The sequence below is a fragment of the Pinus tabuliformis genome, chromosome J (assembly GCF_031772625.1).
Source record: "Pinus tabuliformis cultivar Carrire ecotype Pingquan chromosome J, CPIR1, whole genome shotgun sequence".
Classification (NCBI taxonomy): Eukaryota; Viridiplantae; Streptophyta; class Pinopsida; order Pinales; family Pinaceae; genus Pinus; species Pinus tabuliformis.
In genome coordinates, this window is record NC_142295.1 from 767,526,893 (window position 1) to 767,598,981 (window position 72,089).

The 72,089-nt window shown below is 36.0% G+C and overlaps 1 protein-coding gene across 1 annotated transcript; it reads right to left on the bottom strand.

The window, feature by feature from the left end:
* Nucleotides 1-35,152: 35,152 nt before the first annotated feature.
* Nucleotides 35,153-35,957, bottom strand: LOC149228977 (metallothionein-like protein EMB30). The gene is made up of 3 exons (XM_089375764.1): nucleotides 35,801-35,957; nucleotides 35,605-35,658; nucleotides 35,153-35,490 (listed from the first exon to the last, which is right to left on the bottom strand). The coding sequence occupies exons 1-3, from the start codon at nucleotides 35,848-35,850 to the stop codon at nucleotides 35,400-35,402; spliced, it is 195 nt and encodes a 64-aa protein (XP_089231890.1). The 5' UTR covers nucleotides 35,851-35,957; the 3' UTR covers nucleotides 35,153-35,399.
* Nucleotides 35,958-72,089: the final 36,132 nt, after the last annotated feature.

The following is a 72,089-nucleotide window of genomic DNA, read 5'->3' on the forward strand; positions in this document are numbered from 1 at the left end:
AAGGAATTTCACCCTCCAATTCTTCAAAATTATGAGATGATGGATTGGGAAGTTTGAAAGGAGAATATTTTTCCTTTCTGCCTTTGGATGAAAAACTGACATTCCAAGAGTTCTGAAAATGATTGGATGTAATAATGTCATCAGAAACTAAATTTTTGCAAGCTTCAACAAGAGTGACATAATTGCGTAAAATGTTAGGATAATGTTAGGATAATGTTAGGATGTGTTCAGATGTGGACTCCCTCACATAGTCATTGTAAATTATATTGCAATTTTTCTTTGGAACACCAACTCCATCCTAAACTCGATCCTCATGAATATCTAAAGAAACATTGGAAACGGGTGAACACAATAACTCACAATCCAGAGGACCAAAGGAACCAAAGGATGGAGGACGAGGAGATAACACTTCATTGAAAGCATCATATTCACAATCCAAACTCGCACTAGAATTCCGAGTATGTGGGGTGGGAGAAGATGGTGATAAATCAATGGATGAATTCTCAAGTTCTCCCACCTAAACCGGAAAAATTGGAGTTGTTTTATTATAAAGAGACAGAGAGTTACTTGGGACAGCAACCTTGTCCTTCATAGATTTAGAAGCTCTAATACCAAGGTATGTTGGGATGCTTTTGAAAGATTCATATTCGTGTGGATTCATCAAAATGTGAACAAGAAATTAAAATTTCTCTTTCATTAAAGGAAAATCAATATCATCTCCATAAAATTCAAAACAAAAATGAACGAAACAATCATGAAAATCATCAAGAAATTCATTAGGTTCTTTTCACAATCGCATAATTTTCTTGAACAGAGTTTTGTAACCATACCTATCAAAGGTGCATTAAAGTTCTATGGCAAGATGTTTGAAAGAGTGTATGGAAGTGACAGGAAATGTGTAACACCATTCCCTTACACGCCCTTCAAATGTAAGAATGAACAACCTACAAGATGCTTCCTCACAATGAATATTGTGTTTCGTGCAAAATTCAAGAAAACAAGCGGTGTGCTAAAAGAAGCTTGTTTTGCCCTTGTCATTGAATTTAAGATTTGATAAGTCATTAATAATTTCCACTGTCACTTTCAGTTTTTATATTTTAGAAAAGCACGTCGGGGCTAAGATATGGGAGGAAGCCATTAATGAGTGTGGAAAGTTCAAACAGACTTCATGAGCTCAGCTTGCCATTTGGCCCTCCTTCTAGTGCCAAAATTGTTGATGATGTTGGACCTACCAACATTCAAGGGATCTCCCCTATATGAAGTCCCAATTAGACCTCACACTGTTTGGTGTAGGATTCCCATTCGTAATACATCCCGATTTCTGATGCAGTGGGTGTTAATGATATGCCTTGGCTGCAATTACATGTAGAGTGATATATAGTGACTTTGGTGAGAACAAGTGTGTGACCCTGCAAAGAGTCAAGTGTGATGCTTGAAGGTTTTTCCACGTGAAAGGGAGAATAAGTGAGCCCCTTAAAATCATGTAATAGTACGCATCTTGAAAGGAACACAAGAGTGTAATGACATCATAAGATAATATGTGAAACATTTCACAAGTTAACAACAATGAATTAATACAACAAGACACATTCAACAAGATTTGTATCAATGCAAATGAAATAGTTCATAAGCATAAGCATAATTTAAATAACATACATTGCAAACATAACAATAATAGTCCTACTATATTTACAACATATTCATGAAAACGTGTCAACTCTGAGCTTTTATTAAGTGAAAGTTCCAATCATACATACACCATTGATGGACCACTAGCCCCAATAGTGGAACGTGAAGTCAACATCACCTGATCCTCCAAAGAAATATGCTACCCATATGCTATGGAGAAGCCAAGGCTCTCACAAAATCCCAACCCTTTGACTCTAAGCCTAAGCCTAGCAAAAAGCTTGGCTCCCAAAATCCCTTTAAATGAGTTATGAGGTTCTATTTATAACCAAAGGGGGTGACTCTTCCACTCCCCTTTGTGACTTTTGGACTACCTCATGACTTTTCAACTTATTTACAAAATAACTCATTACATTACATCATGACTCTTCACATTCCAATATTGACACTTGGAATTCCACTTACAAATTAATTACAAATAATATTACAATTTACACTCATACCCATATAAGACAAAATAGGGTAGAGCCAACTAGATAGCCTAACAAGAAAAAACACTATCATGCTTGATTTTGGGAGAACTCAAGCTCAAAAATTTGAATTTAATGTTTCTTGGTCACCTAGTGGTGCCAAGCTTGGTATTGTGTGATGACATCCCCAAACTGTGTGATGGTGTCTAGATGGAAGCAGACTCTAGCCTCCATGGCATCTGGGTACAATGATTTGGAACTAGTTTCAACTTCCTTCTGAAGCATGAGCAACATTGTATGCACTTGGACATGGCCACTAATGTAGTTGTGCATGTTTTTCCTGTTCATCTCCAAGTCCTCCTTGGTGGCAATCTATCCCAGCTGCTCCAAATATTCCTCTATCTCCCTCCTAACTTGGTTCCTAGGTTTGGCTTCAGTGAGTGAGCCAACTGAAGGTATCCTCTAGGTCTTTACCAAGAAATATAGACTGTTGTATAATCAAGTATACGAGGCCTAAATGTTACCAATGAATGAGGCAAGTTGTTTATTGTTTTGGATCAACATCCACACTCTTTATTTCTCCAGCTCTACCTGTGGCTTCATTTTCTTACCCAAGTCAATTAGTGGTTCCCTTTTGTATCTCATTATCCATTCATGCACCACAGTGATTGTAGCTTGCACATTTCTGAGAGATTTGACAAAGTCTTTACACTATTGTTGTAAGCCATGCAGGTGAACAACTGCCTTATGCATGGTAACAAGTTCCTCATATAGATTATGCATGGTCTCTCCAAGTGTCGATACATCGCTAAGTATCATTGCCCTCATTTTCTCTAGAAAGACATGTGCGTAGGATGCATTCTGAGATGTTGCACGGAGTTGTTCAACCTCTTTCCTGGAAGATTGCAAGCTCTTTACCAATTTCTTATTCTAGACCATCATATATTGAGTTTTTGAATTTACTTCACATGCGAAGGCCAAGTTTTTTGAGGCAATGGCTTTTGGATTTGTCTTGGTGTCAACTAGAATCACCCTTTCTTTAATAAAGGTAGGAGATGCGAGATCATCTAGAAATCATCTAGAAAATTCTTCTTACGCACTTGTACAATATTCTTCTACAGTTCATCATATGATAGATTGTACGTGTCCATAACTAGATCATCATCAAGAGGAACAACTTCCCCTTCCTCTCCTGGAGCTGACTCTGCTACTAGAGGTGGTGGAGACTGAATAGTGACCTATTGTATGCTAGGAATCAGGTCGATATCTTGATTCTGTGGCTCCAATTTCACATTTGTGTCATCGATCTCTATCAATTATTTAGTCTTCTAAGCAAGCTCTTGATCCTGCATTTGTTTACCCACCTCCTCTGTTGGTTTCGAGTTTTGTTCTTTCTCTTCAAATTGTTTCCGCTTTATTTCTTCTACTATTGCGTTCCACCTTTCTTTTTCTTCCTTCTTTCACTTCTCTTCATTTTCTTGCTTCTACTTTTCTTCCTCAATTCTTCTCTTTGCATTCTCTATTTCCTCTTTGCCTATGATACTAACGTTTCTTTCATAATAGTTGGGTCTGCTTTCATATTGCAGCTTCATTCTCCCCCTTGACTATAAGCAACCTTTCTATTTCCCTTATCTTGTGCAGGGTTTCTCCCTTCTGCTAGAACTACTTCTGGAGTAGATTCCTTGTGTGGAGTCAACTATGAAGTTCCTGCAAAACTGACCGGCTCGTGGGCCTTGGAGGCATTATAGAAATTCTTCTGTGGATCCTCCTCTTTCCAATGAAATGCCTCACTGAGCCACTGAAAGTGAATTCTCACATAGTGGTCTTTGAAAATACCACAAGGATTTTATGGATTAAAGTCTCGAGTACCAAATGCAAACTTCTTATCACCTTTCCTTTACTATTGGCAACTTTCAAGCTCTTTATCTCATACAATCCAATTTTCATTAGAAGAGGTGGCCAAGGTGCTTTCTTCCTCCTATGCAAAGTTGTTGACAACCATGCAGCGAGATGATATAACACTTCTTGCATGACAAGCTTTTCAGTAGCATACCTTGGAAAAATAAGCAGTGAATTGGAGGCTACCCTTAAAAGTTTGGGCAAAGATAAGAGTCCTGGGCTGGGTGGTTGGCCCATTGAATTCTACATCACTTTCCTAGAGCTCATCGTCCAGGACCTCCTTCTGGCTGCCGAAGACTGCAGAACCTCAGGAACAATGTCTGAAGCCTTCAAATCCACCTTGGTAGCCCTCATTCCCAAGGTGGACAAGCCTCAATCCTTTTATGACTTCAGACATATCTCCCTATGCAATTGCATCTACAAGATGACCTCCAAGATAATTTCAGTCCGCATAAAACCAATCCTCTCCAGGATGATCTCAAAGGAACAATTTTCCTTTCTCAAGCACTACCACATCCAGGAGGATAGAGGCACTACCCAGGAAATGCTCCATTCCATAAAAACCTTATCAAAAAAGTGGCCATCCTGAAAATCGACTTATCCAAGGCTTTCGACAGAGTCAATTGGACTTATCTTCAGCTCATGCTCAAACACATTGGTTTCCCTCACCAATTCATCAAGTGGATGGGGAGCTGCTTCACTTCACTTTCCTTCAGTGTCCTGATAAATGGAGAAGCTTCCAATTTCTTCCACGCTGAAAGAGGCCTTAGATAGGGCTGCCCTCTCTCCCCAATGCTTTTCCTTCTGGTAATGGAAGGACTCAACAGACTCATAAAATCAGCAAGGATCAATGGCACACTGGGAGGAGTGGAAATCAATGACAGGACCACCATTTCTCACCTTCTCTTTGTTGTTGATATACTAATTTTTCTAAATGGATCCTATTGGGATACCTCTAGTTTCAAGGCAATCTTATCTCTCTTTTGTAAAGCTATAGGAATGGAGCCAAACTTTGTCAAATTAACAATCATATTCAGTTCCTGCCTCTGGAATGAACAAAGATTTGCCTCCCAACACTTCGGCTTTGTGAGACAGGAGCTAGAGGATGGTCTAAAATACTTGGGATTTAGACTCAAGCCAAATGGGTACCTCATTACAGATTGGGCATGGATGATAGCAAAAATAGAAACCCGCATAAACATCTGGCAATAGAGGTGGCTCTTTAGGGCAGGCAGACTCACTCTCATGAAATCAGTCCTTGAGGCAATTCCAGTCTATTGGATGTCCATGGCCTAGATCCCAAAAGGCATTCACCACAGAATCAAATAGATCTGTTGTAGATTCCTTTGGAGGGGCCAAACAACTGGAAAAACTTTTGCCTGGGTCAAGTGGGAGAGGATAGCAAAACCAAAGAAATGGGGAGGTTAGGGCCTAAAGGAGCCCTAGGAGTTCACAAAGGCTTTAGGTGCTAAGCTGGCCTGGCAAATAATTACCTCAAATAGCCTCTGGACGGAAGTGATTTACAACAAATATATTTATCCACAAACAACTTCAGATTGGCTACGCAGCCCTATTCACTACCAAGTAGGAGTCTCAAACATCTGGAAGGCCATCACACACTCCATCGAAATCATCAAACAAGGCCTGGCTTGGAGGGTGGGGGACGACACCAAAATTAGAATTGGAGCCGATGTCTGGGAAGGTAGTCACAATGCCCGCATACTACCACATGAAATGAGGCAGGAACTCAGAGATGTTGGATACTCACACTTAGCCCACATCAAAGAGGAGAGGCAGGCCGAGAATCCATATAGACAATGGTGGGCCTTTGAAAATTTGGGCATCAGAGACAGATGGAGCAGGGAGTGGTTAAGGTTTGTGGGGGCTCTGGAAGAGGCGAACATCAAGATTACAACAAAATAAGATTTGCTAATTTGGGCAAAGGCCCCCAATGGAAACTACACCCCCAAGACTGGGTTCGAGGCCATCATGGAAGCTCGAGAAAATGGCCCTCTGCGCTAGTGGTGGCATTCCATTTGGAAGCTGAAAGCCCCTCACAAAGCGTGACTCCTCCTTTGGTCTATACTATCAAACAAAATCCCAACAGACCAAAACCTGACAAATCGGAATTTACACGGGCCTTCACGATGCAGCCTCTGCAAAATGGCGATTAAGGACACCGACCACCTTTTTCTCCACTGCTCTATCTCGGCGGACATCTAGAAAATAACCACCACAACACTCACTGTTCCTCTTCGCTGGACTAGCCAAAATGTAAAGGAGGCCTGGCAAAACTGGTGGTCTAATACAGCCAGCCAGAAGCTAAAAAATCTACCACCCATTATCTGTTGGGGCATCTGGATCGTCCGGAACCATAGAATCTTCCAGGACAAAGACATATTGGGAGCGGCAATCTGCAACCACATCCTGGCCACATACAACTCTATCCCCAAAGATCGAGCACATCGTCCCCCTCAGACAATAATCCCATAAGTAATAGATAGAGGCCAGCCTTGGGCATACTTCGATGACTCGACCCAACCGGAGGGTTGTGGAGGAGGAGCTGTCCTACACCTAAACGAGTCTATGAGTTTCAAAATAAAAGTGGGACTAGGGAGAGGCACAAACAATTTCGCAAAACTAAACAGTCTCAGACACCTACTCCTCTTTGCCAAGGAAAAACATTGCCACAACATACAAATTTTTGGAGACTCTCAGCTCATCATAAATTGGATAAATGGGACTTATAACTGTCACTTGCACACACTCAGAGATTTGGTGGAAGAAGCCATTGATTTGAAATCACAGTTTGAGTCTTTTGTCTGCTCTCATATCTACAAGGAAAGGAATGAAGTCGTTGATCTTCTTTCCAAAGAGGCCGCGCAGCTGACCAGAGGACAGTGGATAATCCAGGAGTACAGGGATGGAGACTTTTTCCAGATCTACCATAGGCCTTTCATCGACGAGGTGGTTCATCTACAGGACTGATCAACATGATCATCCTAGTTTTTGTTACTGTTTTTATTTTTCTCTACAGTCTTTTAACATTGCAAATACAGTCATGGTTATTTTGATCCTTCAAGTTTAATGAAGGAATATGTAAATATATTGCTCTAAACATCAAAACTGAACATTTGAACTAACTCACCACCTGATAGTAGTGAAAGCATTGATCAAATGCTGGCACACAACTTGTAATTTCTTAAAATCTTAATGAAAATTATGCATTTTTCTTTGGAAAAAAATGCTAAGGTTCATAATATTAATATTAGAGTTTAATATTAATTCTAGGGTCTAATGTTATTCCCTTCGATTTATAATCCCTCGGGATTTTAATATTAATCCAATGGGTTTAGTAATCCCTTGGGTTTATAATATTGTTCCTAGGGTTTCTAATATTAATCATAGGGTTTATATTCATAGGGTTTAATATTAAGCCTATGGTTTATAATATTAATCTTAGGGTTCAATATTAATCCCTTTAGTTTATAATCCATTGGGTTTATAATATTAATCCCTTGGGCTTATTAATCCTAAGGTTTAATGTTATTCCCTTGGGTTTTTAATATTAATCCCTTTGGTTTATTAATCACATAGGTTTATAATGTTGATCCTAAGGTTTATAATATTAATCTTAAGGTTTAATGTTTATTTTAGGGTTTCTAATATTTACCTTAGGGTTTATATCCCTTGGGTTTCTAATATTAATTCATTGTGTTTAATATTATTCTCATGGGTTTATAATCCCCTGGGTTTATTAGTCTCTTTCTTTTATGATATCAATCCCTTGGGTTTATTAATATAAGGGTTCATATTTTTAGTGTATAATATCATTCATAAGGTTTATAGTATTAATCCTAGGGTTTAATTTAACTCCATTGGGTTTATAATACAAATTATTTGGGTTTATTAATCCCCTGGTTTAGAATATTAATATCATGGGTTTAATATTAGTATCAATCTCTTAGATTTATTTTTAGTTTAATATTAATATCTTGGTTTTATAGTGTAATGATTGAGTTCATTAATTCCTTGGGTTTATAGTATCAATCCATTTGGTTTATAATATAACAACAACTATTAATATTTATATTTATTGATAATTAATATTTAATCATTTATAATTATTAATAATTATTAATATTTACTAATAATTATTATAATTATTAATATTTTTTAAATTAAAATTATTATTTTCTAATATTGATATTTATATTAATTTTAATTTCTAATTACAAATATTTATATTTTTGTTGATATTTGTGCGATTAATACAAACATCACATTATTGCATTTATAAAACTATTTCTTTAGATTTATAATCTTATGGTCTATAAGTAGGGTTTATAATACTAATCTTAAGGTTTTCATCCCTTCAGTTTATAATATTAATCCTAGGGTTTATAATCCATTAGGTTTACAATATAAATTCGAGGGTTTAATATTTTTCCCTTAGTTTTATTTTCTCTTGGGTCTATAATACTAATCCCTTCAGTTTATTTCCGTTGGAGTTTATAATATTGAGATTTTTAATATTGGTTTTATAATATCACATTTAATATAAGGGTTTGAAATGTTCAGTTTAAATATTGGGTTTTATAATTTTAGGGTTTATAATAATAATATTAATATTAATCCCTTATGTTTATTAATCCTAAGAGTTTATAATATTTATCCCTTGGATTTATAATATTTATAATCTCTTGGGTTTATAATATTAACCCATTGGGTCTATTATTCCTAAGGGTTTATAAAATTAATCACTTCGGTTTATATCATTAATATCTTGGGTTTATTATTAGAGTTTATAATACTAATCTTAGTGTTTGGTTTATATCATTAATATCTTGGGTTTATTATTAGAGTTTATGATACTAATCTTAGGGTTTATAATATTGGATTTGATGGTGTTAGGAGTTATAATATTTAGTTTAATATTAAACTTTGATATCATGATGTATCACATTGTTCTTATTAATAATGTAACATTTTCATTCTAGGATTTAGTTTTTTTCATTTAGTTTATTTTCCCTTGGATTTATAATATTAATCTTTTGGGTTTCTTTTTATTAATCTTAAAGTTTAATATTTTCCCCTTAGTTTTATTTTCAGTTGGGTTTATAATGTTAATTCCTAAGATTTATTAATCCTCTCAGTTTATTATTCTTAACCTTTGCGTTTAATATTTTTCCCTTGTGTTTATTTTCCCTTGGGTTTATAATACTAAACCCTTGGGTTTATCTCCCTTGTTTATAATATTAGTCCCTTGGATTTTTGATATCGCAGTTTTTTATTTTGGGTTTATAAGGTTGCATTTAGTATCACTATATGAAATGTTGAGTTTTTAGTATTAGGGTATATAATATTGAGTTGTTTTAATATTAAGGCTTATAATATTAATTGTTCCATTTATAATATATTTTTTTTGATCAAGTAAGAGTAGAGCCTTCCATTAATTGAGAAAAACATACATAATGTACACGTCTTTACCATAGTAAAGAGCAACAACACCAGCTCTGTGAAAACTCAGCAACAGTTGGGTTGACCTTCAGTCTCACGCAGAACAATAAAAAATAGACCTTTAGTCTCACTTTCTAAAGTTAAAAGCTAACAAAGATAGACCTTTAGTCTCACTTTCTAAAGTTAAAAGCTATCGCTCAGAAAATCCTTACACTCCACCTTCAGGTAATCCTACAAAAGGACGGTTGAAAGAGAACACCAATGCATCGACACCATCAAACAACCCTATGCATCTGCCCCGTCGGTCAAAACATTGCAGTGACACCGACAGACAAAGCATCAAAGCATCTGACCGTCGATCAAAGTATCGAAGAACTGACCGTTCTTATAACACCGCTTTGGAAAACAAGCGCATCATAAAATGGCTAACTGTATCTGAAAACCAAAGTTAAGTGAAACTAGAAAGCAGCGGGTCCACCAGGCTTCTTATCCCTCGTGCATCTTAGACCCGATGACCCTTAGATGACCAAGGCTAGCAGATCTGACGGCCCCCAATACTGCCTTAATCTTCCATTTCATTTGCAGCTTGATAACCGTGCGATCCATCCCTCGTAGATCCGACGGTTATCAGCAATTTCGGGCTGGCAACTAGCATGTTCTTTATTTATTTTTTTCGGACCCGATGAGATTTGTAAGCTGCCAATCTAAACTTTTTTGGGTCTGCTTGAGGACATAAATTTCGAGCTGTTTTTCCTCCCAAAATCCATAGGATGAAGAGTTCTGAGTTAGCTTCGGTACGCAGCTTTCCAACTAGCTCGCTATTTAACAAGCATTCCTTCCCTGTGATTGGTCCATTATCTACGGCTTCCATTGGTCTACTTTCTGCTTCTTTCTCATGTTTTGATAGTTCTCCCTGTCTTCGGTCGCCTGTTTATGACAGTCATCCCTCAAGTTCCCTGAGGGTGTCGAAGCCCAATCATATCTATTGCTACTTCTTGAGCAGAGCACTCCTTCATTCGCCAGATGATCTGCTAGTCTATTAGTTGTTCTTCGTACATGAGCAAAGTTGATTGTTCTCAGGGCTCTCAGGTGGGAGTGAATACGTTGATAGACTTGCAATAGGCGCCAATGGTTCGACACTTTTTCTGGAGCTGTGCCGTTGCATATCTTCTTGACCGAATTGATTACCAATTCAAAGTCTGCTTCAATGATGGCATTGTGTAAATTGGATTCGATCAGGATTTCTAGGCATTGCTCTAAGGCCATGAGTTCCGCCATATTGTTTGTGGCATTCCCCAAATGACTATGAAAGATGACTTTTATGTCTCCCTGCTCATCTCTTATAACTCCGCCATAACCTGCCCTCCCAGGGTTTCCTTTAGAGGCTCCATCTATATTGAATTTCAAAAATCCTTGAGGGGGAGGTTGCCAGAAGTCCTTACCGGTTGTTGTCTTGCTTACGCTCTTGCTTATGCCCTGGGGGATTAGCGAAAGTAGACCTAAATGATTTAGAATGTGAGCATCCTGGTCTAGAGGCGGGTTCTCGGGAGGTTTCCTTAGAAGGGTACCCACAGTTTCTTTGAGTTGTCTTAAGATCTGTGCAATGATGTTCTGGGATGAGCCAGTTTTGTTCTTGAAGATCCTGTTGTTGCACTCTTTCCAGATGTCCCATATTAAAAAGCCTAGAACCAGAGTCCAAGCTTTGTTGATTAGTTCATTTTCTGAGAAGTCTTTCCTCCAATTCTTCAAAGTGCCAGTGATGCTGAAATTGTCCCTATCAGTTTTCCTGAAGGTTGAAGCCACCCAATTCCACAAGGTAGAGGTGAATGGGTAGAGGTTGAGTAGGTGTTCCATCATTTCTTCTTGTAGACCACATAACTGGCATCTAGATGGGCCTACTAAACCTCTTTTCTGAAGATTTTCCTAGGTCAGAATTTTTTTATGTTGCACCAACCACATGAACAGCTTGATTTTCATCCAGTGCAGGTTTTGCCATAGGTCCTTCCATACCTTATTAGGATTTGGGAAGTCAAGCCCTAGGGAAATTCTCTTGGCTTCTTTGAGGTTGAAGTTGCCTTCTGTGTTTCTACCCCATCTCAGCTAGTCAGCCGAAGTTGATGTCAAAATATTTCTTTGTTCCAAGACCTCTGCAAGAGATTTTGCCTGGGCCTTAAGAGGGGTCTCATCACTATATACCAGTTTCTTCCATATTCTCCATTTACCCTTGTTCTTTGCCTGATCCTAGAAGTCACTTACCTTGATTAAACCTTTACTGTCAGTGTCATTTTTGAGATTGGCTAGTTCTTCTTTGAACAGGTTAGGTTCCTGCTGCCAGTTGTCCTCCCAAAACCGTGCTAGATTTCCATCTCTGATCTCCCAAAAACTATGCTGCTGAACAATGGCTCTGTTCTCCCAAGCATTATTCCAAATGTGGGAGCCCTTGATGTGCCCAGACATTCAAATGTGATCCCTTTCCTGCCAATTATTTGCATATTTCTGTTTCCATATCTTTGCCCAAGGGGTTACCGATTCCTTTAGCCATCTCCACCAAAGTTTTCCCCCAAAACTTTGCTTAGGGTTTCAGGGTCAAGAAGACCCAAACCACCCTGGGTCTTGGGTTTACAGAGCTTATCCCAAGCTACTAAATCCCATTTCATTTTCTCTTCCCCTTTGCCCCAAAGAAAATCTCTTTGAATATTCCTGATGTGTTGCATAACTCCTTTAGGAGCAGGAAGAGCTAAAAACATGAAGATGGGAATAGTTTGCAGGACAACCTTTATAAGCACAAGTCGTCCTACTAAATTCAAAGACCTGCATGTCCATTTCCGTATCTTGTCCTAAAGTTTATTAGTTACTAGCTCCCACACTTCTTTACTCAAAGGTTTGTCTGTAAGAGGTATTCCCAAATACTTGGAAGGTAGCTGCTCCCTTTGAAAGATGAGAATTCTGGTGAGGTTTCTCTGAATAGCAATGTCAGTATTAAAAAAGAAAATATTTGATTTGTTAAGGCTTACCTCTGTACCAGTGGCCATAGCAAAGTCATTCAGGATTTGTTTAAAAGCTTTAGCTTCCTTGACAGTGGGTGTACCCTGCAGCATAGTGTCATCCACAAATTGTTGGTGAGTCAAAGCATCCCCATTCGGGGTAAGTTTAAGACCCTAGATTCTTCCTTCTGCTTTGGCTGTTTTGATTGCTTTGCCTAGTCCTTCCATCATGAGTATAAAGAGGAAGGGAGAGAGTGGGTCTCCTTGTCTGAGGCCTCTCGAAGGCCTAAAGGTTCTGGAGGGAGAGCCATTAAGCAGGATTGAAAAACTGGCTGTGGTAACAAGGGCCATTACCCATTTTATCCAGTTGTGGTCGAAGCCATAGGCTTCTAGTACTGCCCTGATGTATGACCAGCTTAGCTTATCATAGGCTTTCGCTAGGTCCAGCTGTATGATCATACCCGCCTGCTTATTTCTCTTCAGTGAGTGAACCACCTCGTGAGCTTGAATGATGTTATCTAGAATTTGCCTTCCTTCCACATAGCCAGTTTGCTCCTCAGACACAAGAGTTGGAAGAAGGGGCTTGAGTCTGTTAGCAATTATTTTGGAAATGATTTTGTACACCACATTGCATAAAGCTATGGGTCTTAATCTATCAGGTGTCATGGCTTTTTCCTTCTTTGGAATCAAAGCTATGAAAGAGGCATTAAGCACCCTTAACACTGTTTTGGATCTCCTCGAGTCCTCCACAACATCAAGAATATCTTGTTTGACTATTTCCCAGCAAGCTTTGAAAAAGTCCACATTGAACCCATCCGGGCTGGGAGCTTTCCCATTTTGCATCTCATTGATGACTGCCCTGACTTCCTCTTCAGTCACTGGCCTATTAAGATTGTAATTGTCTTCCCTGGTTACAAGCTTTGGAATGTGCTTTGTGAAGTTGTTGATAAATTGAGATCTGTCTAAGAGAGGCTCCTCTGCTATGCTATGGAAATGTTGAACTAGAGCAGATTCCATTTCTTTGTGTGTGCTGAGCTCTTTTCCTTGAGTATTTCTAAGTTTTGAAATCCTATTATGAGACCTATGATCCAAGGTTGATTTGTGAAAAAACTTTGTATTTCTTTCCCCTTCTTTGATCCATTGCACTCTCGACTTCTATCTCCAGAAGGTCTCCTCTTGCTGGCATCTGTCTTCCCATTCCTTCTGAAGAGAGTCAACTTGCATTTTCCTTTCCTCGGTAAAGCCATCTGTGATAATGATTTGATTGATTCCTTAGAGTTTCTGTTCAACTTCTCTTTTGGCTTTGAAGATATTTCCAAACTCATTTTTGTTCCAATCTTTAAGCCTGAGTTTGATGTGTTTCAGTCTTTGTTGTAGTATGAACATATTAGTGCCTTGAACATGCATATCTTCCATCCACCATTTTTCAATATTGCTGATAAAGTCAGGGTGAGTTGTGGAGTACTAAAAAAGGTATGTTTTTATCGTTTATTTTGTCATCTTTACTTTAAAACTCATAACCTCTTTTCATCATGAGCTAGGTAGATAATAAGAAATGATGACAAAATCTAATGGATTTATATGCAACACAAAACTACTAATAATTGCCATTTTCTTATGCAGGAAGAGGAAAAAACGAAATATTTCCATCCCAAAGAAAAGATAGGGCAAAGTTAACTGTTGTCCATGTAGTAGGAAACCACATGCAAACAAGATGATCCAAATTGGAGCGTATCAGCCAGGAAAGGGAAAGGAGATATCGAATTGGCGCAAGAGAACAAATAGATAACTGGAAATTGACAGTCTGACGAATCCCTCAGGATCCTTTGATCCTAAGGGATCAGTATCTTAACTATTTTTGCATCATTGATATCTCTGCTTGACTGTTATAAGAAGGGGCAGCACTGCTAGCTCGGGGGGACAACCTGTTGTTGGTTTTATGCAATTCTCCTTTGTATTTGAAACTTTGATCATCGATTCTCGTCGAGAAGTGATCCACTGTAACTCTGCTTTGATGTTTTAATATAAATCTGGTTGTCGTTTCATCTCTAATTCTAGAGTAATCTCAAGCAGTGTGTCCCTGGAGGCTAAGGGCCCAGCCCTGGTGGAACACTTGCTCTTGTACCATTATCTCTAATTCGTGTGTGGTTTTCATTATCAGCTTTGTTCGGTAATCTGATATGTTTTGTTATTTTACATCACGGTTTTGTTATATTTGATTTATGTTCAATTGAGTAATGTTGTTCTCTATGACAGGAATGTTGTATTATTCATTCTGACTTTGTAACGCATTTCTATTCCTTTAATAATTGATATAACATTGTTGTTCCTTACAGAATGCTATTTCTGTTCAATTACAGAGCAACCATGCGGTAACATTCATAAGTTGGTATTACTAATTCATCTATGGTTTACACTTAATCGCGATTGTTGTTTAATTGGCGTTGCTATTCCATTATGAATTACAATCGTTATTCTTTATAACTGAGATAAATACCTGTTGTATCGAAGTCAGATTACTGTTTCTCTTAATATTAAGCGTACCACGTGTGTTATTTATTTTGGTTCATTGCACATTTACATTTAACTCTATTTGCTATTCTATATTTCATTGCCGAGTAGTTGCCATTCTATTTTTGTTTGCTATCCGATTTATCCTCAAAGTGGAGATTTCTATCTGATTTCTGTAGGCTACGATTGCTGCATTTATTTCCTTAGACTAAGGTTTGTTTTTCAATATTATTTATAAGAACTAGTTGTTGTTCCATTTCCTAGTTGCTGTTCCATTTCCTATTATTTGTATTATCATTGCTTTGGTGTGTGGAACGATCTAAGATTGTAGTGAACAATGACATTTGTTGTCTAGTTCCCAAGTTGATGATCTTTTCCTTGATTATCTTTAATTACATCAGTTTACAGAGGGATGAGTTATCATCACTGTACCCTTGACTGATAAATTGCTATAGTTTTCTAGGTGCATGATTTGAGTCTTAAGGTTCTTTTCTGTAAGTAGATCTTAGTTCAAGCATCTTTTTACTCTCGTATTTAGAACACTATACTACTAGCATTACTCTGACAAATGACTGCCTCAAACTGAGTACACTCTTTGAGATAACAAATAGTTCCTGGATTGACAAGTTAATGTGAGGTAAATAGAGGTGAAAAACACCCTTTTTACTACTCGACATTTTGGCACCATTGCTGGGGAAGAGTGTAGCCATTTGTTTCTTTTCCAGAGTGATGTAAGAACCTGCTAGGAGAGAACTGGGTTTTAAAAACAGAAGGTAAGAACCTGCGTACGGAGCATGTAATAGCCCTGCTCCTCTGCCCGCTTTCCTACAGACTTGTTGTTGTTTTCTTTGGGTAGAAATTAGCATTTGATTTGTGTGCATGACTAAGAAGAAAAAGCCTGAAAAGAATCCTAAACCTCTACCCAAGCCTGACAAAGCTAAGGGGCTGGTGACCCTTGGCCGATCGACCTTTATAGAAGAAATCCTTAAGAAAGCAGAATCTCAACCTTCAGTAGGGCCTAGAAAAGTTACTTCTAGACAACCAATTAGTTCCCTTCAGGCCACAGGATCACCATCTATAGCCTTTGCTGAGGTGCACAGTCAAACCGAAGAGAAATATTTTCAAGAAATTGAAAATTCTAGCCCAAAATCATTGCAAGAAGGGAACCTTAACAACCTCTGTGAAGAAAGAGGAGAAACCGGGGAAACTAAAGAACCAAGATCTTCTCTTGGGATAATTCAGCCATTAAGTAGCCCAGATAAGGGAAGCACTACAAAAATCATTTATAACAAAGTTGAAGAAACTCAAGAATTCCCCCAGACATTAGGCACTCTCATCATCCTAGATAAAGAAGGTGTTATTAAGGCCACTTCCGTTAGAGCCATTCCCCCTCGACAACCCAGGAATACCCTCCTAGATATCCCAGAAGGTTATTGGCATATATTTGACCAAATGGCCTAGAACCAGCCAAACACCCAAACATCTACACTGTAATACCCCATTGTGGATACTGCAGCTAACACAACTATGAAAGAAATTCCTCTCTAGCATATCCCTACATTCCATGGCCTTACATCAAAAGATCTGGATGCATTCTTACTTGAATTTGATGTGTTGTGTAGAGGATATGACTATACCACCAATCCCCAGAAACTGAAATTATTTCCCTCTACATTAAAAGGGGCTGCTTTAAGATGGTTTATGGGATTGGGTGGTGGTGTTATAAATAACTGGGATCAAATGAAAGAGTCTTTTCTAAAAAAATATCAGGATTACTGTAGGTCTAGAGAGTTAAAAGATGAAATATTTCAGATGGTAGCTAGACCGAATGAAACATTAGAAGAGTATGTTGAACGTTTTTAGTATAATCTTCAAAGATCTCCTTATGCATCATTACCCTTACCTGATAATGTATTAAAAACAACATTAATTAGGGGAATGAAGGAACAATGGATTTAAACAATAAATATTATGGGAAAAGGAGATATTTACCAGGAATATTTTACTGACATTATTAATCTATGTATCAGGAGCTGGAGAGGCAGCACGAGGCTGAAACCAGCAGAACATGATCGATTTGCAAGAGATAACAGAATTTCGGTAGGAGTAACTCGTGCAGAAATTGGAAATTTATTAGAAAATTTTAAAACTGACATATTAGGGACACTGACAACACAACTTGATATTATGCAGGCTAAACAAAAGCAAGCAGAGGCAGAACAGAATTTAGAAATATTTTGTCCCAGATGCAGAAAGAAACACAATCACAAGGAGTGTCCATTAGATGCAGTCCAAGTTTGCGCCATTTGTACGAAAGACCATTCTATAAAGAGTTGTCCCTCACTTCCTAGATTGAAAGCAGTATACAAGGAAGTAGAGGAAGAGACAGAGCCGGTGTATCTACTCAATTAGCGTCGTCAATGGTAGCCATGGCAATCAGGTATGATCTCAGACCCAACTTCTTCTTTTCAGCCTCCACAATATCATGCTCAACAATATAATACAATGTGGAAAAATCAACCTCCCTTCCCGAATTGGTTACAACAACCATTTCCTTCATCATCTCCATGGCCAAATCAAGTAAGCCAACCCAATTGGCCAAATTTTACCTACACTCCACCATATTGGCAAAACAACATATATCCAGCACAATGGTCCCCTCCTACTTCACAGAGTCAAGCCTGGCAGACAAACTGCCAAAGATTGATGAATCAACCAGTAGGAACCATTCCACTCCCTCAACCTACACTGCCAGCATTACAACAAAATCCCCAGTCTAACTTAAGACCGCAACTCCCAGCCCAACCCAACCCCAATCCAAATAACAGACCAATCCAATCTATTCAAATAATTGAAACATCAGAAACAGGAACCGATCTAAGGGAGTGTAATGACCTTCAATTAAGATCTGGGCGCATCATTGAAACAGAGGGAGATAAAACCACTCAAGTTGAAAATCAATTACCTATAGAACAACCGCCACAAGAAGAGGATGTCACCAGACAAAAAATTCATGATCAAGCAACCACATCTCCCTCCCCCCATTCCCAGAATGATTGATTATATCTCGACCTATACAATATCCTAATTTTGACATTCTGGAAGAACTGAAAAATCTGTACATAAAAATCCCACTCCTCCAAGCCATTCAAGACATCCCAATATATGCAAAGACTATCAAAGAGCTATGTATAAAGAAACCAAGGAGGAAAATAATAAATAACCCAAAAGTCCAAGTAGTTGGCACTCTATCCGACCTATTATCAGGAAAAGAAACACCCTTTAAATATCAAGACCCAGGAAATCCAATAGTAACCGTACAAATCAATGGACAAACCTTCTCAAATGCCTTAGTTGATATAGGAGCTACAATCAATATCTTAACAACTACCACTTGCCAAAAACTGGGCATTACATCAGTAGAACCGACCTCCACTTTATTAGAACTGGTTGACCAATCTGTGGTTAGGCCAGAAGACACACTACATGATGTCATGGTATCCGTTGACTCCTGGGAGTATCCTGCCAATTTCCTGATAATAAACCCCAAAAACCAACTTGATGGACATCCATTGATTTTAGGTAGACCTTGGCTTGCAACTACCGATGCTTATATTGGCTGCTGACAAGGAAGTATGACCATATCTAGGGGGGCTAATAAGACCTTGGCTTGCAACTGCCAATGCTTATATTGGCTGCTGACAAGGAAGTATGACCATAACTAGGGGGGCACAACCAAGCATCACAATAATAAAAAATAACAAACATCCTATATCATACCTCAATGAAAATATTAGATCTCCATTAACCATAGAAGAGGCCCTTGATTTCAAAGACCAAACAGAAGATGATTCCATTAACAATTTTATTAGTCAAGTTGAATCCAGATCCCACATACAATGTCACATGATAGAAGCAGCATTTGATAATGAATTAGAATAAGATCCTCTTAAAGATACACACAATTAAACAATACCTACTACCTCTGTCTCAAATAGCAAAATTATAGAAATTAAGCCAGGAAATACTTTAAACATTAATGCCAACCTGACTTCCGAACAAGAAGAGAAGCTCATCCAACTACTAAGGAAATATAAAGAAGCATTTGCATGGGACTATCCTGACATGAAAGGAATAGATCCCCAGTTATGTACGCACCACATTTACATAGAAAAAGATGCGAGACCTGTTCACCAACCACAAAGGAGACTTAATCCTCATCTAAAAAACATTGTAAAGGCTGAACTTCAAAAAAATTTAGATGTGAACTTCATCTACCCTATCTCCAATAGTAAATGAGTCTCTCCACTTGTTGTGGTACCAAAGAAGAATGGAAAGTGGAGGATTTGTGTAGATTATAGAGAGCTAAATAAAGCAACACAAAAAGACCACTTTCCCCTTCCATTCATTGACCAAGTATTAGACACTTTGGCAGGAAAGAAATTCTTTTCTTTCTTAGATGGCTTCAGAGGATACAATCAGATTCATATTTCCCTTGAAGACCAAGACAAAACTACTTTTACTTGTCCTTGGGAACATTTTCCTACAAAGTTCTACCTTTTGGCTTATGCAATGCCCCTACCACATTTCAAAGGGCTATCCTTAGAATTTTTTCAGATTTAATAAATGATGGGCTTGAAGTATACATGGATGATTTTACACCATACGGGGATGATTTCGACCCAACATTCACACTGGAAAAAGTGCTGCAGCGTTGCATTGCCACCAGGCTCTATTTGAGCCATGAAAAATGATATATGATGATGACAGAAGGACTTATTCTAGGCCATTATATTTCAGCAACTGGAATACAGGTAGACCCGACCAAAATCCAAATAATTTTGCTAATTCCCACTCCTACCACTCAAACAGAGGTACACAGTTTTCTTGGATTTTCTGGTTATTATAGAAGATTTATAGAACATTTTTCTCATATTGCACCTCTATATGCACTGACAGGTAATGTTGACTTTCTTTGGACAGAAAAATGCGATCGTGTTTTCCAGGATCTGAAAAAGCTTGCCTCAACAGCCCCAGTCATTAGAGGTCCAAATTGGGACTTTCCATTTCAAATTTCATCAGATGCTTCAGATACAGCTATTGGAGCAGTTCTTGGGCAGGAAGAAAATAAAAAACCATATGCAATTTATTATATTAACAAGAATTTATCTCCTGATGAATTAAACTATACTGTTACCAAAAAGGAATTTTTAGCTATAATACATGATATCAATAAGTTTAGGCATTACATTACTGGATATCCTGTTATCTTGTATACAGATCACTCTGCCAAAAAATACTTAGCAAATAAACCAATCACAAATGGTAGAATAACCATATGGTTGATTTTATTGCAGGAATTCGATATCACAATCAAGGACCGACCTGGAAAAGAAAATCTTGTAGCTGACTTTCTCTCGCGAATGCCAAAACCAATGGACGCAGTAGCAGTTGAAGATAAATTTCTAGATGAGCATTTGTTTGTTGTAACTATTAAAACACCCTGGTATGCTGATGTTGCAAATTACTTAGCAGTAGGAAAATTACCAAAACATTTGAACCCCAATGAACGAAAATAGATTATCCAGCGAAGTACTCGATTTTCTTGGATTGGGGGCTACCTGTTCCATACAGGGGCAGATATGCACATCAGGAGATGTGTCTGCGAAGATGAAATTTTTGACATTTTGAAAGCTTGTCACGACGGACCATGTGGTAGACATTTCGTCAATCGAAGAACTGGACATAAGGTGCTGCAAACACGGTATTATCGGCCCACGATCTTCAAAGATGCAAAGAAGTTCGTTCAAGCTTGTGATAGTTGCCAAAGAACAGGATGCCCTGGTCAGTCCAATGAAATGCCCCTGAATCCACAATTAGTTATTGAACCATTCGAGCGATGGGCCCTCGATTTTGTTGGTCCAATTAACCCATCCTTGAACCAGAAAACATATATTTTGGTAGCAACAGAATATGTCACCAAATGGGTTGAAGCAGAGGCATTACCGAGAGCTACAAAGGATTCCATCATACAGTTCTTGTTCCATATATTTGTCTGATATGGGCTTCCAAGAGACATAATTATACATGGTGGACCACAGTTTGCTGGTAACAAGATCGCTGCAACACTAAAAAACTATCATATCCAGCATAAAATTACTACTCCATACCACCCACAGGAAAATGGTCAAGTAGAAAGCAGCAATAAAATAATAGAAGCAATCCTAACAAAAACCATTGCATCACATAGACGCGATTGGGCTGCAAGATTACCAGAAGCCTTGTGGGCTTTCAGAAAAACATGGAGAAGCATTATCGGCTATTCACCATACCAACTAGTATTTGGAAAGGAACTCATCTTTCCAATAAAATTTGAAATAAAAACATTACAAACAACATAAAAAGTCGGTCTAGATCTAAACGAGGCACAGATTAATAGATTACAATAAATCAATGAGCTAGATGAAATCGGGCTCTTTGCCCTTCAACACACTGCATTGATCCAACAACAGCGAGCTAAATGGCATGACGCCCTCATTAAAAAGAAAGTCTTCCACAAAGGAGATTGGGCGCTCCTATACGATTCTAGGTTTCAGGATTTTCCCGGAAAGCTTCAGACTCGTTGGCTGGGGCCATACGAAATCCAAAAGGTACATGATAATGGCACCCTTACTCTAATCACCATTGATGGATCTGGACATACCTTCAAGGCAAACGGCCACCGAGTTCGACTATACCGCAAACCACTTACTCAGGAATCCTTCTACCAGATACTCCGCAAAGAATCTGACATCCAAATTTTGGAGGAGGAAGAGAAATATTCCTCACCTCTGGTTCATTAAGTGATTCAACTGTTTTTACATTCTGTACATAATTCTTTTGTTTTGATAGCATAAATTATTTTTTGTACATATTTTTTTTTATATATTTGCACTTTGTTGTTCTTTTTAGGAAGAAATAGCATTCTCACCACTTTGTTATTCCTTTTTCAAGGAACCATGCATTCTGTTGTTCCTCTTTATAGGCTCGGCAGTTCCATCGTTTTGTTGTTCCTTTTCCCAAAGGAACAACACTTGCATTTTTTCTGTTGTTCCTTTTCTGAAGGAACGACACTGCCGTTTTTGTTGTTCCTTTTCTGAAGGAACAACACTTGTGTGCACTTTTGTTTTTCTATTGTTCCTTTTCTGAAGGAACAACACTTTCGTTTTGTTGTTCCTTTTCCAAAGGAACAACACTTTTGGTTTTTGTTGTTCCTTTTTCCTGAAGGAACAACACTTGTATTTTCTGTTGTTCCTTTTCCAAAGGATAGCACTTTTGGTTTCTGCTGTTCCTTTTTCCCGAAGGAACAACACTTGTATTTTCTGTTGTTCCTTTTCCAAAGGAACAACACTTTTGGTTTCTATTGTTCCTTTTTCCCGAAGGAATAGCACTTGTATTTTTTGTTGTTCCTTTTCCAAAGGAACAACACTTTTGGTTTCCACTGTTCCTTTTTCCCGAAGGAACAGCACTTGCATTTTCTTTTTGTTCCTTTTCTAAAGGAACGACACTTGCGTTTTTTTGTTGTTCCTTTTCAGCACTTGTATTTTTCTGTTGTTCCTTTTCCAAAGGAAGAACACTTGCGTTTTTTTGTTGTTCCCCTTTGAAACGCCAACATTTTTGTATTCCTTTTACTTATGCTTGTTCTCCTTGTCGTTCCAATTCAAAGACATCTGTTGTCCCTGATGTTTCGAGTCTATTGGAGCACAACTATACACTTATGCAATGCATACAAAACTAGAACACACTGAAATCAGTAAATTACATAAAATCATTATTTTTACAAGAAATTGCTTTGAATTGATAGGAGGGAAGAGGAAAGGACACAATTATTCATCACTTTGCTATCATTATTCTACTAATACTAATATGATTGGTTATCTTTATCATGATGGTTCTTTTTGAATTCCCATAATCTTCTTTCATCATTATTAAGGAATAAGAACAAAGGGTATATTTTTCTATTGAGATGTTAAGACTTCTTCCACCATTCCTACTCTTAAGGAGTGTTGAACCACCCTTTGTGTATAAATAGGAAAGTACTTTATAAAAGAGAAAAAAGAGAAAAATGTTTATATGATATCGGTTGTCAAATGAAGGATAGGGGGTCTCATCAAGAGCCAGCCTACCATGATCATAAGGAAGAAAGTGAAGTGGCATTCCCACTATGGCCACCACACCAGGGATATGATCCAAGAGGCACATCACAAAAAATAAAGAGTCCTTGGAACAGGAGGTCTCATCACGAGCCGGCCTGCCCACCTTTCACTTCTTCCTGGTGAATGGCATTATGGTTTAACTGGTTACCAAGCTAGCATAATGACCTCCATTTTGACATTGCATAGCACTTCCTAAAGCATACACAAAGGATCATGGTTCCATGGGTGAAACAAACAACTCTGTCAAGGTTATGGACACCTGTGGGCAACAGAGCTCTGTTGATGGTATCAAAGTCACATTCCTTATACACCAATAGCAATCATCAACACCCTTCTTGGTCTTATACCTTTGTAATGGGTCAAATGAGATTATGTATATCACTTCCCCGAATCTTTAAACACATGAAAATCTATTACAACCAATCATGATGGAAAAGTTGATAATGACCACATCAGACTTTTTCTGCACGTCAACTATCCTATCCTCCCAGCCTCACATCATATCACAACATTCTCTTACTTGTTAAGCGATCCTACTATACACCTCGATTTCGATAATTTGTTCCTTTTGTAAACATGGCATTTTGGTATACGTTGTTCCTTTATGACTCTGTACCATGGCAGTTCGACACGTCGCTCCCTCATTTGACAGTCGAGGATGGCCTATCACATTGCAGGGGGGAAGCAGGTGACCTCATAATTTGCTGATATATGTGTCAGACTATTATTCGGGAAACTTTTACTTGGGAATAGCAAGGATTAACGGTATATCATTTTTCAATTTGCATGACATGTTGTTCCTAAGCTATTTTCGTATTATGCTCTGCAGTGATTAGTAAGTGACACAAGATTTGAGTGAGCTTGCTATTTCTTTATTTTCTCTGTATTTTTAACAGTTTGAACAACCTGTTGTTCCATTGCCGTCTCTGCGTTTTTACAGTGTGCTAAAACATGGGAGGAAGATCAATTCGGAGAGAACCACAGGTATTGACAGTTTCTGATGCTTCACGGGAAATCTTAACAAGGGCAAGATGGATAGTCTATCTCAATCGGCTACAAGAATCCAACGAGACTGTAGCAATAGAATTCTTGCAGAACTTGCAAGAATATCACTCCATGGTAAGAGGGAGACACATAGCAGTCACCGATGACATAATTGTAGAGGTCTCGGGACTACCAGCCATTGGACCTGTGTGGACTCTAAAGAAGGAGAGACTGCGAAAAATCATAAAAAAATTTCAAGACGAAGGCCAAAACCTGACTGTAAGAGGAAAGGGAGTTCTACCAGCAGCATTAGGAGAGTCGTGGGCAAAATTGGCGAAGATCATCCAGAGCTACATCACTTGTGAAGGCCGAAAAGACGTGGTAAGACCACGACACCTTAAGCTTTTAGCCGTATTAAAACAGAAATGCTCTGTGAACTTACTTGCATTTTTAAATTCCTTACTACATGATGTTGCCCGAAGCATGAAAAAATCACAACACATAGAATCGGTAGTAAGTCACCATGGGTTGATACGACTGATAGTTAGCCACAGTCTTGCTCAGCAACAGAGCAGTTGGGAAGAATTAATTGCCACGATAGATGGGGGACTGACTCTGCCAGCCCCAAAACGAAAACATGCTACCAGTACATCAAATAAACCATTGAAACAGAGGAAATCAGTTAGATTGGCATGGATTGGAGGGAGGCTGGAAAATTCCCGAGGGACTACCAGCCAACCAGTGGAGATAGATGATTCAGAGGATGAGCAACCCCTATAATTAGAAGGATAGGAGAATGAGAAAGAGATGGAGGGAAATAAGGAAGGAGAAACAGAGGAAGAGACTGAGCAGTATGGGCAGGCGAAGGAAGAGACAAAGCAACGCAAAGCGAGCCCATTGCAAAATCCATTGCAAGAGGACGAGTTGGCCCAAATTTTGGCCAATATGGGCGAATATGCCCAACCTCTCAGCCCCCTCGGCCTCCATATTGAAGAAGAACCAAAGGATCATTCTACTCAGGATAAAAATACACCCGAAGAGTTGTGTGATGAGGAAGAAGAAGAAGAGAATCATTTTGTTTATGATGAAACTATAACTGGAGAGAAAATTGAAGAAGATACAGAAGCAGAACAATCTGTTCCCAGCCAGACTACATCGGAAAAAATTTATGGAGAAGAAGGGGTGGAAAAAGAAGTCACCCAGGAAATAACAGAACTAGCTAGGGTTTTTACTCCTGAGCAACCCAGTCAAAATAACGAAGGGGCACCCCAAGAAGAATACCAGGAAATTGGCCAAGATGAAAATCCAGGCCCGAGCAAACAGATAGTTGTTCCTTCTAACAAAACAGAAGAAATTAAAAGATTACAAAAAGAACAGCAAAGACTGCTGAATGTGATAGCATGACTTCAACAACAAATTAGGGTTTTGAAAATGGGAAAGAGAGCAAAAAGGACCACGGGGGTAAGACATGCAACCACCCCGGTGAGACCCCTCAAGAAAAAGGTTAGGAGGACTCAAGTCCAGACTACTGTTCAAAACCAAAAGGAACAACATTCAACTGTTACCCACATTGAAGTGCAAACAGATGATATATCGGCCTGCGAAAAGGAAGTTTAGACAAAAGCACAACCCTATGAAGAAATGCGAACCATAAACACGAGGCGATGCAATAAGAAGATTCAAGTAAATCTTCTACTTACCACTACCATGTGGGACAGTGATCCGAGGAAAGTAACCCTACGAGAGGGTTTGATGCAAGCTCAACAAGCAGTAGAAAAACTTACAGAATAAACAGTTTCTCGAGAGAAGTATGAAGAATTACAACAACAATTAAGGAATGTCAATTTATCTGAAATCCAAGCTTTTGAAGGATGGCGAAAGGAAGAAGAAAGAGACGCCAAGGTAACTCATAGATTAGATGTAGTTATCTGACAGATAGATACCTTATGCTCTTTGTACACTGACATCCTAGCATGTAGAGCCCCTGCTAAGAATTATGCCTTGTTTTTAATGGAATAGTATTTGCAATTGAAAATTAAGGTTGTCAAAGCAGGAGCCCCTATACATATTAATACTATTGATGATTTCATAAATTGTTGTAAGAACTATGGAATAAAGGTCCAAAGATTATTGTGTGAATTCTATCTGCATAACCTTGTGCTAGATCAAGAGACAGAGCAGAACCTCGGCCCTTTCGTTGGGGACATCCAACTGCAGGCATTTATTTCGTTTAGAGTTAATCAAATCAAATGGCTTAAAACCTATAATGCCTTCCAAAGACAAGAAAACGGATTAGACTTATGGGTAAGAGCTGAGCCTAGAGATCCATTACAGTTGTGGAATAAACATAGGAACCTCATGAGGACTTCGAGCGGATTGAAGCATTAGGACCCATTCATACAACAATCAATCGGCAAGGGATAGAATACTTCTTTACCATCAAGGACCTTGTCATTGCAGCTGCTAAATTTCAATATCAGACCTCTAATCCTACTATCCAACTCAGGGAACCATTTAATTATGAGAACTTTAAGTTAGTCGCTAATCGCTTGAGCCTATATGGTGATCTTATCTTGAGGGCAGGGCCATCTTGGTTAGGATATAGGTTCAGGAGTCCGATTATTTGGCACCCTGCACCTGGATACCAAGCCCTATATGAGATGCCTAAGGGTTAGACAGGTCATCTTTTCGAACACCTAGCTAGGCATCATGGTTGTAGACCACCACATGAGATTCCGTCTCCGGCCTACTCTCTCACCGCCTTACATGTCAACTACAATGTTTTCATGAGGGCATGAAAAAGGGTAAGCAAGGGGGCTATGTGGAGTACTAAAAAAGGTATGTTTTTATCATTTATTTTGTCATCTTCTCTTTAAAACTCATAACCTCTTTGCATCATGAACTAGGTAGATAATAAGAAATGATGACAAAATTTAAGGTATTTATATGCAACACAAAACTACTAATAATTTCCATTTTCTTATGTAGGAAGAGGAAAAAACGAAAGCTTGTCGTCCCAAAGGAAAAGACAAGGCAAAGTTAACTGTTGTCCCTCTAAAAGGAAACTGTATGCAAACAAGATGATCCAAATTGGAGCATATCAGCCAGGAAAGAGAAAAGGAGATATCAAATCGGTGCAAGAGAACAAATAGATAACTGTAAATTGACAGTCTGGCGAATCCCTCAGGATCCTTTGATCCTGAGGGATCGCTATCTTAACTATTTTTGCATCATTGATATCTCCACTCGGATGTTATAAGAAGGGCAGCACTGCTAGCCCGAGGGGACGACCTATTGTTGTTTTTATGCAATTCTCCTTTGTATTTGAAACTTTGATCATCGATTTTCGTTGAGAAGTGATCCACTGTAACTCTACTTTGATGTTTTAATATAAATCTGGTTGTCGTTTCATCTCATATTCTGGAGTAATCTCAAGCGGTGTGTCCTTGGAGGCTAAGGGCCTGGCCTTGGTAGAACACTTGCTCCTATACCATTATCTCTAATTCGTGTGTGGTTTTCATTATCAGCTTTGTTCAGTAATCTGATGTGTTTTGTTATTTTACATCACGGTTTTGTTATATTTGATTTATTTTCAATTGAGTAATGTTGTTCTCTGTGACAAGAATGTTGTATTATTCATTCTGACTTTGTAATGCATTGTTATTCATTTAATCATTTATATAACATTGTTGTTCCTTACAGAATGCTATTGATGTTCAATTATAGAGCAACCGTACGGTAACATTCATAAGTTGGTATTACTGTATTCATCTATGGTTTACACTTAATCGTGATTGTTGTTCAATTGACGTTGCTGTTCCATTATGAATTACAATCGTTATTGTTTATAACTGAGATTGATACCTATTGTATCGAAGTCATATTAATGTTTCTCTTAATATTAAGCATACCACGTGTGTTATTTATTTTGGTTCATTGCACATTTACATTTAACTCTATTTTCTGTTCTATATTCCATTGTCGAGCAGTTGTCATTCTATTTCTGTCTGTTTTTCGATTTATCCTTAGAGTAGAGATTGCTATCTGATTTCTGTAGGATATGATTGCTGCATTTATTTCCTTAGACTAAGGTTTGTTGTTCAATCTTATTTATAAAAACTAGTTGTTGTTCCATTTCCTAGTTGTTGTTCCATTTCTTGTTATTTGTATTATCATTGCTTTGGTGTGTGGAACGATCTAAGACTGTAGTGAATGTTGACATTTGTTGTCTAGTTCCCAGGTTGATGATATTTTCCTTGATTATCTTTAATTACGTCAGTTTATATAGGGATGAGTTATTGTTACTGTACCCTTGACTGATAAATTGCTATAGTTTTCTGGGTGCATGATTTGAGTCTTAAGGTTCTTTTCCGTAAGTAGATCTTATTTCATGCATCTGTTTACTCTTGTATTTAGAACACTATACTACTAGCATTACTCTAACAAATGACCGCTTCAAACTAAGTACAATCTTTGAGATAACAAATCGTTCCTGGATTGACAAGTTAATGTGAGGTAAATAGAGGTGAAAAAGACCCTTTTTACTGCTTGACATGAGTGAGCCAGACATTTTCAAACCTAAAAGGTCTATTTCTCAGAGTACCTATAAAAGATGCTTCAAGTTGGATAGGCCAGTGATTCGAGCCTCCATAAGGAAGGATTGAAGCTGACAAGTTAGGACCTGTGAGAAGGAGGTTCTCTGAGATTAAGAATCTGTCTAGTTTGGAGGCAACTTGAGAAGCCCCTCCCCTCTTATTGTTCCAGGTGAAAATCCCATTATTTATTTCTATGTCCACTAGCCTCATGTTGTTTAGGAACGTTTGGAAGGCAAAAGAGTCTTTGCCTAGAGTTCTGGTTCTGCCTTTTTTTCTGTGAGAGATCTAATCATATTAAAGTCCCCTCCCAGAATCCATGGCATAACAAGATGTCTCTCTCTCAGCTCCTCCAGTGAGGTGAGAAGCCTGAGTTTGTCTTCAAGTTTTTGAGGACCATAGACATTTGTGATCATATAGAGTTCCTTATCACCCAAAGGTTGGATCACCAACGAAAGGTAGTTCCTGGATGCTTCAACATCCAGGATTCCAAGTTTCTGGGGATTCCAAAGTGTGAGAATCCCTCCTACTGTGTTGTCTGCTTTAACTTCAAGATACTCGTACTTGATGAGCCATTTGTTGTGTATCTCTCTAATTTTATCTATCGAACATTTTGTTTCCTGGATAAACACCATATCTGGTTTTTCTTCTTTTATTCTATTGCTGAGATTTCTTTGTTTCCTTTTACTCCCCAGACCCCTAATGTTCCAGGTCGTGAGCTTCATTAAGAAAGATTTGTAAATGAGTAACTGGTAAGATCTCTCATCTTACCTGAGTTAATCATGAGTTTCCCACACTCTGTCAGCAACTCATTATGTCTTTTCCTTCCTCTTTTCCTGCTTGGGTTCTTGGAAGAGTGTCCCGATGTTTCCTCCATCGTTTTTACCCCTCTATTTTCCTGGCTATCATGGTTTCTTTTGACTCCAGAACCCTTTGCTTGAGATCTCCAGAGGTATAGCTGTTGTACTCTGTCAAACTCCTCTTGTGGTAGAGAATCAACTCCTTTGGTAGTTCCCTGTTCCAGGAACTTTTCTAGATCTAGATTCTCCCTGTCAAGAATCTCCTGCAGTTCTTGTTCCTCCATTCCAACCTCACTTGGGGTCATCTCATGGTCTCTGTCAAGCTCCCTTGTGCTTGGAAGATCCTCCTTTAGTTTGTTGTTCTCAGGTATATCCTCCATACTAGTATCTCTTTCCTTCTCTGCAGGATTATCTTCTGGTTCCTGGTTTGTCCCATTGTTCCCGCCTCCTTCTTCTAAAATCTTGAAACTGTTATGACTCAGTTGCTTATCCTCGTGAGTTTTATTTTGATACTTTTTTCCTCCTTTCCCTTTACCTCCCACCTTGGTAAAGCCTTCGGGATCTTTGCCTGTGTTGGCTTTCATATTGTCCTCCAGTTTGCTTAATGGGCAGTCTCTATAGAGGTGCCCGTGTTCATGGCATTTACGACATCTGAATGGTATATGTTCATAGTCCACCATCTGCACCCATTCTTCATCGTATACTTCTAGAATGATTTCGTCCGGAAGTGCTCCAGATAGGTCCATTTCTACACATATTCGGGCGAAGGAGGTGTATTTTCCTCGCAGGGTCGTATTTGATATTTTTATAAAATGTCCTAATTTATTGCCTATAGCTTTTAGAGATTCTAGTAGCCAATAATCTAAAGGTAGGGAATAAAGTCTTATCCATACTGGTACTGAAGTGAATGTTTCTCGTTCCGGGACAAAATTCATCACCCATGGTCGCATGTAGAGGCCTGCAGCAGCGTAAAAATAGGGTCCTCCTTCGAACACTTTGTCTTTGTCCTCTAAGCTCGTGAACACCACCATGAAGAAACCCTTGGACCCAAGGTGAAGGGTTATTTCCCCCTTCGGTTTCCAGTGGTTTCTTATCCATGCGTGCAAAGCTTTCTTCATTGGCCATATTCCCATAAATTTGCATATAACTGCATTGTTGCCATGTGCTCCCTATGCACCTGTAGCGTTGGATCACTTAAAACAACCCAGGGTGTAATGGTTGACCTGGGTTTACAGAGTCCTGACACACTGTTGTGCACAGCTTTCTGACTGCCTCCTCCTGTCCTCTTCTTCCTTCTGACTTCCTCATGATTCTCTTCTGTTCCTGGGCATTGATGTTTTCCAGTTTTTCTGTGCTATTACCCTCAGTTGCTACCTCCATTGGTTTCTTGAAGCCATTCAAACTAGTTTCCTTGCTTCTATTTGCAGCTACATGACTGTAGGAGGGAGTGGAACTCCCTCCTCCTCATCCTGCCATGGTTACCAGTGGTAATACTCTGTCACAAACCCTCGTTCTGCTTGCTCTGTCGCTCCCGCTCCTTGCTCTCGTCTTTCGTGCCATTTATAATATTAATCACGTGGTTTAAAATATTTATTGTAATGTTTATAATATTAATTTTAGGGATTTTAATGTTGGATTTTATAATATTAGGGCTTATAATAATTGATTTAATATCAGAGTTTAATATTGTTACGTTGAAATGGTTCATAAATATATCATTATGTATAAAAGATATTTATAATTATATTAATATGTTAATAAATGTATATTAATCATTAAGATAATGGTGAGGGATAAATAAGTATTATTAGTAATAACCTTATACTATTATTATATTATATTAATTTTTTATTGTTAAATATATGAATTTATATGGTTGTTATTATTTACATAGTTATTAATAAGTACAAATAATCAATCTCTAAGAGTTACATTAACACTATATATCTAATAATTATTAATGTGATTTATTTTTTTTCCAGTAGGGAAAAAGCATAATTTTATATTGATATCAGAATAATGAGATGTACATATGCCATCCAATGTTCATAACATAAGTCTCACTGGCAATGTTGGAATATACAAATCACCCTTGTGATGATAATTTCTGCAGTACAAGGGGAAAGGTCCATATACAACAAGAAGAACCTGATAGAAAAAAAAAAATGTTCAAGAAACATATCTGAATTGGCAGAGATAAGAGGGTAGTTGTAGATACAAGCGCCCCACATCAAAAAATAGCAAGATAGTGCAGATATGCAGCACAATCTGATATATATGTGGGAAAAAACCTAATATGAAAATAGATAGTACCGATGCCACATCCGACAGTGTAAAAGATAAAAAATGCCAGCATGAGGATTCTATAATAATCAAAATGGCAACACCATCTAACGAGGAGGAAGAGACAGAAAGTTCAGCATGGAATGGTTAAGTCCATCCTCGTAGAGGACACTGTTTATGCCCAGTCGCTAGACATCCATGTACAATACAGAACACAAGTTTTCCATTAATGTTGCAAAAAGCTATATTTCTATCCGTGTATATCAACCACATTTATTAATATAGTTATATATGTATTTATCAACTATATTTACTAATATAATTATATATATTTTATATATATACCTATCCCTATATATCAACCACATTGATAAATATAATTATGCTAATAATAACATTTATAAAAATTACCAAGCAAAAGTTTCAGCAACCTTCCCAAAACACCCCCACAAACCTCTTCAAAACATATCGGAAGTGTCCGCAACCTTCCAAAACACGAAACAAGACTCTTCAAAACATATCATAGAACGCCAGGAGACCAGAAGTTTTTTGGGTTGGGATAATGTTGACAACGCCAAGATGCTTTTATTATAATTAAAGGTCTGGATACGAAGAAGAATAATGGAATATTAGTTAAGGGTACGCTTTTGAGATATGCTAACGTAATGAAGATCTTGCAGATTCCCATTTTGCACATTAGTTGGAAATTGTTCCGATAGTTTGTTATATGAGATTATATTTTAAAATTGATGTTATATGAGAAATCAATTTTTGTGTATATGATTTTTTATTTGTAATATAAGGAACTGGCATGTATAAAGTTTATAAATTTATTTTGAGGAGAAAATAAATTGTTAATTTTATTATATAGATAAAAGATTTATGTATTAATTAAATATAATGATACATATAAATGCGATAATATTATTTCAAAATAAAAAAATAAGTAAAAACTATTCTAAATACACAATTATTTAGTTGAACACATATTTAAAAATACTAATCCAAGAAATCAAATAATTAAAAAAAAAAATCTCAAGACACTAAACGTTAATAACCTCTTACAAATAAAAGATAACCTTTTTATCAATAATAGTGACAACCACAAGATGTCATTGTTATAATTAAAGGTGAGATATCATTGTTATAATTAAAGGTTCAAATATTAAGAAGAATCATGGAAAATGGAATATTTAAGATATGCAATCGTAATGCAAATCTGGGAGATTCCCATTTTGCAAGTTTTTTAAAATTACTTTGATCAGTTCTTATAAGTGATATAATTAAGTATTGAGATATAATAAAATATTGATAGTAATTTAAATTTAAGGTAGATATTAAGTTTGATATTTATAGATTTGGAGATTTTTGCAAGTTTTTTGAAAATTATTTTGATTAATTGTTATAAGAGATATTATCGAATATTGAGATATAATAAAATATTGATAATAATTTAATTTTAAGGTAGATATTAAGTTTGATATTTATTTTGATGTATGAGATTTTTTTATTTGTAATATGAGAAATTGAGATTTACAAATTTCATTATTCTATTATGTTTAGATTTATGTTTTAAATTTAAATTTTTAATTTTTAAAATTATTATAGATTCATTTTAACTGGGTATCTAGAGGGATTAAATTTCTTAAAATACTGATTTTTTTTAGTGTAAAATTTAAGGAAAAATTTACATCTCAAAAGATTTGATTTCTCTTACTCCATGATAAATTTAGAATTAAAATGAATCTATACTAATTTTGAAAAACACACTAATAAAATGTTCCAATTATAAGAATTTTCTTATTTTTAATTATTTAATATAATATATACATAATTTACAATTAAATAATCAATTTATAATTTAAATTCTCCACATTTAAATGTTATTATATGTCTTTCATATTTTTAAATAAAAAACATATATTGATATGAATTTCTTTTTTTAAATATCATTTGTCAACTCCATATTAAATAACCAGAAATCAATATTTTACTTCCAAACTCAAAAACATATATTTTTAATTATTAAACACATTCTAATTATATTAGATAGATATGAATGTATGAATAACCATCAAAGCTAATTTGATTTCCACCCATTCAAATTCAAATTTAAATTCAAATTCAAATTATATAGGATTATGATTTGAATGAAAGATTTGCAGAAATCTGTTAGGAGATTTCTACGTCTTTGATTTCTGGTGATTTCATTTTCAAGGCATGACTTTTATGATCACCGTTGCGTGAGAAGGACGTGCCAACAATTACGATAAAATCCTAACTAAATTAGTTATATTCCAAATTGACCAAGCGACAATTGTAGCGAAATCTAATACGAAGACTCAGATGTCTGGTCTTTACTATTCTGGCCATCATTGTATTCAATTTGAAGCTGAAATTTGAATGGTCATATTTTATGTAACATCTAAATCAAACCATCTTGTATGGCTCTGGACTAAATATGAATTAATACTGTCAAACAGTATTTTAACACATAAATGAAGCTTTATTTCGTTTCGCCGGGGCAATATCTTTTAAATCATATGGAAAGCGAATTGATTTTAGGTTTGTAAAATGTTTTCATTAACTTTATCAAACAAAATTTACATGTCATTTATGTTTAAATGAACGGTTTGAAAAAGTATAATACATAGCTTCCAATTCGGTAGTAAAATTTATAGAGCTGCTGACATTATAGCATGATAAGATGGTGTGTATAAAATTCTAAAAAAAATTCGATGTATTTATCTATATCATTACGGAATAGATTTATTGAATTTCACTGTATTCAGTACAGAAACAAATATTTTAAAACCGTATACGATTGAACTTCTTTGGGTATTTTTTCTACTTAATTTTGTCGAGATTTTTTGGGATCAGGATTTTACTTTAATCCCCTGGTTATTTTCAAGACCCTGAATCTACTTATATATTCGAAGAAACAATTTAAAGAACTAGAATTCAAAATTTTGCCAAAAATTATATCGAAAATTTTCGTAAAAAAAAATGTAAAAAGGTTGTGTTTATCTCTACGTAGACTCTTCTCAGCCGCACAGAACTTGAGCCATCGTCAACATATGGATTTGGTGGTCGATAACGCAGAGCGATAGTTAAATTGAAGGGATGAGATTCCAACATGATTTTATAGAAGTACAATCTGCAAAATATTTAAATAGTATACTGTAATTCACATGTTCTTCGGTTCATGATATTCCAGTGGCCACCATATTTTCTAAAGCATTAGCAGGATCTTTTCCAATCATAGCTTTGGCCCCCCAAAAAAATAATTTGAAATCATATTCAGATCTCATTGGTAGACGAAAAAACTAGAAGACATCCGAACACAAATTTTAATAAAATATCACAGCGTTTAATAAATATTAAGAAGGTGGCGGTACAGAGGTGTAGCGAATAACAAACAAGCTAAAAGTACATGACATAATTTTTTTTATAGTTCACCATGCTGAGGGGATGTGCATGACACATACAACTGAGTTGCTGTTATTCAACTGCAGACCCCCTCGGCATCACACAACAAACAACAATACTTATTTTCTATATATAATACGTAGCGAGACTTCTATGTCCTCCCTCATCAGTTGTGACAGGTGCAGCCGTTGCACTTGCAGTTTGGTCCGCATTTGCAGTCGTTCTCTGCAGCTACAGTTTCCATTTCATATTCGAAGCTGCAGGAAGAATATTCAAAAGCCAAATTAAAATCAGAATTCAGCGCTATAACCAAAGCATAGAGTTTAGGCGTTTCAATCTGAAATATATGATGGCCAAGACCCAAGACCCACCTCATGTTGCTGCTGGTTTCAACCATCTCCAGACCGGCGGAGTTGCCCTTCTTGCTGCCATCATTAATAGCAATAGCACAAGCAAAGAGATGTTAGCCATTGAAAACTGACACTTTAAAATTACTATTCAAATCCAAATTCTCTGAAATCTAAGCAACCAAACCAGAGAAAAAAAAATGAAATAAAGAAAACTTACGTGCACTGGCTTTTGTCAGCACAGTCACAGTTTCCGCAGCCAGAAGACATGTTTGCAGATCGTTAGCTAACACAAGGAACTGATACAAATGTTGGTGAAATTGCAAGATTCAGAATTCGCTTTGATAGTTTGAGAAGGCCACTCTCGCATGGCATTTATAGATAGGCCGAAGGGATGGTCCATAGAACCGGCCTGAGAAAAGATACAAGAATGAAAGCAAGACGAGTGGTGGAAATTCATGGGAGTGGGGCAGGCATTGAGTGCAGAGCACGGGCTGCCACGTGAAAGCCCAAAAGCATCTCAATAATGGATGTTTGAATGTGGAAATTGGCTACGATCCAAACGCGCCCTTATCTCGATTTGATCGTATAGTTGGATTTTTTTGGTTGAATGGCTTATTTTCATACGGAACTGTCTGGATCGTCCATTTTCAATTGTCCACAGTCCCCACGAAAACTCGCCCAAGAGATTTAGGTCACGAAAAATCACGGAAGAGATTGGAACTCATATTCTCAAAAGTCGCTTCACGAAAATGCGTGGAAGAGTGACCCAGAGACCAGATAAGAGTGACCCAATGCGTGGAAGAGTGACCCAGAGACCAGATGAGGAAATCTGCTCATTAAAACAATCATAAGATTGTATTTAATTAATTTTTCTCCAAAACTTGGTTCTACATAATTATAGGGCTATTTACGATGGAGGAGGAAAATTCTGGGATTTTTCGAAAGATAATTATTTTTTTTTAGATATTTAGAGGAAGTTTATATTTTTAGAGGAAATTTTAAGAGAAATTTTCTCAATTCTAAGAATCTATCCTAACTACTTAATTTCTAGTAAATCTAAGAATTTATCTTAACTACTAAATTTGAGAAGTCTCCATAAAATCTAGAATTTTCTAATGTTCCCAAATTAAATAAATATAAAATAGGAAATGCTCATTCATCAAAGAGTTTGGAACTCTTCTCACGAGCAACCTAAAAAATCTAAACTCATTTTTGTGAGAATAAAACTAGCCAAAATTCATCTAATTCTACATTTTTTAAATATATAATTTAATTATTTTTATATTTTAGGATCAGATTAATCCATCATTAGAGTGAAAAATCTGATCTTCCCGTAAAGCTAAGAATCTATCCTAACTACTTAATCTCCAGTAAATTTGAGAAGTCTCCATAAAATCTAGAATTTTGTAATGTTCCCAAATTAAATAAATAAATAAATATAAAATAGGAAATGCTCCTTCATCAAAGAGTTTGGAACTCTTTCCACCAACAACGTAAAAAATCCAAACTCATTTTTTGAGAATAAAACTAGCCTAAATTCATCTAATTCTACATATTTTTAGATATATAAATTAATTATTTTTATATTTTAGGATCAGATTAATCCATCATTAAAATGAAAAATCTAATCTTCCCATAATTTTAAATAATGAGATGCATAATGTTCCAAATCTAAACCTGAGAAAATTGAAAATATTTTATAACATTTTATATTTATTAAAATAAATTATCAAAATTTATCATTATATCAAAAAAATATTTAATACATTATTAATCTAGTAAATAATAATATAATATTTTTTAAAATTAATATTTTATCTCTTATAACTAATTATTAACGTTCAATATTTATTAAAGTATATTAATAAATTAAGAAAGTTATTTTTATGTTATTTTTATATTTATTTTTTTAAATATGTAATTTAATTATTTTAAACTTAAATATATAAATTTGAATTGAGTAGGGATAATATCATATATTGTTTTTTAAAATTTATTTTAATTGTAAATTTAAATTATGTAATACACGGAGTTTTTTTAGTTTTCAAAGTGTTAATTTTTTTTTATATTTAAAAATATATTATAAATAATACTAAATCATAATCTCAAAATTGTATGGTTTAATTTCAATAAGAAAAATGAAAACACATGTTAGTTAAATCATAGTAGAAATATTACATTTATTAGTTAAATAACACTAGAAATAATATTTGCATTCAATTTAAATATAAAATGTGAAGTTGATATTTTTTATTGAATTAAGGTATGTGTAAGAGTGTGATCTATATCAAGCTTTTGAGACATGTTTTCGGCAATAATCATATCAAAATTCATTTGTCCTCATGTTCATGGCACCAAGTTGCTTTTGAGACATGTTTTCAGCAATAATCATATCAAAATTCATTTGTCCTCATGTTCATGGCACCAAGTTAAATAGAGAGACCGATGACTACAATGGAATGGACCTCCTACATTTGACTGGACCACGAGTTAAGAGAAATTTTATTAATTAATAATTAATCAGTTTGTTAGATTTATTTATTTATTTATTAGGATATAGATTTAGTTACATATAGATTTAAATAAAATAAATAAATCTAACAAATTAACTAACTATTAATTAATAAAATTTCCCTTAACTCGTGGTCCGTTTGAATCATCAGTTTCTCTATTTAACTTGCTTCCATGATCTGGTTCTTCATCTTGACCACACTTGTTGGTTCGAAACTCTAGATAAATGAATTTTGATGCGATTATCGGAGAAAACATGTTGCTTGAAAAACTATTTTTTTTAAATTAAATTTGATGATGATGACTAATGTTGCCTGAAAAACTTGATATTTTTTTTAAAATTAAATTTGATGATGATGACTATTAATGTGCACTAAGATCATTGAGGTCTATCTTACCTTAATAAAGTAACAGATTAATTGCAATGTTAAAAAAAAAGCTATGATTAAAAAAGGGAAAAACAAATCTTATTTCTATGATAAAAAAGGGAAAAAAGTGTTCTTAGATCAGTGTAGTTTTCCTAACTTAACAAATCAAGAAGGTTGATAGTGTGAAAAATATTTTGGATATTAAGAAAGTTAATAGTGTAATAAATGTTTTCGAAATGAGAACAGAGTACGACTCAGGCAATCCAAATTCATAAACCTCTTAATATAATAAAGGTAATAAATTCTTTAGTCCCAAAATATTTAAAAGTTTAAAAATTTACCATCAAATAAATTATAACAATAAATATAAAAGGTGAAAATGATATATTTTTAAAATTATATTTAATATTAAAAAGTAAAAAAAAAAAAAACCACTACCACTAAGTAAATTAAAATAATTCAATTTTTGTGAATATTTTATTCTTAAAATTATAAACATCATCGAAAAAAGGAAAAAATGTTTTAGATCATTGTAGTTTGTTTATTTAACAAATAAAAAAAGTTGATAATGTGAAAAATATTTTGGATATTAAGAAAATTAATAATATAACAAATGCTTTGGAAACTAGAATAAAATCCATATTCAAAAACCTCTCAATATAATAAAGGTAATAAATTCCTTAATCCCAAAATATTTAAAAATTTAAAAATCCACCATCAAATAAATTATAACAATATTAAAATAATTCAATTTTCGTGAAAATATTTTATTGTTAAAATTATAAAACAATAAATATAAAAAGTGAAAATAATATTGATTTTAAATTATATTTAATATTAAAAAAAACCAAAAAAACAAAAACAAAACAAAACATTACCTCAAGTAAATTAAAATAATCCAATTTCCCTCAAAATCTTTTATTTTTAAAATTATAAAACACTTTTTCAAGTGATTGAAATTATATTCTCAGCCTCTTACATAAATCGACTAAACTAATATCATTGAAATAGGAAATTGTTTTTCTACTCGATCAAATGATGGGGTCACTATCAATATTAATAGATATTGTTTAGACGTGTTATTTTGTAGAACCGTGTCTTTCCTTCCTTTTATGAAAGCAAAGTTGATTCCAATTTAACGCTATGCGAAATGGTGGCCCTTGTTACAATTCCCATACATATGTATTTATACTCTTAGTTACGGTATCAAGAAAATATACATCTTCCTTTAACTAATTTTTATGAATGGATAATTTACATAGAATGGATTTCCATGAAAATTGAGTGATTGAAATGTCACATATGATGTGTTATTTGTTTGCTTTCAAAAGTTTTGGGCTAATACTTTATGTTTTTATCCTAAATTTTATTTATGGATTAATTTTTCATATTTTTTTTCATTTTTTTTTTTAAGTTTTATCTTTTTAAAAAATAATTTCTTTTAATTTTATAAGATTAAATCATTTGTTTTAAGAAGTCAAAAATTTTATAAAATTAGATAAAATCTTAAATATTTTAGTTAAACATTTTATAATTGCTATTTTAAAAATTAATAATATTTTCCAAAATTTGTACATTTCAAAATAAGTATAATCCTTAAAATTTCCTTGTTCCTTATTAGGTTACACATTATATTAGCATTAACATATTTAAACTTATTGTCATTCACAAATGCGATGAAGTGTTTGAAGATTTCTTGGTAAGGTTTTTGGTTAAGAAAAGAATCTTTTCAAGAAAATTGCAAACACCTAAAACTATTTAAAAGTTAAAAAAAGGGTTATAAGGATTGATTGCATCTTGTTGAAACAATCATGTATATGTCTAGAATCATTAGAAGAAATTTCAGCCCCAAAAGTGGCCTCCTAAAGAAAAATAATAAAAACATGGTTAAAATAATAAAATGAGAGCTATGAATTTTGGAGGGGAAAAAAGAAAAACTACTTTTTTAATTGTATTTTTGGCTTATCTCCTTATAGGTTTACTCAAATTTCAAGTGTAGACACTCGTTGTATGCGGATTAAATTCCACAGCCAACTAGTACCCATTATGCATACTTTTGAGAAGATTCACATTGATAAAAATTGAAGATACATTATAAAAATGTGTCGAACATGTTTTTTTAAAGTATCTTCAATTATGGTAAATGAAAGTCTTCTCAAAAGTATACATAATGGGTACTCGTTGGATGTGGAATTTAATTTTTCATCCAAAGAGCGTCTACACTTGAAATTTGGGTAAATATATAAGGAGATAGGCAAAAAATACAATTAAAAATAGGTTTTTCTTCTTTTCCCTCCAAAATATTTACATATACTTCTTTTTAAATTTAAAGTGTTTTGATTCGTTTGCATATTATGACATAAAAATTTGATAGGCACTTTTAAGCTAAAATTTTCTCCAATGGAGAGCATTTTTATATAATAATAAAAAATCTTTGAGTAAATACTCCCTAAAGGAGATAATAAAGAATAAAATACAAAGAAATGTGGTTTCAGTCTACATTCTATAGATAAGATATAGAGTGGTTGAATAGAGTGTCTCACCCTAATAAAATTAAAAGTGACAATAGAATCAAGATCACCTAAGAGGGTTATTTTCTAATGGATTTTATTGAAGAAAATGTTTGAGGAGACCAAAGGAAGATCTTACATTCATAATCATATTAACACTTCCAAAATAATTGATAGAGTGTTACCAATTGATCAGAATGTAAATATAGACCATTAGCAAACACCAAGAAATACAACCATTCCTTAAAAATGATTTAGAAAAAAAAAACATGGAAAAAACCAAATGACTTAATATTATAAAATGGAAAAATTTTAGTACATTTTAAAACAAGTTTAAATACTACAAAAAATATTTTCCCAACTAAGAATCATCCAAAACATGATAATCACAAATTATAATGTCTTAAAATGACATATATTGAAAATTTGCAAATTGGTATATTACATCACAATATGTCACAAATCCACTATTAATTAGCACTGACCACCATGACCCATCAAGTTGATTATTCCATATTCTTGACTTATGCTTAAATATATTAGATTAATTGATCTCTTATCAAGTCAAATTGTATTATTAAAGCTTAGCATAATAATCATGTTATATGATATCCCAATAAAAAATTCAGCAAACCACAATATATAACAAATCCCCAACTAACCATCATTGACCCTATTAAATTGATCATCTCACATATCAACTCAAAATGATTTACTAATCATCTTATATAATCTCCCAATAAAACATTTACAATGGTTCACCAATAATTTCTGATTTTGTACTTTCATCCTAACTCAACACTACTATTATTTATAATATTCTATTGATTTATGAAAATCCCACTACTATTCAACTTGTATTGTGATCTTTAAGAGAAATCTTTGTTGCCTCCACCACTTCCCTAACATAGTAATATTGCAGATCAATGTGGATAACATGGATCTTATTTTGGATTCAAGTGCAGTGGCACATTGGTTATCATATTGCAGATTCTTTTTACAAGTGCAGTGACACATTAATTATCATCATAGCTTAGCATTATCGATTAAATTTGATCTAAATTCAACTGACCTAGTTATTTCTTAATTTACACTTTTTCCTTTATATGTTGTACTGAGAGATTGAGTAAACTCATTTTTTGAACTCATCCTTCCACCCTGATTCCATCTCTTACAGGCTTACAATCCAACATTTTGACTTTCTTTGAACTCCACCTCAGTAACTCGCGTAAATCAAAAAGGATTTTAATCTCTCCTGATATTTATACACATATAATAATGCGTTTGACCTAGATACTTCATTTCACATTTTTTTTTCCCTTAAACTATATTATTAATATATATGGGGTAAGGATAATTATTTTCTCCAAATAATAATGTATCTGGCCTTCATATTTAATACTAGATTTTCTTACTTGCAAAACCAAATTATTAATATATGATAAGGATAATTATTTAGGCATTAAACACTGTGAAGTAAATACAGGGATATCCTCATTGAAACATCACAATATCAAATTTCTTATAGCATTAGTTAAACACTTGTTTAAATTCATTTAATTATTTCAACCTTTTGTTTGCTAAATTATTTTAACCTTGCATTAGAGACTTACCAATATGGTAATTTAGATCTTCTCTGCAAGATGTCCGATGCCCAATAAGGAATGTTGTTTTGAGATTGTGCCGGAATATTTCATAAGTAGATTTAATTATTATTAATAATAATTATCAACATCATGTTACATTATTTATGAGAGAACATATTTGATAATTAATTTAAAATAAAGTTTTATGAATAATATTTTTCCACATTTTTTTGGGTTTTATAACTAAATTATGTAGAAAACAAAATGAAGACAAAAATAAAAATTAAGTATATAAAAATATTACATAGAGCACACTAATAAAGTAAAATTCTATTTCTTGTAATTAATGAAATGGAAAAAAATATAAAATATAAAGTAATACAACCAGCTTGAATGGTGGTGGCTTATTTTTGAAAATAGATGTGCTAGATGATGGGCCCCATAATTGTATATTAGCCCATTTGATTATTTATAGACACTTAAAATATGTATTTGGCTCCCTTATTTGCACATTATAGAGTTAATTCGTAGTATTAATGGGTCCTTAAGAATTTGATTTATCCTTGCTTATTATGTGCCTAATATTAATTATTTTTGTAGAATATTGTGAGAATATTGGGTGGATTCTGAAGATTTGGAATATGAGATAATCTAGGGACTTGCTCCCTGATACAAGATGGACCAAGATTGGATAATAAATGAACAGGATATTATGAAATAAATGAATAGATTCTGGAGATCGAGTGATTCAGAAAATCTAGGAATGCTCTCCCTATCATTTAATGAAGACTCATTCTATTGGAAATCAGATCCACTATTTGAGAGATTTCTTTTGAGGGGGGGATTAGTCCCCCTTTCAAGGAGGTTGATTCCCCATAGTTTTTTATAAAAACCAATTCGAATTAGCCTCTAGGGGTCAGAATATTTTATCATTTTTATGAGTAACACTTGAAATTATGTAGTTCTACTTACACCTACAATAATGATGTACTTGAGTTTTTCTCGGTCATGAAAGATAGCTTCATTTTAAGCTTCTAAAGTTTGGTTTTCTTTATAAGAATCTGGTTCTCTTTAGGCTTGGCCATCCCAAGATCCTCAGAGCCCTGTTGTGTACCATTTCTCTTATTTCTCTTCATTTGCAACATCCCTTTGCTTAGTTCCTAGTTTCCATTCTTGAGTTTATGATTCATGCTCCATTTTATGTAGTTTAGATGAATTAATGATTGAGTGATATTGTTATTATTTCATTTAGATATTAACAAGTGTGATTTATTATTCTCATAGCTTTGCAAGGTCCTTTTCATCATTGAAATGCTTGGATTATTTTATTAGCTCACGGTTCTGGAATTCCTGGTTTTCTTAGTAGTAATTTTTTGCTAAATTTTAGCACATGTTAACGAAACTATTTTGAGTTGTTTCCACTTGGATTAAGTCCTAAAAAAATTAAACTTAATAGAAAAATCATGCCACAGAATTTTCACTTAATTAGCTTAAGCATTTGGTTACTTAGGTTGACTTACTAGTTTATTTTCCTAACATTTCAAGTTTTAGTAATAAATTTTTGCTAAATTTTAGCACGTCTTAATAAGATTATTTTGAGTTGATTCCACTTAGATTAAAGCCTAAAAACATCCAACTTAATAATAAAGTTTACCCCATATCATTTTTACTTGATTAGCTTAGGAATTTGGGTGTTTAGATCAACTTACTTGTTCACTAATCCGCAAATCTGGTTACCTATACCATTAGTTTTACTTTTACCCTTGTGCAAGATGGGCTACTGAGTAGATATACGCTTGGCAAGGTCCTCTAAACTCTTTCCCAAACTTCCACCATCTTTATCCACCTTAAAATCACTCATTGAGTCCTTAGAATACTTCGGATGCAATCATGTAGCATCATGTAGCAATCTTGTAGCAATCATGTAGCATCTTGTAGCACTTCACAGAATTGATCAAAACTTGGTTAGAATTGTCTCTTTCACCTATTTTTTGCTTTTCATCACCTAGCAATGTCCCCCAAGTCTCGAAATACAACTAGAAGGGACCAAAGACCTTTTTCACATCATCTTTTCATCATCATAGCTTTAAATCTGCAATTAACACTTAGTGTTTTAATCATGAATAATTTGTATTGATTCCTTTTGAGCACTTAATGGTTTCTAAAAATAGATTAGAGTTTCCTTGATGCAGTAGGACATGTAAAGTTTCAATTTCTTCTTTCTTGTAAAGCTATGTTCAGTAGTTTCCTTAGAATTCTGCAAAATGGTCTCTACGCATCTCATTTCACTTCATTGCATCAGATCAATGAAAGAAGGGCACGTTGCATGTTGCACACATCGTGTTGACACCTCTTAAATTTGTACGAACGCTAGATTGATAATTAGGGTTGGTAGCCTTAGGAATTCCAACATTCTTGTTGCAATGTTGGGGCTCATCACTTTTTTTCGTCGCTTCCGGAGAGGTGTCAAAGTATGCATTGTTTTCTTCCCTAGTTGATTCATTTCTTTTACTTTTTGAAAAAAACAAAAAAATTGCATTAGGCATCTTTCATTTCAAAAAAAAAAATGCATTACATTAGCATTCTCATTCAAAAAAAAAAATACTTCTCCAACACCAAACCCCCCCCCCCCCCCATTTTACCATGTGGTGCAATAAGAACCACATAACCATCCACTTTTATAGGTAGAAAAAGAAGAGGTGGCAAAGAAGGTAGAGGAAATGGATAGAGGTGATGACAATGAGGAATATCCTATTGGATTTACCATTCAAGATATTGATATTAGTGTTCATATGGAGAGAATCCCTCCATATTTGCCTCCCAAATTCCATGGTATGAGGTCAAAGGATCCATAAACCTTTCTCTTTGAATTTGAGATACTTTGCAGATATTATGGTTACTTATTAAACACTCGAAAATTGAGATTGTTTCCGGAAACATTAAAGGATAGAGCTCTTAAATGGTTCATGATTTTAGAGAATAATTCAATAAGATAATGGAATGATATGCAAAGGATATTTCTAGAAAAATATAAATATTGTGATCTTAAAGAGGAAATATTTAGAATTATTCAAAAAGAAGATGAGAGCCTTGAGGATATAATAGAGAGATTTATGTATAATGTTAAGAGGGAAAAACTACATCATTTAGGATTTAACACACTAGAAACCCTATTACTTAGAACAATTAGAGATGAGTGGATTGATCTCCTTGATCTAATGATTAGAGGTGATGCATACCAATTATCATTTGAATAATTTTGTGAAATATGCAAGTGCATATCAAGAGGAAGGGCAAGAGTAAGTAAATCAACTTCGAGATCGGTAAGTCAAGATGAACTTGGCAATTTGCTAGATAAATTTAAAACTAAAATTATTAGCAATCTAAGTAAACAAGTAGATATGTTAAGAATGCAAAATGAGAAAAAAAAAGGATGCCAAAATTTGTGTTAATTGTGAAAAATCACATGTTATTAAATATTTCCTTTCATTACCAGGGTTGAAGGAAGTTTACCAAGAAGACAACGGAGAAAATCAAACACTAAAGCAGTTGTGTTATGTAGCTCCAAGAATACCATGGCAGCCTAGTCAACCCAGTATGACACAAGATCCTAATTCACAATTTCAAGGTTATGCACAACAATCTCAAAGTAATTGGAAACACCCTTTCCTTGGTAAACTTGGCCATCTAAACCTCAGAACCAATCTTGGAAAAAAGGTTGGAAAGGACCTTATGGGAGAAATAAACAATATCCTCAATATTTTCCTCAATATCCTCCATATCCAACTCAATGTTATCCATGCCATCCACCTCCACCACAACTAAAACCTCGACCACATACATCTCAAAGATCCACTCCCAATCAACTCCATGCACAACTATTTCCAAACCCAAACAATAAAATAACTCAGCCCACTTATAATGTTGAGGTACAACACTTACAAACAACTCCTCTTCATCAAAATGGTATTCATCATAGATCAGGTAGAGTATTGCAAAAAAGAGATTTTCTTGATGTCAATGAAGAATAACATCCAGAGGAATATCCAGAGGAGACTAAAGAATCATGGACTGCATTTGATGGAGAGTATGCATTAGAATCAGAGATTGAGAAAATTTTTATATTCTTACCATCAGATCCTCTATGTATTCAAGAGAATAATCAACAAAAAGAAGAATATTTGAATGTCATGGTAGAAGAGGATGCAGAAAGTGATCCAAATGAGCAAGTGAACCAAGGGCATCACAATTATATTGAAATTGTTTTCCAGACAATCATTAAGTTGCAACATCACTCTCTTCTTCAACAATTCCTGATCTCATCTGAATCAAAGTAATTGATCTATGACATGTTGGTATATCTTAAAACACATATTTCAAACTTGCATATGAGTGTATTTGTCTTATTGTTACATACATGGCTCCATTGGAAGTATTCCTATGCCTTAAAAAAAAAGAGGCAAAATAAATATCTCAGGCAAAAGCCTCCTTTGAGCTGCTTGAGCTCGGATCACTAGTTGAAAACCTCCATGAGGCGATTAGTGACTTGGAAAAAATAAAAAATAATAATATCCTAGTGAAAACCTCTTTTGAGGTGTCTAGGCAAACTTGCTAGTTAAAAACCTCACTAAGGAAAAAAGTACATTTAAATAAAAAAAAATGAAAAAGATATATTTTTTTTTGTTCCAGTTTCATCTAAGTGTTTTCATGAAGGTAATCCCCCACCTTCCCAACAAAAATAAATAGGTCAGTGCCACCAAAAAAAAAGGAGCAGTGATGCATAGAAAGTCAAAAACAACCAACCTTAGAATTCTTACCTCCTGTGAAAACTTCTCAAGAAGGGACAAAGCAAGGTAAATTCACCCATTTCCATCCTCTTAACATGATTCGATACCTTTTACCCTTCCATTTCATCAATTTCTAGCTCATTCGGAGCATGGTCCCGAAATGTTATAGGATGCCTTGTATTGCTATAGGATACATACATTATCGTTAAATATACAAAACAAGGCCAAATTTTTTTTATTTTTGAAGGGGAGGAAAGTGTATTTGAACTCAAAAAAAATATTCACACCTATCCCAAGTGCCTAAACTTCGCTTTCTCCACCCTACACCATCATTTCAAGCTCGATGTAGTATCATTTATAGGAATGTTTTAATAAAAAGCTAAAACAACAACTTTTACTTGTCGATTTGACTTGGGGAAGGCATAATTTACCTTTTAAATTAATATTCTATCCATCCCCAAAGTCAAAATTGAAATCCAAGCACTTTCCTTTTTGGCCTAAAATTTCCCCATGCATTTCTAGCCCGTTTGCAAAAAAAATTACAACTAGTTCTTTTCATAATTTGAGGAAAATAAAGGAATATTGATATTATTATTTACCTTCCCCATCAATATAATAAAGAACATTTTCATTTCCACCACTTTCAAAATTTGGTATTTTTCCATGCACAAGTTTTGCCTCCTCGTCACAGTCAGCGTTTGATTCCCCCACTTCTTGCTTTTAACCATGGATGCTTGTACCATAACCTTACCTAATCTCCATTAGGTGACCATAACAACAATATCTCCAATGAATGGTGATATAATGTAGCCCTCATGATAGTCACGGGAAACTCTATCTCTTATGACAACGTTTAAGATCCCAACAAAACCACCACTATTTAACAAGAATTGAAGAGAAGATGCCAAGATGGCCTTGACATTGTCAATTTCATTTGAAGAAGACTCCAACAACATGAAAAAGGAAGGTTGGACAACCATGCAAGAAGGACAAGAAGGATAAGAAGATCAAGCCATAAAACTAACTAGTCAGCCATGAAGAAGCAAAAGGATCCATTGACCAAGATTTTTTATGGGGAGTTGCAAAAGGATGATGGTAACATGCTCAAAAAATTTCATATGAATACAATATACCATTTGAGAGATATGGGTTAAACAAGTCTTCTACAAGAAAGTTACAAGCTACTATAGGATTGCCCCAGAACTATTATAGGATACTGGTCAACATAAAAAGGAGGAGTAGTTTGAATGTTTTCCACTCAAGGATAGAGGAGGCCCAAAACATCCCTATCATACATCCATCACACCATTTGAAACTTTTTCCACATTCGTTCTCATCTCTGTCCCTCAAAATCATTTTCCTTCATCCCTTTTCCCACCTCTTTCATCATCATAGAGCTCTATGACACCCAACAACAACTTCCTTATGAATGATCAATATTTTCTAAAGCAATACTTGGAGGAAATGGTGATCCTAGAAGGGTTTGTGTGATTGTTATAGAAATACACAAAATACTATAGAAGTGTGCACATACCCTATAGGACCATATTCAAGGTGCCAGGTCAATAAATATAATCACCATGAAACATTAGAGGGCTACAGCACCGGTCTTGAGAAGGTAGAGGATACCCTTCAAACTACTACAGGATCCATGTTCAACAAACAGTAGTAGTATTTGATCCCCATTGGCACTTGTATCTTGAAGGACTTGCATCATAAACCTTCAATCAACAAATGACACCTCCACAATGGAGACAATTATAAGGGCAAGAGAGGGAAGGACAACAGAACCAAGTCTGCCCATCAAACTATTATCAATATCATAGTGGCCAACTAGAGCAGGGCCATCCATGATTGAGTTCTATTCAAAAGTAACCACCTCTACAACTTCTTGAAACATCAAGAAGATACTAAAGGAATCCATGACAAAGGCAGGGAAAAACAAGAGGTTTGAGTTGCTCAAGGGTGAGTAATAGTTTCAGTAGGGGGAGATGATGAGCCCCATGATTTTATATTTTATTAGGCACATTTTATTATTTCTAGACACTTAAAATATGTATTTGACCCTCTTACTTGCACATTATAGAGTTAATTCATAATATTAATGGGTCCTTAGGAATTTGATTTATCCTTTCTTATTATGTGCCTAATATTATTTATTTTTGTAGAATATTGATAATATTGGGAAGGTTCAGAATATTCAAAATATGAGATAATCTAGGGATTAGAATTTTTCATCATTAGCCTCTAGGGGTTATAATTTTTCATAATTTTTATGAAGAACACTTGATATTCAATAGTTCTTCTTCCACCTCCAGCAGTGATGTATTTGATTTGTTCTCGGTCATGAAATGAAACTTCATTTTAAGCTTCTAAAGCTTGGTTTTATTCATCGGAATCTAAATCTCCTTGGGCTTGGGTATCCCAAGAGCCTTAGAGCCATTTTGTGTACCATTTCTCTTATTTCTCTTCATTTGCAACATTTATCTACCTAGTTCCTAGTTTCCATTGTTGAGTTTATGATTCATGCTCAATTTGATGTAGGTTAGATTAATTAATGTTTGATGTAATCTTGTTATTATTTCATTTAGAAAGTTACAAGTGTGATTTATTCTTCTCATAGTTTTGTAAGGTCCTTTTCATCATTGAAATGCTTGGATTAGTTTACTAGCTCATAGTTCTGGAATTCCTAGTCTTCTTAATAGTATTTTTCTGCTAAATTTTAGCATGTGTTAACGAAGCTATTTTGAGTTTTTTCTACTTGGATTGGGTACTAAAAACATTGTTCTTAATAAAAAAAAATTATCCCATAGAATTTTCACTTGATTATCTTAGGAATTTGATTACTTAGATTGACTTACTAGTTCATTTTCCTAAAAATTTTGGTTTTAGTAATAAACTTCTGCTAAATTTTAGCATGTGTTAATGAGCTTATTTTGAGTTTATTCCACTTGGATTGAAGCCTTAGAACATCCAAATTAATAAAGAAAATTACCCCATATCATTTGCACTAGATCAACTTAGGCATTTGGGTGCTTAGATCAACTTACTAGTTCACTATTATGTAAATCTAGTTACCTAGACCATGAGTTTGATTTTTCCCCTTGTACAAGATGGGCTACTGAGTAGGTTTACTCTTGCAAAGGTCCTATACACTCTTTCCCAACCTTCCACCATATTTCCCCACCTTCAAATCACTGCTAGATTCCTTAGAATGCTTTCAAATGCAATCATGTAACATCCTGTAGCAATCTTGTAGTAATCCGATAACCATTAGAGAAATTTTGAGGTCTAAAATGGGCCTCAAAAAAAAAATGTACAACAAAAAGAAACTTTCTAAGAACCAATAGGATTAAAGGTGGCAATTTCAACCATGGGGGATGATTCACCATTTTTAGAGTTAAAAAGTAAAAATGATTAAAAAAATTAAAATAAATTACTTTTTTCAACTCGCATTTTCAACTTTTCTCCCTACGGTTTTACTCAAATTTTGAGTGTGATAACCCATTGGATAGATAATGTAATTCATAATACAATGAGTACCCATGTTACATACTTTTGATGGACACTGCTACATGAAAAATGAGAAATACATGAAAATCATTATTGCAATCACATTTTTAATGTATTTCTCATTTTTCGTGTAGCAGGGTCCATCAAAAGTATGCAACATGGGTAATCCTTGGATGAGAAATCCCATTCAATATTCAACGAGTTCTCTCACTCAAAATTTGACTAAAACAATAGGGAGATAAGTTGAACATACAAGTTAAAAAAATAGTTTTCTTATTTTTTCCCTATAAAATTTGATAATGTAATGTAATCTTATTTTATTATTACCAACATTATTTTATAATATTCCTTAGGAGGCCCATTTTAGACCTCAAAATTTCTCTAATGATCTTGTAGCACTTCATAGAATCTATTAGAACTCGGCTATAATTGCCTCTTAAGCCTAATTTTTTCTTTTCATCAGTTAGCAACATCCCCCGAGCCTTGGAATCCAACCAAAAGGGACCAAAGACCTGTTGAACATCATATTTTCATCACCATAGCTTTAAATTTGCAATTAGGATTTATTTTTTTGTTCACAAATAGTTTGCATTGATTCCTTTTGAGCACTTGATGGTTTCTACAAATAGACTAGAGTTTCCTTGATGTAGTAGGACAAGTAAATTTTCAATTGCTTATTTCTTGTAAAGTTAAGTTTAGTGGTTACCTTCCTTAGAATTCTTCAAAATGGCCTCTTCACATTTCAATTCACTTCATTGCATAAGATCAACAAAAGAAGGACACATTGCATGTTGTACACATCGTGTTGACACCTCTTAATTTGATACGAACCCGAGATTGATAATTAAAGTTGGTAGCCTTGGGAATTGCAACATTCTTGTTTCAATAATAGGGATCATCGCCAGATAAATTCATTCTTAAGAAGACCTTAAAAGAGGTTTAAATTATATTCTAACATAAATTATGATGCCATATGGTGCAAAAATCAAATGATATAAAACCCTAACCCTAGCAAATGACATGGAAAAAGAACAGGGCCCTAAGTAGCCTAGTTGATATGCCAACTTCTCAAGGCCATTAATTTTTCGTAAAAACTTTGTTTGGGGCATTTCCTAGACTATTAAAAGCTTAATCCATGATCTGTCTGTTTGGAAAGACATGCAGTCAGTTATGGAATGGTTTATGTCAACTACAACAAATGTAAGGGAAATTCCCAAAAAATGCATCAAATGTTCAAGAATTATAGAATTGTAGTAAAGATGCCAATATGTGGAATCATTTAGACTCAATGAAATAGGTGGGTCGCCACTAGTACCCACCTATATCAATATTTCCCTTCTAGGAAGAAATTTCCCTTGGTGCATCAAGTGCCTCCATCAAACTAGGGAAGTTATGTTGAATCCAACTCCTAGTGAGCCACTTTCCCTAGTGAAGGAGTTGCCTTGTTTTGAAAAAATTTTAGAATTGGGTGTTTTACTGGTGGGTTCCCTTCATCTTTGTCTCCATGATCCATCAAACAACTCCTACTCAATGCAGTAATGATTGATTTCTACATGGTTCTAGTGTTTGACCACCTTTGAGGTGTCTAAAGGAGGTGGAAAAATATGGTTGAAGCATCTCAACGTTAAATATAAGGTACAATCAAAGGAAGGGGGAATAATCAATTCAAAATAATTCTCAACTACAACCTTGGTGATGGTTTAAGGCCCATATATGAGTGGTTGATGCTTCTAATGTTGTCTAGTAATATTTTGTTTTTGCAAATCATAACCATACCTTATCTATGTCTTGAAATTTTCATTGTACCTGATGTTGATCATAACACTACTTGTACTTACCATTAGATTTATGGAAAATATCATGAACACATTGTTGGATGTGTTGGATCATTTAAACAAATTTGGCTACTTTACTATCCTTGTCCTAAGCATGGGAAGACCCTCCCTATGTAGATACAAGAAGCAAAGATATATCATTTGGGGCCAATGTTTGGAACCCTAAGCAAACCTAAAAATGGATATGGCTAAAAGGCACGAGGGATGTTGCATAAGCAATCCCCCGAGCTACTATTAACGTAAAGGAGAATTTTACCCAATATGAATGTATGATTGGAGTTTTACATTCTTGTAATATGCATAATCACCTGATTAACCACCTCTATCTATCCATTAGATGGGGAGTATCCTAGGCATTTAATTTGGTCATTTTGGTTTCCATCATTGACCACTAGTTGGACTAGAAAGTACTTGGGAACCTAATGTCCAAATCTAAAAGGATTATCTATGGAAGCATGAAATGAACCAAAACATGCTCAGAGAGACCTTATTAGTGGATTCTTCTATGATACTCTTCTTACAAGGTATTAAAATGGCCATCTTAGAGAACCAACCAATATCCAAAAATACACAACCACTTCCATTCTTGGTTGATGGAAAGCTATGCATGTGATACATGGAGATGGACTAGGGTTTTTCAAAGGTAGGCAAGGGAGTGTACAACCCCTACTTCTTAATGGAATTTTTAGGGTCTGCACATATAGTGTATGATATAGTGTTCCTACTAACTTCCTATTATAGTTTCAGCCAATATAAGTACTTTGGCATCACTACAACAATTTTCTGCACATCCAACACATTAGCTTCTCATGCTTGCTTTAAGGAATATAAATATGGCCTAAATGCCATAATATTTCATCTTGGAGATGAAAATTTTAGGTGGTTTTCCTATGCCTAGTGTTTAAAAGGCATTGATGAGTTCAAGGTCATTATCATACAACTTGGGCCATTTGAAGGTATATTTTCCATAAGAGTTGAGCATTTTGGTTAACATTGAAATTGAAAGTTGTTTGAATAAATCCAAAATATGATGTTTGTTGGCTTATACTTTATGATTAAGTGGAACTATTATGGCTATGAGGGCCACTAATGATCACAATATTTCTTTAAATTTCCTAATATATGCATGAACATCAAGGGCTTGTGAATAGTGTGGATGATATTCTCCTCCCAAAAATATAATCCTTCCATTGGCAATAGGCTCACAAAATGGAGCATATATCCTTTTCATAAATTGGTTACCTATAATCGACATCAAAAAGTGTCTTGCTATGGTAGACTATTAGATTTACATACTAAGTGAGGAATGTACTAATAGAACAATCTAAAGCATTTATCTCAATCTTGAAGTATTATTACATGTTTAGTAGAGTGAGTACTAGATTCAAACAAAGGTAGTGTTTCACATCTTTGAATTCTTTCTATTATGACTTGGCCCAAATGAACATGGATTTGGACCTAGCCTTGGACAATTGACTTAGGGTACAAGAAATTACATGTTTAGTAGAGTGAGTACTAGATTCAAACAATGGTAGTGTTTCATATCTTTGAATTCTTTCTATTATGACTTGGCCCAAATGAACATGGATTTGGACCTAGCCTTGGACAATTGACTTAGGGTACAAGAAATACGAGATAACCTAAAAATGTAACTCTTATAGAAGTTAGCAAAGCCCAAGAAACTAAGAAGTTAAGTTAGAGTTATCAAGGCCACCCAATCACGAACGACATGGATCTTGGCTAGATCCACATGCACCCCATGTTCATCCTTGATGTATCCTAGATATTGAATCATGTACATGTCAAATGATCATTTCACAAAATTAGCATATAAATTGTTTTGTCATAAGGTGCTCAATAATTTTTACACATCTTGCAAATGTCTTCACCCAAGTTTTGTTAAAGATAAGGATATCATCACAATCCATGGCCACAAAAGAATTTTCAAATGACCACAAGATATTAGTGATCATCCTCATGAATGTTTATAGAGCATTGGTTAATCCAAAAGGAATGATCAACCACTCAAAAAGGAATTTTTAAGACTTGAAGGTAGTCGTTCATACATCAGTTTGCTTCATGGGTACTTAATGATAACCCAAGTTCATATCAATTATAAAAAACTTGGAACCCTTGAGCTAATCAAGTAGATATTCAATATAGGGGATTGATATTAATTATGACTAAGATTTTCTTCAAATATCTACAATCAATATAGATTTTCATGTCCCATATTTTTTCTACACAAACACAATTGATCATACATAAGATGAGGAACACAATAAATTGTGGTCCCTTTCGATAATATTTTAAATCTAATGTTTGATTTCTTTATTCTCTAGAAGACATCATACAGATACTTTCCCATTAGGGAAAGGATCATGAGGTGTCAAATAAATTAAATTCTTGACTTAGTAATGTAGGGGAATATCTACAAGTGAAGCAAAGATAATTCTATATTCTTTCACTATCTTTTCCACCTACTTATTCTATCTAGAGAGACATTGTGAAGAGGCTATGGTGGCCACAATGGTCTTCCATTCACTTTCTAGTAGAATCATGAGAAATATAAATGTCCTAGCTTGAGAGATTTCCATCATGCACTACTTTGTTGAGATCAAGGAAACTACAATACTTGAAGCTATCTATAATACCTTGCAAATCTAACCTCCAAAAGGAACAATGGCATTAGGGGGCCTAGAAAAATAAATGACATGATGTTTCCACATATAGGATCATCCCAAAATAACTTCACAAACTTCAAGTGGGGAAAATCATTCAATGCCTCATGTTTAAAGGGATATATTCCATAGGGAAACATTTATTACTAATGCAAATTTCTCATCCTTGGATCTACCAACTCATGGTGTAGGGCTACGAGTGTGACATTGTTGGCAACTTAAATATCTTGATGAATTGATGACCTCTATCAAGGTAAAGTTATTATAGATATTGGAATCATGATTTTCATTAGACCAAAGCTTGCAAGTGTTAGTCTCTTCTACAATCTCTGGAGTTGGGATCCACAAGCGGTGGTTAGTCAATGTAAGGAAACACACGGGGAGAGTTGACCCAATATCCAACAATCGCCCCCCCAGTGTAATCTAGGTGAGTTTCGAACTTGAGGCCAGTGGCTCTAATACCACTTGTTTGAATCACACTTGTTTTTAGACAAAAACTCATAAGAATTAGTATTTTATACAATCACAAAAGTTAAGATCCACTAGAGGTGGTTAGTCCATGTCACTAAACACACGAGGAGTGTCAGACAAATGTCCAACACTAGCCACCCCTATTAACAATCAAATGTTGCAGAGTTCCCTTCACCCACATATATGAATGGAGGAGGAAATCACCTTCCTAAAGATCCTATATCTCTTTTGGCTTGATCTTTGTGGTTGCAATGGTAGAAATAACTTATGTTTTGATGATCCAAATAAAAGCTTGATCCCGATTCTGACTCTTGTGATTTCATATTGGCTAGAAATGGTTGTTTTAAGTGGAATTTGTTATTTATGTGATATGGGATTTTGCGGTTCTCACACCACTTTTAAATATCCTTCTTCGACTTTACCTTACCCTTCTTTTCATCTATCTTGGATTACTTTTCCTAAGGGTAGATATCCTTAATCTATGTTTTGTTCTATGAGTTATGATCACTTTTTCTGTATTTTTATTGTGACAAATTTGCAAAATCAAAACTCTTAATTATTCTTATACTTAAATTGTTTCTTTCTTTTGATAGCATATTAGTAAGTGTCTCCTAGCAAGGAGATATATAAGAACTCCAATTTATTTGGATGCACTTATGTAGGGCATGCAATACTTCAAAACCAAGTGCTAGTCAAAGTGTCTAATACCTAGTTTTGTCTACTAGGTGTGGAAGATATTAGTGTACTCAAATACCATCAAGTCTCTCTCCTAGTGAAAACTTTTCCATCTCATGTATCGGTCATCATAGTCTCCAATAGGGTATAATTCCTCCTTGAGGGAATCAACAAAATTTTCTAGAGTAGATTTTTTCCTAAATATTGTAGGCTCATATTTAGCATGTCTATCCTATTAATTCTCCCATAAATATTTGACATGGGGAAGGGGCTTATGAGTGTGAGGGTGATATTTCCAATGTAAAAAATATTTTGAATAGAGTAATAACCCTCTAACAAATTTAACCATTTATCCAAAGCATCTACATCTACTTAGATTTCAAATAAAATGATGTCAAAATTAATTTGTAACTTAAAGGATGTCATGACTATGAAATAACTACTTGAAGGTGTATCTCTTATTATTGGTAGTTGTTAAAGGATCTTGATGAAATTATCCATAATCTCATTATTTTGTTATGTGAGGGATTCCTCTAGTAACAACTTTATAGTATCTCGTTCTCAATAATATATCCTTTCTTTTTCTAGGTATGAATGCTCCTTAGGATGGAAAGAGTGGTTTTCTTCAATCCTAGTAGATTCTACACCCAATTCTTGATATCTTGACCTCATCAAGGTCATTCATGGAGAAAGAATAAATAAATCATTGATTTGGATTATGTAGATACTGAAATGAAAATATAAATATAAATGGAAACACATAGATATTGTAGAGAGTGCAGTAATATAGTGAAACCAAAATTCTATCAATGAATGAAATGGAAAATTACTATAAAATGTAAAGCAATAGAAACATGCTAAAATGGTGGTAGCTTATCTCTAAAGAGAAATGTGTCAGCTATGTTCATTCACAAGAAGAAATTACAAAAAGATAAAGTTATCTTTTAACATAAAGAGTGATTCTCTAAGGTGGAGAAACATAAATATATAGAACCATAATCCCAGGAAATGATGTGGAAGAATAAATGTAACCTTGAGGAGGCTAGTTGATACACCAACTTCTTAAGGATGCAACTTTTACATACAAACTTTGTCCAAGTTATTTCTTATATTTTTACAAAGCTTAATTCATGAAATATGTGCTTTGTAGGCCATGTAATCATACATTGAGTGGCCTATGTCAACAACAAATAATGCAAGGAAAATTCCAAAAAAACATGTTGGAAGATTGGGGTTTGTAAAAATATAGTATAACTTCCAAGAGGTTTAACCATTTTTGTATAATTTCCCACTGTAGATCACCATATAATGCAATATACTAAAGCAAAATACTTGATCTACTTCTACAAACAAACTTGCCGAAGCTTAATCGATTTTGAGCAAGATCAAATAGAACACATATAATAGAGAATGAGAAATCAATCACACATGAACATAGAAGGATACTCTGGGGAGAGCCTCAGCTAAAAACCCTGATCTTTGTATTATCATACAAGTGGAAATATGTTCGGATTACACAAAGCTTTAGCTCACAAGCTATCCAGCTCTTAGTGCAATCCCTCAATACAAATCATAGACTAAAGAGACACAACGTATGCCTTCCCTTAGTCCTCCAAGCCTCCTATTTCCTTGCGTAGTTTCTCCTGGGTCCTCTGGCTGCCACCTGTGTGAATTAACCTCTCACACAACTCATAAAACTCAGAAGTAACTACGCAATCTCCAAGGAATGAATTCCTTCTGCATGCAAGAGATATCCTCAATGGAATATTCCTACAACTAATAGTACATTGTCCCAGCATCTAATCTCAACTGGGTCTCTAACTGAACTGACATGCATGAGTTATTTATGAGAGAATATTCAGTTATCTGAAGTGCAGTAGTTGCATGCATGCATGCATTAACTAACTGAACTCACAATCAGTTCAAAAACTATTTGAACTAATCTAACTGGACTTAACTTGGTTAATTGAGATAACTAATGACAACTCAAAGTACAACTCATCCTGATCTCCTTAATCAAGGGATAACTTCCTCAATCAAAGGGGAAACTATTGCATGTATTCACATCGACTTCATGTTTGATTTTCTACAACTAATTAACTCAAGATGAATTAATTAATTATTTTACAAACAACTACTAAAATCAAATTTTAATTTTAATTCTCAATTTTAGTTCAGGGACTAACTAAAATTGGAATGTATCCCGAAATGCTATTTATAGCAGTGCTATTTTTAGCACTTCTATTTTTAGCATTTCTTGTTGCTATTTTCAACACTCCCTCTCAACAAGAAAGGGATTATCAGTCACCCCAATCCTGTCTCTGTGGAACTCAAACTTGCACTTTGACAATGCCTTAGTCAAAATATTTGCATCCTGTTCCTCGGTCAAAACATACAACAACAACATGATCCGCTTCACCACACAATCTCAAAGATGATGATACCAGATATCGATGTGCTTGGACCTTTCATGAAATACTGGATTCCCAGAGAGTTTGATATAACTCTGATTATCACAATAGATCACAGTTGGATCCATCCTCTGACCAAACAATCCAACTAGAATCTTCTGCATCCAAATGGCCTCAAATGTTGCCTAACTGGCAGCCAGTATTCAGCCTTTGCGGAGATAAGTGTAACTAACCTCTATTTCCTGTTGTACTAAGAAACTATAGCTGAACCAAGGTTGAAGATTCCTCCTGAGGTGATCTTCCAATCTGATGGATTCCCTGCCTAATCTGCATCTGTGAATCTCTGAAGCTTCACTCCCTCTGTCTGTCTGTACCACAATCCATACTAAGATGTGCCTCTGGGGTATCTCAGCACATGCTTCACTACCTTCCAAAACAGCTTGGTAGGCTAAACCATAGCTTGACTCAACTGGTTCACCGCAAAGCACAAATCTGGTTGTGTGTTCACTAGATACATCAGTGAACCCACAAGCTGCCGATAAACAGTAGCAGCTACTACCTCACCTGAAGTAGCATCCTCCTTCCTCCAGTTACTAGGTAGAGGAGTTTACATGGGCTTGCACTTCTCCATGTGGAATCGCCTGAGTATCTCATTGGCATACTTGCCTTGAGACACAAATACTTCCCCATATTTCTGCCACACTTCCATGCCTAGAAAGTAGTTCATAAGACCCATGTCTTTCATCTCGAAATCTCTTGCAAGGTCCTCCTTGCAAGACTTGATCAACTGATCATCACCTGTCAATATCATATCATAAACATAAAGAACAATGTTCAGTGGCTTACCTTCTACCATGATGTGGTAAAGGTTCGCATTAGCTTCACTCTTGGTGAAGCCCAACCTGGTGAAATAGTTGTTGATCCTAGTGTACCAAGCACGAGGTGCTTGCTTTAGCCCGTACAAAGTCCTCTTGAGTCGGCACACATGTGACTCACAATTGAAGGTCTCAAAACCTTCCAGCTGCTCAATGTACACCTCTTCCTCAATCTTCCCATTGAGGAACGAAATCTTCACATCCATCTGATGGATCTTCCAACCCATTTGAGCTGATAGTGCCAACATTGATCTGATAGATGAGTACCTTGCTACAGGAGCAAAATTCTCATCGTAGTCGATCCCCTCGACCTGTGAGAAACCACGTGCAACAAACCTTGCCTTATGTTTCTCAACACTTCCATCAGCTGCTTGCTTTACCTTGTAAAGCCATCTGGAACTCACTACTGACTTGTCCACTGGTCTTCGGAAAACATCCCAAACACTGTTTTGAATGATGGAGTCATACTCCTCCACCATAAAATCAACCCAGCCTAGTTGTTGCACTGCTTCCTCGAGTGAAGAAGGTTCGGTCTCTACACACTCCCCAACCAGGGCCATGTAACCAGTGTACCTCTCGGGTGATCTCCTCTGTCTGCGCTGAGAGTATGGCTATCCCACATTCTCGCATCCATCACCAATCTGTCAGCTTCCCTTGAGCATTTCCGCCCATCTCTAGAAGACTCTGCATGAGTGGATGTCTCCACTCCTGAATCCTCTGCATGCGGCTGCTCCGCATTAGTCTGAGGCTCCTCCTCCTTAGGAACCAAAGGTTCCTCCTCTGCATGCAACTTGAGCTCCCTCTCAAGTGATACTCGCATGGATTTCTACTCGTCGAACTTCAGATCTCTACGTACCACTATCCTCTGACTGGTAGGCAAGAACACCCGATTGTTGTGGGGTGTATCAATGTACCCCACAAGTATCCCCAAGTCAACTGTTGGATCTAGCTTCTTCCGAGCATCTTTGGTCACATGGCAATAAACTGATGATCCAAATATCCTGAAGTGACTCACATCCGGTCTCTTCCCAGAAAAGGCCTCCATTGGTGTCTTCATTCCTAGTATACAAGGTGGGCTTCTGTTCTGCAAGTATACTACTGTATTGCATGCCTCAGCCCACAAATCAAGTGGTAGGCTTTGGTCATGCAACATCGCTTGAGATGCTCCCACAATCGATCTGTTCTTCCTTTTGGCCACCCCATTCTGCTGTGGGTTATGGGGTGCCATCAACTCCAATTTAATTCCTTCTGCTACACAGAAGTCCTTAAACTATTGGGAGACATACTCTCCACCATTGTTGCTTCACAAGGCCCTTATTTTCTTTCTAGATTCTTTCTATGCCAAGGCTTTGAACTCACAAAACCTTGAGAAGGTTTGATCCTTCTTCTGCATAAAGTAGATCCAACATCTACAAGAAAAATCATTAATAAAAATAACATAGTACCTTTGTTTAGCAGTGGAGGCTATAGAGAATGGTCCACACACATCTGTATGAACTCGCTCCAGGATTTCTCCAGCTCTACTGTCTCAATCCTGAAAGGAAGATTTCGCATACTTACCCAAGGTACAACCTTTGATTTATCCATTTGCTCCAATTTTCCCTTGGGAAGTCCAGTAGAAATCTGCTGCATGATCTTCAAGGCCCCATGGTGCAAGTGGCCCAATCTTCTATGCCATAGCTCACAACATATGCCTTTCCTCAGTCCTCCAAGCCTCCTATTTCCTTGGGCAGTTTCTCATGGGTCCTTTGGATGCCACCTATGTGAATTGGCCTCTCACACAACTCACCAAACTCAAAAGTAATTGTGCAATCTCCAAGGAATGAATTCCTTCTGCATGCAAGAGATATCCTCAATGGAATAGTCTTGCAACTGATAGTACATTATCCCATCATCTTATCTCAACTGGTTCTCTGACTGAACTGACATGCATGAGCTATTTATGAGAGAATATTCAGTTATCTGAAGTGCAGTAGTTACATGCATGCATGCATTAACTAACTGAACTCATAATTAGTTCAACAAACTATTTGAACTAATCTAACTGGACTTAACTTAGTTAATTTAGCTAACTAATTACAACTCAAAGGACAACTCATCCTGATCTCCTTAATCAAGGGATAACTTCCTCAATCAAAGGGGAAACTGTTGCATGTCTTCACATAGAATTCATGTTTGATTTTCTACAACTAATTAACTCAAGATGAATTAATTAATTATTTTACAAATAGTTGCTAAAATCAAATTCGAATTTTAATTCTCAATTTTAGTTAAGGGACTAACTAAAATTGGAATGTATCCCGAAATTCTATTTATAGCAGTGTTATTTTTAGCATTTCTTGTTGCTATTTTTAGCAATTTTTAGTCAGTGAAGTAGGTGGGCAACCACTAGTATCCACCTAGATGAGTCGTCCCCCCAAGGATCAATGGTCCCTACTAATTGAAATACCTCTATGGGGAATCTTCTGTTGTATTTGATTCTCAATGTGCACTTTCTTTGGTGAGTGAATTGCCTTGTTTTGATGACCTAATAGAGATATATATTCTACAAGCAAGCATCCTTCATTTTTTTTTTTGTAAATTAATATTCTATTGATTTATTAGCATAAGACATGAGAGATAGTCTTGGTTTTCCTTAGTAAACTAGACTAGTGGAAATTCCATAAAAAATTTAATAACAATACATGATAATTCAAAAATATAACCAAATGTGCTAAATGTCTAGCTGTTGACCTTCTTTATTTAGCCTAGCTACTAAAATATTCATAGAAACCAAAAACCTAGACGTAAACCCATAGAAATAGATCATGTCGATAGAAACATGTCAAAGGGGTCAATTTCAATTTGCCTTTTCTCTACCACAAGAGCTACTTGGTTTAGGTAGGAGGGGGAGCTAGATCACTATTCTTTGTAGGCATAAGTTTGTTGGACATGTTGTCTCATGGTGTTGGCATTGATGTCAACCTAGTGGTCCTCATGATCTCAACCTAGTAGTGATGATCCTCATGATGTTATCCTAGTAGCTGTGGTCCTCATGGTCATATTTTTTCACAAGGTCTCATGGTGATGGCATTGATGTGGTGGCCCTCTTGATCTTGATGCAGAGGTGTTTGGCTATGGACTCAGCCGTGGAGTCAATTATTGATGGGATTCAACCTAGAATGTCAACCTAAGGTGTTTTCCAAGGTGTCAATAGTTGGGTTGCTATGTTTTCTATGGGTTGGCATTGATGTCAATAGCTAGGTTGCTTGTACATGGTTTTGATGATGATGATGATGTAGATGGTGTTCATGGTGTTTACAAATGATATGATGCAGGTGTGGCAGATATGGTTGGAACATATTGTAAAAGTTTATGTTTTGTAATTTATATGCTACTCTTGTGTGGAAAAGTCACGGAAATGTGCTACTTTCCTTCATTAAAATCATGTATACTTCTATTAGGTGAAATTCTTGAAAAATGTGTGCGCTGAGATTATTCTATGGGTTTTTACTATGGAATTTTCACTTGGTTTTTGGTGGATAGAGTCAACTTGAGTAAACCATCATTATAAAAGGTGATTAATTCAAGAGAATGAGCACTGGTGATGTGTATTGATTCCACCTTCCAACAATTATAAAATGTCAAATAATGAAGTAGAAGGGGTTAGAAAGTATGAGATTGTGAGAGAGTGTATGCTACAAGTTTGAAGAGTTGGAGAGAAAATCAAAGTTTAGATTTGGAGCAGACTTAACACGATGATGGAGCTACAATAGATCTACATTATTAACATATTTGTTTTGCATATTGTGTCTCCCAAATATTGTTGATATGGAGAGCATATCGTTGTATCTATTGCAGTAGAGACTTCAAAGATTAGATTTCTAATGTGTCTATGTTGTGGGGGATCTTTTGAAAATATTATGGTTGTAGCATTGATGTTTTGTATGGTTTTTATTCTATGTTAGAGATGGGTGAGTCTAATGATTAGATTATTATTGCATGTTGTTGTAGGGTTTGAGCTATATGAGTAGAGATAGTTTCTTGTTGCAAAGTTTGGTTTTTATGAGGAGATTGTTTAAGAGAGATTGATCATATTACAAGGTTCTATTTAGTTGTGTAGATTGTATTCAGTTGATGGGCATAGATTATTGTTGTGGGTCTAATATGAAAATGGAAGAAATGTGGCTCACAAGTGATTTGTTCTAGAGATCATGGATCAAGTGTGAAATATTATGAAATGTGGTCCATGGGAGAGCTTGAATGTTGGGGCCTTTAGTGTGTCGAGTAGTTCCTTTCCAAGAAATTGGTGGCTTATGTATTCAGGGTGTAGCAACATCCTTCAGGTGGTGGCTTGAGAACATGGGAGTAGTGGCTTCCATCCAGTGGTGGTTGGGTGAGGCTTATTGGGAGTGATGGCTTCCAGCAGGTGGTGGCCTTCAAAGCCAAGGGAGTGGTGGCCTACAAAGTTCATACAGGTTGTGGCCTGGAGAAAGTGGTGGCATGCATGATATGCAATTTGTGGCTTTCAAGCTAGTGGTGGCCAATGATCATATATAATGAAGAAATTTTATAATAGAAGAAGCAAATAGCACAACAATTCAGTGGTGATTTTATCCCTTGTGGTTTCCACCTTACAACTGATGTATCTATGTGTGCATGTTATTGATTGATGTGTTTCTACTCATGGTTATATGTTTTGTTTAGTTTCTTATATGGTTTAATTGATGTTTATGGTTTATGCTTAGATATGCTCATGTATTATGTTGATAATGAATAAATGAATTAGGGATTGGAATAAGAAAAGAAAAATTGGTATAAATTTATCATAAGTCACAATACTAATTCAACCCCCCTATCAATATTTTTCAATGTGTCTAACAAGTGGTGTCAGAGTGGGGCTCTTGGTTGTAGCTTAAATGTTGGAGATTAGACCTGGCCAATTTTGGTGAATTTCTTTTTCTTTCCATAATGAATCCTCCAGGAGTTTATGTCCGAACTGCTGCAAATTTCAAGGTATTGTATGAAAGAGTAAAAGGTAAATTATTTTCTTGTGGATCTAACATTTGGAGATTGGTTTGTGAAGGATGTGGCAAGGATCCACTTTCACCTAAAATAATGCAGCAAAATGCTCAAGTGAGACGTATCATTTTTTACAATCTCCATAATACGGACTTGGAGAAAATTGGAGATCTAAAATTTTCCAAGTATATTTGGGAAAGACTAGAAGTATTATTTGGAGGTAATGGCAGCAATAATGGAGAGGTCGAATAGAAGAGTAAGAAGAAGAAAAACAAGGCTTCTCAAAAACAAGAATCTCAACCAGAAGAATCTTGTCCTCCTAGTGAAAATGGTTAAGCCAATCATGGATCCAAAGGTATAAATACTAATGATTTTCTTTTGAGTTATACTTTGGATGGTTCCAATTCTAGTCTTGCTAAGTTTCCTAGTGAAGATGAGGATAATGTTGAGATTCCTATGGTTGAGTATGAATCTTCCATGGTCATATTACTGAAAACTTTTCTACTGAATTTAATAAGCTAAGAGCTGCATGCAAAGATCAAGAAAAGTTATTGCAGATTTGTGATGGAAAAGAGAAGTAGCTCAAGGAGGAGATTATCAGCTTGAGGAATCAGCTGGAAAAATAAAAAAGAATTGAAGATATTATGAGAAGCCAACAAAAACAACAAGAGGGTTGAGTTATACAACTTGAAGGTGATGTTGTGACATTAAGAAAGTAACTTGAATAAAAAGACCAGCAGTTGAAGCAAGTAAAGAGCACCAAAGCCTTGGATAGTTTGCTTGAGAACCAAAGATCACCATTGGATAGATATGTTCTTTGTTTTAATAATGAATATTCTAGTTTTCATGCCAAAAAGAAAAAAAAATGAAGAACCAAAAAATCTTGTAGAAAAGAATAAAAACAACAAGAGAAGGAAACAAGCAACAACAACAGAGAAGAAGATTGTTGGGTAATTTAATTTACCTTAAATTACTTCATTAATTGTCAACCAAGGTTTGTGTACTTATGAAGTGTATCTGCACCATATATGATCCGTAAACTTTCGTGGATATTCCACTCGAGAGTTCGTCATAATATATTTGATAATATTATATTAAAAAATCCAAGATTCTACATTATTACAATTTTACTTAATTTCTAGATCTGTAAGATTAACTGTAATTAGTGCATGTATGTAAAATTAAATCAATAGGAAAAGTAGAGAACGGAAAAATAGGCTCACACACACATAATACACAAGATATTCTCTCTGGGAAACACTTTTGGGAGAAAACCCGGTGGGAAGGTGAGGCGCTTCACTCTCTTTCTCTGTATGGAAATATGGCTACAGATACAAAGAATAAATGTTTGTGGCCCGTGGGCTACTACAGTGCACATGTCCTCTCTTTGTTCTCTACCTCCTATCTCTCTTGGCTATCTTTTCTCAACTATGGAACAAAATGCTCTCAAAAGAATGGAATGCCTCTTCCTCCTAGTGGCTCGGTTATAACACAGCCCGATAGCCTACTATTGGTTAAATTTGACTACATCAAATCTTAACTAGAGTTACAAAATATACTCTTCTAGAGTATTTTACATCAAAAACACATGTCTAGCCCCTTTTCCATTAATAATGGGGGCTGACGCGACATCCTCCCGAACTATAGGTGTGAAAATAGGAAGGTCAACTTTTGAGTGGCATAACTTTTGCATACAAACTCTGATTGATGTGATTCTTGTGTTGTTGGAAATATTTCTGTGTGTAGAATAACATGATAAGGTTTTATTCTTATGAGGAAAAATTTTACCCCCAAAAAATGTCATTTGATGCCTCAAAATGTTCCCGAAAGGTTTCAGACCCCGTTTTTCCAAACTGGGTCCAGCCAGTGAAAATGGTCCCGTGAGATGATTCCTCCACTTTTTCCACTCCAAATGCATAGAGATGGGTGAAAAACAATATAATGATCAAATTCGGATCACGCCTCCCCATTTTGGGAGGCTTTAGGTCCCCAAAAGATTTTACTGAATGAGGTGAGGAAATGTTTTCTCCACCTTCTCTCTGGTGTACCATTTAGTTTTGCCTAGAAGTTGTCCCTTCAACCCATTATGCCCAAGGCCTTGTTTCCTGTGTCTTGTAGTGTTGGATCTCTTCTGCAAAATTGTATCTTTTGTCAACTCTGCCTGATCATCTGGTGCCAAATCCTCCATATTAGGTAGGACATGTTCCTCTTACTGATCTAGCATGGAAAGCTTATAGAGTTTCAAATTCTCTACACTTACAATTGAGTAAATGCGCATATATGGTGGTAAACTGAGTAGATAGGAATTATCACCCACCTTTTCCAGTATCTCAAAGGGACCATACCTTAGAGCCTTGATTTTCTTACCAAGCCCCTACATCCTCTCCTTGTTCAATTGTAGCGATACTCTATCTCCCACCTTGAATGATTTCTTTGTTTTGTGTTGATCATGCCTAGCCTTATACTTCACCTACAACTTCTACAGTGTTTCATGTACCTATAGATGGATTTGCCTGATCTTCTCTATATATTTTTCAACCCTCAAAGCATCTCCTATAATTTCTTCCTTCACTCTTCCTTGTTGCCCATTTGCAATATCCAAAGGCGAAGGTGGAAAATATCCAAACCAAGTTTCAAGCGGGGGCTTTCTTATAGAAGTGTGGACTGCTTTATTATAAGAATGTTGTATATATAACATATTTTCATCCCAGGTCTTCACATGCTTCTGGTTATAACCCCTCAGAAGCTACACCAAAGTCCTATTGACTACTTATGTCTGCCCATCTGTCTGTGGATGGAATGTTGTATATCTCTTCAACTTCGTGTGCATCTTCTCCCATAATGTAGTCTAGAAAGCATTGAGAAATCTTGTATCCCTAACTGAAATGATTCTCCTTGGTATCCCAAAGTGTACCTAGACCTGTCCAAAGAACAAGTTTGTTGATTCTTGTTCGTTGATGGCCTTTTTACAGGGCATCAGAACACACATCTTACTGAACCTGGAAACTACCACAAACAGGTAGTCATGTCCCTTCCTGGTTGTCGGTAAACTTCCCACAAAGTCCATGGAAATGCTTTCCCAAGGACTAGTAGGTATAGGTAAGGGATGATACAACCTATTTCCTATTGCTAGGCTTGTTGGTATAACAAAGCATGCATCCTCTTATGAACCTATTGTAGCGGCTACAACCACCCTCCAAAATTTTGGCCTGCACCAATTTCAGAGCCTCGCTTGGAGAGTTTCACTTGATGGTTGCACACACTCAAGTTCACTCCGTGAGCTCGTGTGAGTATTTACATTCACCTTGCTTGTTTATTGCACTCAAGTCTTTCCATGTTGATGTCTAAGTCATGCTTGCGATCGTGTTCTGGTTATTCTCAAAGTCTTTGCTTTTTATGTGTTTGTTGTGTTCGCCATGAAAGCATCTAGTGCACTCACACACAGAGTCACATTAATTGTTGCGCAAGCATCAGCTTCATCACGAATGATCAATCACGAGTGTCACACTTGTCGCTTACACCTTCGGTCACTCATGTTGAACATGTGTGTCTCGATGGTTCAATCGTTTCGTCATCAATTCATGCGAGTGTGTGTTCGTATGATCACTTATACATCTTTCTACTGTTCACACACTTAGTCATTTTTGCTAAAGTTCTAACAACCAAACTCCTCATTGACAGTCGGAACATCACCCTGCTTTCAACTTGATCGACTATCAACAAGAACAACGCAAAAGCACCAAGCTAGTTCTTTCAAGCAGCACTTCTCGCAAGTAACTCAAGTAGCACTCATGCTGGCCACCCATTGCCCATCAGTTAGCTCAACTCAGAAATTGTGTAGAGATGATCAGCAGGCTGACCTTCTGGCCTTAGTGCAGTTCTCCCAGCCACAACTCCCAGTAGCAGACTGCATGTTCCCTCTAAGAATTGCGCAGTTTTTTCTACCGGTGACCCTAGCATCCAACTGGTAGTTCCCTCTCGCAATTGCACAAGTCTAGCTGTCAGTGACCCCAGCATCCAACTGGAAGTTCCCTCTGGGAATTGCGCAAGTCTGGCTACCAGTCTCCCAGGCAATTCCCCAGAAAAACTACACAATCCCTGCCTGTTGACCCTTCATGCAGCCCGACCTATTCCTCTGGAAAATTGGGCAAATCTGGGATGTCTAGCCCCTGTTGACTGCTCATTCCGGAAAATTCATAGAGCATGCCTGCCTTTCCCTCCTGTAGCCCAGATTGTCCCTCCCAAAATTTGCGCAATTTTTCCTCCTAGTCGAGCCATACCTTGCAGACAGTCACTGTCGACTCAGATTGTATATCTCCATCCCTCAGTGACTCTTGCATAGTTCTCATCAATAGTTTCCCGGAGCCATCATCTCGCATCACAACCCTGCTCCCTCTCCCGGTCACCTACATTCAAATGATCATGTGTCATGATAGACTAGGAGGTTTTGGATTTGATGTTGTCTCGTTATGAGTGACTGCAGGCACAGGTACACCAACAAACATTTCAAGATGACGAACAAGATGAGCGAAGGGAGCACATGCAGATGGATAGGTTCACCAAGGGATGAACAAATGAAGCATGCAAAGTGGGTGAACGCGACGAACATGCACCTTCGCGAACAAGTGAGCATGTCAACCCTTCCAGCGTGAAAGCAAGGAACAACATGCTAAAGCTTCATCAAGTGAACCAAGGACCACCGAAGACTCTATGCACTTCGCCATGCAGAGGTGAAGCTATGATACACCATGAAGACATCCATCACTCAACAACACTCTAGCTCGACATGCACTCCAGCAGCAACACGAATGTACCGACATTGTCATGTCAAGTCATGAGTCATGTTGCCCACTTCTCCACTATGGGCTTGTTGTCAATCAATGTTATGTAACGTGGAAGTCCAAGAGACCCATTTGTTGAACATAGAGTCATGTAAGTCAGAAATTCATGAAAGTCAAACAGTCATGAGGGTAGTCGAAAAACCACAAGGGTCAATTTCACCCTTTGGCTATAAATACCCCCCTCATTTGTACATGAAGGGAATTTTTCACCTCAACTCCTCCCACATAGCCAAGAGGGTCTGTAATCTTTTCTTTGAGGAGTAAGTAGTGGCTCCAATGCCCCACTGATGGGGTTAGTGATGTATGGTGCAACGATGTGTCTTGGAACTTTCGCTTAATTCAGAATCCTATTAACAGGCCAACACGTTTTCACACATGTATTATATTTGTTGTAAGACCAATCTTTAACACTTGTAATGCATGTTTCTTTAAAATGTGTTCTACATTTGAAATGATTCATTTGTTGTAATGCATAAGCTATTACTGGAAATGTGTTATATATGTTGCTAATACTATCACGTCCGTGTCAACTACTCTGCCAGACATCAGACAAACCTTTCACATGAACCTTGTTGTAAAATCATTGCACTCATTCTGACTGATAAGTGAGTGTTGTACGTGTTATCTTACCTTGTATGTTGTGACTGCCACATCCAAATGGACTGCTCTGCCGGAAGTTGTGTATGTCCTTTGTGTTGTGTTTCCTAGCCGAGTTGGGACTAATCCCTTTCAACCTAGAACTCACCTTCACCTTTCCCCTCACAGTGAAAGAACCATTGACACAAGTATACTTACACTCACCAGGCACATGAACCTCACTTCTCGAAGACAAAGTGAACCACTCTCTTGTCTTGACAAGCAAGAGTTGATGCAAATCCTTAAGATAATGGCAACCAGGCCATCATACCGGATGGGACTCCCACACCAAACGGTCTGAGGTATAGTTAGGACTTCATACCGGGGTGATCCCCTGAATGTTGGGGGATCTAGCACTGTCAACATTTCTGGCGCTAGAAGGAGGGAAACTAGTTGTACATGACTGAAATTCCCCTCACACTCACTCATCAACCGTCTGGTCAAGGCAGTAACTCACACTCCCTCTCTCACAACTCCGCAATTGGTTACTCCTCACCTCCCAGAATTGAACACGAGATTTCATTCAACACCTTCACTCCATCCATCCTGTCACTCACCAGTTCATGAAAGCAGTCAGAGTGATCCCAGGCATACAATATCTTCCACACTCACCTAAGAAGCCAAAAGCCACTCCCACAAGGGTTGTTGTATCATCGGTGGAAGAAGAATTCCTTGCTACTCTTGAAGGTTTGGAAGAAGCTATTGAAGATGGAGAGGAACCTCCAATATTCTTTTAAGATGAGTAAGGAACTCTTGTGGCTTTGGGATAAAACTCCAGTATAGGAGGCAGAGGGGAAGGAAGCAGAGGAAGTGGAGGCAAAGACGAACCGACAGACTTAGATCTAGAACCATCAGATTCCGAAGGAGAGGAAGAGGATGAAGAGGGCGAAGAGATGGCTAACCCAAATCTTGAATGGATGATTTAGGGACCATTGGCTCTCCTGGCTATTCTACACAAGATGTCGAGGCGAGCAGAGAGAATGAACATCAAGTTCAACCCTGATAGCGTGGTGAAGGAAGAAGACCATTTAGACAACTTGTACCTATAGCTGCAGGCCCTTGAGGTACATTATGACGACGTGGAAAGTAGATTGTTTCCATGTACCTTGGACGGTCGCGCAGATGCTTGGTATCACAACCTTACACCCAACTCCATACACAACTGGGGTTGTTTCAAAAGTATGTTCCTTGAAAATTTTGCTAATGATAAGACCCCAGCCATGCTACTCAAAGATTTGGGAAGCCTCGGGATGGACGAAAAAGAGAAAGTGAAAAAATTCAATCAGAGGTTTATGCGTATTTTGAACAAGTTTTTCAGCAAACACCAAACCTCATGAATCCATCATTGTTGACTATTACATGTCTGCACTGCCAACCTCCATTACATAGTTCATCAAGTGAGCTGCGAAGCCAACACTTTTAGAAAGTTGTGAAGACGCTATTGTTGTCGTGAAATACTTGCGCGCCATTGGAGTAATCAAGGATGACATATCAACGAAAGACTCCAAGGATGCGAGCAGAAAGCCCCAAGAAATGACCAACAAAGGTAGAGATAAGGAAGCAACTAACATTGAGACCCTCACTCGCCTTGTCAATAAATTGACCACCGAAATGTCCGAACTCAAGCAACGGAAGACAGACACATTCGTGAATAGTCATCCGCCCAGACAGAGACAGGCAAGCGGTTCATCAACCGGCTCATCAAGCAACAGCCGATTCAGTTCCAAATTTGCGTAGAAGCCTATGTTCCAACTCAATCAATGTGCTGATCCTAAGTACTATTCCCTCCATGAAGAATTTCACCC

Coding starts and splice junctions, on each gene's coding strand:
- LOC149228977 (XM_089375764.1), bottom strand. CDS start 35,850: ATGTCTTCTGGCTGCGGAAACTGTGACTGTGCTGACAAAAGCCAGTGC. Junction 35,659..35,800: donor GCTGACAAAAGCCAGTGCAC/GTAAGTTTTCTT, acceptor TAATGATGGCAG/CAAGAAGGGCAACTCCGCCG. Junction 35,491..35,604: donor GAAACCAGCAGCAACATGAG/GTGGGTCTTGGG, acceptor TTCTTCCTGCAG/CTTCGAATATGAAATGGAAA.